General features: G+C 41.1%; 2 protein-coding genes, 1 long non-coding RNA gene and 1 other non-coding gene across 6 annotated transcripts; 2 read left to right on the forward strand and 2 right to left on the reverse strand.

The window, feature by feature from the left end:
- Positions 1 to 5445: 5445 nt before the first annotated feature.
- On the reverse strand, positions 5446 to 16185 carry RBMX (RNA binding motif protein X-linked). Of its 2 annotated transcripts, none has more exons than XM_065643257.1 (9): positions 16105 to 16185; positions 14554 to 14680; positions 14247 to 14353; positions 8688 to 8859; positions 7465 to 7581; positions 6982 to 7096; positions 6737 to 6862; positions 6557 to 6645; positions 5446 to 6054 (listed from the first exon to the last, which is right to left on the reverse strand). In XM_065643257.1, the coding sequence occupies exons 2-9, from the start codon at positions 14660 to 14662 to the stop codon at positions 5747 to 5749; spliced, it is 1143 nt and encodes a 380-aa protein (XP_065499329.1). In that variant the 5' UTR covers positions 14663 to 14680; positions 16105 to 16185; the 3' UTR covers positions 5446 to 5746. The 2 variants fall into 2 exon arrangements, with proteins under 2 accessions (XP_065499329.1, XP_065499328.1); XM_065643256.1 differs by having other exon boundaries at positions 6557 to 6660.
- Positions 14424 to 14496, reverse strand: LOC135993704 (small nucleolar RNA SNORD61). The gene has a single exon (XR_010606903.1). It is a non-coding gene; the product is annotated as a small nucleolar RNA SNORD61 (small nucleolar RNA).
- A 56-nt stretch (positions 16186 to 16241) lies between the features above and the next one.
- Positions 16242 to 18500, forward strand: LOC135993409 (uncharacterized). Of its 2 annotated transcripts, XR_010606866.1 has the most exons (4): positions 16242 to 16483; positions 16787 to 16908; positions 16988 to 17111; positions 18036 to 18500. It is a non-coding gene; the product is annotated as an uncharacterized LOC135993409 (long non-coding RNA). The 2 variants fall into 2 exon arrangements; XR_010606867.1 differs by lacking the exon at positions 16787 to 16908.
- A 2059-nt stretch (positions 18501 to 20559) lies between these two features.
- LOC135993454 (transmembrane 9 superfamily member 2-like) lies at positions 20560 to 54557 on the forward strand. Its single transcript, XM_065643343.1, has 17 exons — positions 20560 to 20803; positions 21292 to 21359; positions 22681 to 22774; positions 24448 to 24575; positions 24799 to 24928; positions 27187 to 27314; positions 29756 to 29867; positions 32945 to 33024; positions 33649 to 33757; positions 37926 to 38058; positions 39445 to 39564; positions 39742 to 39799; positions 42989 to 43148; positions 43784 to 43935; positions 45439 to 45550; positions 45969 to 46140; positions 53927 to 54557. The coding sequence occupies exons 1-17, from the start codon at positions 20687 to 20689 to the stop codon at positions 53992 to 53994; spliced, it is 1941 nt and encodes a 646-aa protein (XP_065499415.1). The 5' UTR covers positions 20560 to 20686; the 3' UTR covers positions 53995 to 54557.
- The last annotated feature ends 16451 nt before the right edge of the window (positions 54558 to 71008 follow it).

Raw genomic sequence — 71008 nt, forward strand, 5'->3', positions numbered from 1 at the left:
TCTATTAATATTACAGCACATTATTCTTTCTTGCAAAAGACACACTGAGACCACTGTAACAATAAACTTCCATCAATATGTAACACTAGTAATCTTTTCTACCCTGTAAGTGTTGCTGAGCAACTGGTATTTTATTTCAGTTAAAGAAAACCCAACATCCGTAATGCTTTTGTTCAACAGTAAGTTTATTAGCCCTGGGCAATACTGTAATTCTACCCATCTGCTACATACAGGCAGATTTACTCCTAGAATCTGCAGTCCGTAACCGAAGTTTAAAGTGGTATTGTTATCCCAAACCCCAAAGGCGGTTTTAAATCCCTAGATGAGGTATGCACGCTTCTTCTTCTTTAGCTACTCATCATAAAGGAGTGCTAGTTGTTTAAATGAGATTAGTTTGTGTACCACAGAAGAAGTCAATATAAACTTTATTAGCCACAACTGTTCAGGTATTTAATTCAATCTGAAGTTTTATTTTCTATATTAAATACTGGTGGGTGCCTGAGGATTCCTCTCTCGTATATTGGTGCATCAATATTTATGTAAGATAAAAATGCATCAAAACCAAGGCAGTTTTGAAGAAAGTATCATGTTGCAAGAGATGCAACACTGTCTGGAGTTTTCCAAGAAGCCAGTACATACAAGAACACTAATTATTCTGGGGATTTATCACTAGTATCATCTCAGTACCTCAACACTTCCTCTCATCCAGAAGGCCTGGACAATTATAAAGCTGTTAATGCAAGAATACAGTATAACTTTTAATGGTTTCTTGGTGAAGAAGAATTTGTAACTATTTAGTCCTCTGTACTTTAGAGGATGAAAACTCACTTTTTTATAACTTGCTCTTTTTTTCAGCATGAACAGAAAGTACCCCATGTAAAGGGAAACCTGGACTATTTTTCTGCTGCAGAATCTACTGATGCATGTATACCGACTTATAAAAGGGCCACTCTTGACTCTCGGAAGATGTTAGCTGCAGCACACAGTGACTGACTTCCACCTGAGAATTCTTTTTATATCCAAGAGATTAGTAGCGCTACTTTCAAAGGCAATTCCTAAATGATAACACAAGCCTCTAAAACGAATACTGGGTAAACACCCCACTCAAAAGCCAAGCTTTATCAGTTGCATTTTGTTATCCTTTGATTTTCAAATGCATATCCACTGCTTCACTGCCGCCTTCTAGTCACCAGAACTGAAAAAAAGAAATTCAAGTTAGTACACTCTCAGAAACCAAGAGACGGACAAAAAAGCTAAATCGTCTTGGACCTGATTTTTGTACACACTATGTATACATTTGACTATATTCAATTTGTCCCAACGGTATGAAAATAGATAGCTAACTAAAATAATCAAAATTATTTGAGGACTGCTTGTATTAGTGCCCACTTCTTGTACAACGCTGTCTGCAGAGCAAGCACTAAGTAAAGCCTCTAATTCCTGTGCGCATCCCGCTTTCAACTCTTGCCTACCAAAAAATCCCAATAGCTCTTGACCATCTCAGCATGGTACCCAGGAGTCCTGTAATAAACCAGTATACGCACTGGTGCTAATCTCTAAGTAATGGTGTGCTATAGATTGCATAAAAGTTGTGATCAAGAGAAGGTGAACAGCTTGCTGAATTAGTACAATTACATCCTTATTTTTTACAAAGTTAGTATTAACTCTCCTGCCATGGAGTCAGTTAAGTTCTATTTACTGCTCCCTAACTAACGTTGTCACCATGCCCGTTAAGTAATTTGGAAATGTTTATGAGCTGCAGAGCAGGATGAGAAAGTGTGCTTTCATCTTTATTAACTGCAACATGGCCCACTACCACCAAGTGATAAAACACACCGGGTAAACTGAGAAAAAAAGCACTCAATTTTTCCAAAACACAGAAACTTTTTCACTTGCTTCGAGTAATTAGTTAATCTTCGGCTTCCCAGCTAATACAGAGAACTGAAGCTAACATGGCACATGAATATAAAAAAGTTGAGAACACTTTGATACAACCTACGTGGCAAAACCTTTTAAGATCGCTTAGGATGCTGCACATTAAAGACAGTATTCCATCACTTTACTAGAAGATTCATCATTTGGATCAGCTTCAAACTGTGAACCTAAAAACTGTCCCCTGCTAGTTTTTGCAGGTTGGTGGGGGAGCAAGGGAGAAGAGCTTACATTTAGACTTATTTCCCTAATTCACTTTGGTGCCATACTACTGAGATTAGTGATTTTTGACTGAAAAGTGGTTTTTGAATGAAAAAAATGTTAGGCTTTTTAACCTTTAAAAAGATACCTAGAGTTCAAATGGTGTCCTTTCCAGTAGGATTTGTGATTTAAATATTTTAACAGTTACACTTCAGAAAAATGTGAAGATAAGGAAAGTACCGCTTTTTTTGTTGGCTGAAATTTTATGAAGTCACAGAAAAATAAAAAGTTGGTCACGTAGCAGGTTTTATTTAACCATATGCTTCGCCTCAGAAAGAAAATACCCATGATGTTTTTATATCTGATGTGACATATAATCCAGTACTCTGAAAAAAAAGCGTATTTTTTCTTATAAAAATAATAGTATCAATTGATCAGGAGTGTTTACAAAATACTACTGGTATATTCTGACAAAAGCATTGCACAGATATTTAGTTGATGTTGCTGTGACTCTAAAAAGAGCAAACTGTAAGCCAGCTAAGATTACAAATGTTACGCAGTATGCAACAGAACCCACCCTTCACACAAAATGGAACCCCCCGAAATCAGCGACTGTCAGATGAGCAACACTGTACCAACTACAGCTTTTTACCATTTCAAAGTTGGTTTCCAAAAGCAGTATTTGAAGTTAAGAGCAAAACATGGTTCTTCCATTTACGGAGTACTTTGAAAACTAATTAAAAAAATACATTAAAAGTACACACACTTCTTACATAAATACTCCCCTTGGAAAAGGGTTTGTCCTTATCTTTCACTCTATACTAGATTTTACAGATTTTGCACTTTAATAACAATTATTTAGTAGAAAAGTTTTCTGGAAAGCTGTATTGGCATGACAGCTACTACCACTTTTCCTGCTGAGTTATAAAAAACCAGCACTCTTGCACATAAAGTCTGAAGACAGTTGCTCCTACATCTACTTGAAAAATAATTTCAATAGGGTAGGCTTCAAAATAATGAAATGCAGCTGACCTACAAAGTTTTAAACCATTCTGGAGATGCCTATGCAACTTAAGGACTTTTGCAAAGATTAATTCCTTATTTAAGATTATATTCAGTATAATAATTAAATTGCGCATTCCACACGTTTAACGAGACCAATAAAATGTCTGTACTAACGTTTATTATTCCAATTCACTTTTTCATGGTCTGGTCTCACAAAGGTTCTTCTTCCCCAGGAGGGTGGTGAGGAACTGGAACAGGCTGCCCAGAGAAGCTGTGGATACCCCATCTCTGGAAGTCTCCAAGGCCAGGCTGGATGGGGCTTTGAGCAACCTGGTCTGGTGGAAGGTGTCCCTGCCCATGGCAGGTGGCTTGGAACTAAATGATCTTTTAAGGTGCCTTTCAACCCAAACCATTCTATGATTCTAGGATCCCTAGACAAAGCACTCTCACTTTAAAGTACATTTGTAATCCTATTTTATGTTCAGCAATACCCAAATTGGACCAATTTCTGCAGATAAGTGATATCCCACTGTCATTCCTAACTTGGTAGGCTTAAAAAGCCTACCAAAACTTATGCCTCCAAAATTTAAACAGGAAACTGAAAATATAATTCAGCCACTAAGAATGTCCCCCCAAACCCATTAAGACAGAACCACCAGAAATCTTCCTTCCAGCTATTACAGTAATATAATATTTACCTTATGTATTGGTAGAGGCACTGCTCATGTCTGCCATCAGCACAGATGAACCAGCATTACTTCAGCAGCATCTTCTAGAAGTTATCACCCTGCAATCAAGACAAGACATAACAAATTGAGGAAAGTATATTTTACAGCACAAGTCAACCTATAGTGCTTCTCCTCATTTCAACAGCCACAAGCTTGGGTTTGCAGATTATTCTCTTGCAAGTTTACTACGTCTCAAGTGGAAGATTCACTGGCTCGGAATGGACTGGAATGGCTTAGTGACAGGTTGCATGGCTTATGGATTCTCACTTCTGTTCAATGGTGCACTGCCATGTTAAATCCATAAGTTGAACGACAAAATTTACTGAGGACTAAACAGTAGTACAAAGCTTTTGGGTTCGTGCTTTTTTTTTTTTTAGTTGGAGGTCTTCGCGTCTACTATATTCAAGAGCATCTTTTGAACTTCATGGCTTTACCTGAGTCATAACAACTTGCCACAGGTTCTGCCACAGGTACTAGATATCCCTGTAACGCAGTGTCAAAACTAAACAGTCAGGCATCCAACTAAACAACAAGTTTGCAATGGCTTGCTTCAAAATCCCAATAGCTGAGCAGATACTTGTCAATCTAAACCAATTCCTGATTTCACGAGGCTTTAGTTTTCTTTAACACAGCATATCCAGCCTCTTTAAGCACCTTCACTGGAAGATACTGGGCACAAAATACCCCCTCCCAACCCTACTTGGCAATATTCTGTCTACGGTGAGCTGCATTATGCCTTTAGTTTCAGAATTTGTGCCATAAATACTTTTTTCAAGAAGAAATGTTGGAGAACTTCTAATGTATTGAAGTATTTCTTTTCCTTTTTTTTAAATCTAAAGAGCACTTCCATTGCCATAACGTGCAGCTTGTCTTACTGTACTAGAGGAAGCTAACTTGATTCAATTTTTGACTTAGACTGAAAAACTAGTTTGCTTTGCTTACCATCTTTGCTGTTTCAGAGGCATTTGATGCTTTAAATCAGCTGTGGAATGCTGAAAGATTCACTTGTTTTTATGAAGCCATAAGCCTTTGAGAAGTTGGAGAGAAAGACTTCTTTGCTTATCTTATTTTCTCCTTTGGAATCAAAGATGTTCCTTTAAAAGTGAAACACTACAGAGTTGCAAAAATTTGAAACAGTATGAGTAAGCATCGTTTTGCAGCTTCTTTGATGGAATCGGTCAATTTTTAAAATTTTTTTTTTTTTAACAGTATTTTGTAGCTGACTTACATGTACATGATTTAGAGGGGAGATCTTTTCAAACTCCCCATGAAACAGTAGGAAGGCAGAAAATAGTATTATCCACTTGTTTTTCAGGTTAAGTGAATGACATCCTCTATTTTTCTCTACACAAGGATCTGAAGGCATTCTGTACCAGGAACACTGTGACTTCAAATTCTAGGCAAAACTGAACTTTGTGCGGAATATCCCCACCACCCTCCAAATCACAAGCAATACTTTCTTTAAGAATGAGATGCTGAACATGTAGAACAATCCATCTCCATGTCAGATGGTTGGATGTTGTGTGGAAGATCTTAAGAACTGCTTGTTCCATTCATGAGGAAAATCAGATGGGAAGTGTGGCATTTCAGGGAAACTTTACTTTGAAAATTACAACACTAGTACACAGCTCAGGTTTCATACATTTAACATCTGCTTTTTGAAAGAAATGTTAACAATTTTGAAATGAAATTAAACATTGGTTTAACTTTTCCTCACAAAAGCATGAAAGTCATGGAGGGGAAAACTTAACAGGCAACAATAGAAAAAGGTAAAAACAACTTTTCCTTTTAGTAGTCCTCTGGTAGTAAAGATAAAACAACTTCCACTTTTCGTTGTTTTGAGAAGTAATATATCTTGGTCCAAAAGCTTAAGAGTGTTTTTAGTATCTGCTTCTGCCTCCACCTCTATCGGATCTGCTTCCACCACGGCCACCACCTCTGGGTGCTCCGCGGCTCGAACTACTGTAAGAATCACGAGGAGGTGGATAGCCCCTTTCCATGGACGGGGGAAGACCCCTGTCTTGTCTTCCAACACGGTCACGGCCACTTGAGTAGACATCACTTCTGCTGCTTGAGTAACTTTCTCGGCTTCCATATCCATCTCGTGTGCTGCCGTAATCATCATATCGACTGCTTCCACCATAAGATGGCGGGGGCCCTCGTGCAGGTGGAGCACTACGTGAGTTACCTGCAGGGTCAATGGTCAGGTAATATGGCAACACCACAAGTTATATATAACAATTTCAATCTGAATTTACAGAATTGCTGTATTAAATGTTTACTGCTACTCTTTTGTATGTATTGAGATGTTCTTAATATTATCTGCCATGTTAATGGTATTTAAAGTGGGGATTGCATATCAGGCAGTGAGTGGATTTAAAGACTCTGAAGGAATGATGACGGTGTTTATTCAGGCAGGCTCTTTAATGGGTATTCCAGAACAGGTTGTTATTTTAGAGAAGAAACTCAGCCATATTTTCCAGAGATAGTTGCAATTTTGAACTGTAGACTTTGCTTCTTTAGCTTATAGTTTACTTTAAAAGATGCTCAAATGATAACCAACACCTGTACTTTCACTGTAAGAGGGGAAAAAGTGTGCCACTTCCCCCTAAAACACGAGCAACCCAGTAAAAGCCAGGTTTTATGACACCTGTACAAATTACTACATGATCCTCAAAATGAATTCTTACCGTAACTCTCATATGAATCTCTGTAAGAGCCTCCACTTGGATGATCCGAGTAGTCTCTGTCACGTCCACCACCGTATCCATCACGATCACTATAGGAGGAAAGACTACTAAGACTTAGTACAAATCAGCAGGATCACAGCAAGAATAAAATGACAGGGAGAAAAATCAAACAGTAGGTACCTATATCCCCTAGAGGGGTATTCGTCACGTGAACTGGAATGACCATAATCACGATACGCGTAGTCTCGGGGAGGTGGTGCATAGTCCCGAGTATCCCTGGAACTAGGATAATCTCTGCTTGAATAACTACAAAGAACAAGAATGGGGATGTTAGCTGTATGTCACACCCTGAAAGGGAAGGGATCAAAATCCTTCTCTGAACAACAACAATAAAAAGGCCAAGCTAAACTAGTAAAACAATTTACCCATCTTTAGTGCTGTAGCCATCATCTCTTGGAGACATGTAGACATCTCTTCGTGATGGCATTGGTTCTCTGCGTGGAGGACCGCCATAACTGTCTCTTCCACGTGACACAGGAGCTTAAGAGGAACAGTCCAGATTTTAAAACTTAATTAGCATTTAGCCACACCGAAGACTCCTCTAGGCAGGTTAAACATTAGCAGACTCTTTATAATAATTAAAACATCTTCCTGTAGCCTAAATTTGTGTACTTTACATTTCTGCTTGTACAGTTTTAAAGCAGCATTGGAAGGAACATACTCATCACATCACACCAAATTGTTCCAACTGGCTACGGAATCATATTGGTATGAACTGATAGATTACAAAAACAATATACTATCCCACAGCAGGTTTGAAGTTAGAATCAATGACTGGCAACAGTTCCTCAAGGAAGACTAAGGCACTACAGCTGAATAAACAACAAAATAATTCAGGAAGTTCTTACCTCTTCCTCCCATGCTACTGCTACGCACTGGTCCTGAAGGTGCAGACCTTTTAGGTGGAGGACCTCCACTTCGTGGAGGTGGACCTCTCTTCATGGGAAGCGGCCCTCGAGAAGACCCTACAAGCATATGCCATAAACAAATTTGTTATTTCTGTGATATTCACCTGCATGCCCCTCAATTCTGAACTACGATAACCTAGGTACTGTTATTACCACTGCCATCAACAGTAGATCTCTAAAATTAGACCTCAAAGCCTTCTCCTCTTGTGTTTTGGCCATTACTATAGATGCCACTGGCAGAAATGAGAGCACACCAAGTTAACCCTTCCATAGCCTAAATTCCTGCCAATAACTGTCTTTTAGAACTTATCCAAAAGCCACGGGGTGTGCCAAGGGAGAAGGACAGCTGACATGTGCAATTGATCACAGTTCAAATGCTCAAAAAGTTACTGTCCGCAGAAGACAAGAGCCACCTGGGGAGATGTACAAGAGAAGATCCTACATAGACAGGTAACAGAGGCACTAAAGAGTCTGTAGAACCTACTACATAGACTCTTCAAGACAGCAGTTTTCACTACCTCCAAGGTTGTTTTTCCTCATCACAGCTTTTACTGTTATACCTCAGGTGCTGCTTGCTTTTTAACTGACAGTTTGTTTCGATACTGAGAAGTCTCTGAATAAATAGCTGTATCTAAAGTTAAAGGATATCCAGTATCAAGTAATGTACTACCCTTCCACTTCAGAAAGCTTCAACTCATCACACTGCTATTTATTAACAACAAAAATTGCCTAGCTTCCTTAATTCCCACTATGATCTGGAAGGATCAGGCCTAGGATTTACTAAGTTTAGACTTCTTGCCAGTAAGAATGAAAGGCAGTTCCCTTTCCCTGGTGGAAGAGAATCGCTTTTTCAACTTGAATACCAGAAAGCTTCCTTTCTCACGTGCAGGGCAGGAGTTTTGTTTTTCTTTCATAACCAAAAGTCAAGTGGAGTGTTAGTTGTAGAAGGGAATCTTCATATTTGAAAGCCTTTTCTTAAGGTGTACTTGCCTAATCAAAAATTTGACTAAACTGCTGAGATCATATTTCATCGTTTTAGTAACGAACAAGGAGTGCACTATTTGGCTGTTTTGACTTTTTTTTTTCCAGTAGGATTTATTGTCATCTTCCAATGGGATTTTCTTGTATGTTGTCCAAGTATATAATGAGAGGTAAATACATACCCAAGTGACTCCCTCTTGAAGGTGGTCCTCTCGCGCCACTTCCGCCTCTTCCACCTCTAAGGCCCCTGGGAGGACCTCTGCTTCGTGGAGGGGGTGGCGGCCCACGCCTACCACCACTTTCAAAGGATGGCTTGGTTGCTTGTTCCACTTTAATTGCCTTCCCATCTAATGACTAAAGAAGAAGCTGCTTTACTTACTGCTCAGTCATGTTTGTATTTCTTAAATTAAGCCCCTCTTGCTTCACTATTATGGGGCTTCCATTTTATAAAGTTAGAGCAACTCTAGAACTGATTTCAGTCTTCAGTATTAGTCCCCATGTACTCAGCAGCACGTTGGGCCTAATTTCTACAGTACTTCATTCTTGTGGTATTGATGAAAAAAAAAATACAGAGCAGCATCAGAAATGACTTTCAGTGAAAACACAAGTGTCCAATGATTACGGCAGCCCCATGTCATTTATTCTGTAAATGAAACATGATTTATGATCTCCAATTTACTTTCAATTGCCACGGACTTTTGTACCAAACTAGGACTGCACCAGTAGTTACAGGATTAAGCTGAAGGTATCTTAGCTTCAGTTGGGGTTTCTGGCAATGGGGAGGCCGTTTAGTACATTTTCTTCATGTTCTGATAAACCGACGATCACTGAAGTATTTAAGTAATTTCAGCATCTACAAAGCAGACTGAGTATGATAATTCACCCCTCTTTTCTACTGTTTCAAGCTGGGTTTTCAAAAAGGTGACTGTCACAATTAACACTATCACTTGTTTTTCCAGAGTGGAGGTGCTTTGTGGTTTTGAGGTGTGGAAGCTTTTTCTGGAATACAGACCTGTGATAACTCTGCAGCCAACTACTATACCTCCAACATCAGCAGGTGGTTAAGACATATTGAGTAACTCAACCTAATCGATCAAATTTCTGTATAATCTTTTAGACACCACACATTTGGTAATTGTAGCAGAGCCAAGATCGCAAGCTCTACTGAAATTAGGTTACAGCACATCTACCCTGGCAAACATGGCTTATTTGCCTTTTTTAGCAGTTAAATATTGACTCTGCTGTGACAGTTAATAAATTATACATGTAGGAAGTGTTTATTGCACTTTGCTGCAATAAATGAACAAGAACATGACTGCTAGTAATGTCTTACTCTGAACTGCTGATAGTTGTTTACTGAGGTACTGAATATTTTTTGTTCTCCAATGAAATGTAGCTCTCTCTGAAATAAGCCATTTTAGTATCTCATGTATTCTGCCACCATATGTAGGCGTAGCTACTGTTTGAAAAGCCTATATGTATATCTATAGGTCCAACTTGAACCATTATGAGATAAAAAAATTCTAGTGAAATCATACTGGTCTTGGCTTTGACTTAAAATATTTTACTTAGGGAAGGCTCCTTAAAAAGCCTTTTGGCACAGCAAGCTGAAATATTCCAGGAACGAGCATTAGTACCTCTAATCACTGGAACTTCTGTGTTCCTATCATGTAATTTTGCCATCATCATTCACCTGTTTCAGTCAATCTTCTCAAAATGGGAACGGTGGGGCTTGAAGCCTTAAGCTTTGCCACCACAACCACTGCTGTCCTCAACTCCACAGCAGATTCCTGACAGCTTATTCCAAGCTTGGAAAGCAAACACCATTCCCTTTTGCTAGCATCAGTTATGAAAACCTGGATGCTAGGTTCAAGTTCTTTTCTTTTTTATGTAGGAGGTATAGTTTTCCTTATCATTTCTCCCCGTTTCCTTCTGCCTTGTGCTTATGCATCTTACTCAGGCAAAAGATAAGTTTCTTTTGAAACTGCTTTATGCAAGAAGCCTTAAAAAGCTATGCCTAAGTTCCAAAAAGACCTTTAACTGGGTCCAAGAACATCTTGTTCGTTTGTTTTTGCTAACCAGCAGAAGATATTTGTCAAAGTTTGTCCTGTTTTAAACCAGAAGGGACAACTTCATTTTGTTGGTTCTTACGTCAAGGAAGAAAGGCCTCACCTCACTGAACAGATAAAACTCAGACAAGCCATCTCAGAATACAGAATTTTTTTTCAATGAGCCCAAAGCACCTGCTGTCGACACAAACATAAGTTGGTGTTTATAACCTTGATTCAGAGTGTTACAGTAGCATTTTCAGTATGATATAGGCACCATAAAGTACAGTCACCTTGGTGCTAAAACACAGGAAAGTCATTTAAGATAGAGTCATTGAAGGATAATAATAGATTGGCAATCAAACTCCTAGAAGTGGAACGAGCAATCTATGTAGCTTTGTAAGGTGAGCCACGGAACCTTAAGCAGAATTAGAGAACTGTCCAGTGAACTGTTCCATGTTCCAACAGAAAAGATTAATGAAATTTGAAGTTGTAGGAGTGGGGCAGAAATCAAGTATTCCGAAGAAACTGTTACAGAAACTGCAACCTAAGATCACGCAGAGCTTTACTCTTCAATGGATCATTTTCTGTTGATGCTGCAGTGACTCCATTTCTGCATGTTCCTTGAAGGCAACATCAAGCAGGCTTCCTTTCACCAAATATATTCAAGAACTGAAGATGACTTCTTATTCAGCTGCACTTCTACATGTTGTATTGCTTCTTCACCAAAAGAACTGGGATCGTTTTCTGTTCATTAGAGGAAGAACCTTCTGCAGTGCTGAGTACAGTTTAGACTGTTTGGATTTAAAGTATTTGCTTCCAACCTCTTAACACAGTCCAGCTGGCTTGGCAGGTCTACACTGGAATTAAGGTCTCTGGCTTGTCACAGATGTTTCCTCTAAGGCTGTATTCTCTCTTTAGTTATCCATTTTGTCCTCAGGAGTTAAGAGATCATGAGAACAGCACAGAATACTGCACAGAATGTCCACTACAGACCTGGAGTACTCACACTTGTGTCCAGATAAGCACATATATTTAATGATATCAGTATGTAGACTTGACTACCATGGAATTATGGTTCTTCTTGAAGAAGGTTAATCATCTGCAATGATAAAGTGTTTCTAACATCTTTTCTGTGCTGCTCAGACATGGTAACATTGATCCGATTCTGCAGAGAAAGTAATTTTAATGAAAAATCTCCATCCCCACTCCAAAACCATTATCTCTTGACCTCTTTCTGCAGGACTGAAATTAATCTTCAACAAACATACTTAGACTAGTCTATGCTTGTCTCGTTTTACAATGAAATATAATTAACTCCCTTCATTCCCCCCACCCAGAAAGGAGCAGAACATTGGACATATGTTTTTCATTAATATTTGCAAAGCAAAAAATCAAATCCAAATTTATTCTTCCAGAATCTATCCAAGTCAGCCTCTTCTGCTGGCTACAACTTTGGATTCCTTTGGAATGACAGAATGTGCAACACGCTGGAGATGCAGAACTCTTCCTCCTGGACAGACAGGTCAACTAACTCCTTCCAGACTGCCTGGGCTATTGCTTGCACAGTGCTTCTGCTGCTTCTCAAGTGCCTGAAATTCTCATGAGCACTCCAATCCATCACTTCCAAATGGACAGAAAAACTCCAAGTTCTCATTTATTACAATGATCTCTTCCCACGGCATGCCTCCAACATCACTCCTCAGATCTAGAATGCAGGGTCTTTTTGAGGTACAAGCAGTACTTATCGTTCAGAAGGCTTTCTGAAGATGAGGACGAGAGACTACCTCATGAACATCTTGTACATCTTTCATATCCACAGTTGAACCATGCTAGACTGTACGGAACCGGAACCATACACAGCAGCACCTAAAGGTTTGTTAAAAAAAGTCATTCCAGACCAAATCCCAAGCGAGGATGTTCTTTTCGTCTATTTGCAGATGAAGGCATTCTTAGATTTGTAAAGTTGAAGATGGAAACCATGAGAATGATGATCCACAAGGCAGCACTTTCCAGGATTTCTTGACAGTGGTGGAGATGGTGCATTCCAGAATATGCAGACATTACCTCAGCCACAAACATTCAATCTCATTTAGCTACTTTAGTAAGCATTACTTTCCTGAATGTTTCCAAAGTGACCAAACACATGCCACAACCTTCAAGATTTAGAACGGTTGGTGATTATTTTCAGAGGTATTTTCATTTTAAAGCTGCACTCCACAAACACTTAGGATTACTGACTGAACTCCTTCAGTCTGACACGTAGTTGCTGGTGCTTGACGTTACCTTATGTGAGGGTTCAGTATAATGACTACTTCAGAGGAAATCACTGTTTAAGAACTGCAGTAAACAAGTCTTCAGAACTGTAGCAAACTATGCCATGAAGAAATAGATTCAATAAAAGGAGCATCTTTAAGGATGTTTAGGGTGGTACAGAAAGGACATTATCTGACCTGTCACTCTCTGCCTTGACAAAACAACTAACTTGTTTAAAAAGCAAGCAACGCTCCAAAGAAATCAAAGCTAATTGTCATGTGGTTGTCCTAAAGCATCCAGACACTAAGTATACACAGCAGAAAGCCTGCTGTAACACAAAGCAAGGAAATTCTACTATTTGTGTTCACTGTGAACACTACAGCAAGCTCATTTTCTTATTCCTGAAGTGCGAATATTCATTATGCTGTACTTACTGACTGCAACGACTGACATTTCTCTTTCGCTTCAATGTCTTATGCTAACAAGACAAAAAGCTATCAAAAGCCCAAGTATTAATTAATCCAAGTCAGTAGGAGCTCCTTCACCTTATGTGAAATGTATCTCAGAGACACTGCATAGAAAAAGGCCAGTGCAGCATGACCTTAATACAACTGTCCAGATTATGTGTGAAAAAACACGAGCCAGAAATTGAGTTAAATGAGAAGCCAGCTTTCACTGCCTAATGAGACAGCAACTCTGTTGAAGATAAGCAGCTGTTGACCATTAAGCTGCAAACTTGCATCTAGCTTTTCGAACATATGCAGGAACAGACACAGATCACAAGATCCTAGAGTTTCTTCACAACCTACCCTGATCTAAGAATTTTTGCTCCAAATTCTCAGGTTTTTCTTTTTAAAGACATAACATATGCATGAAATATGTACTTCTTTAAGCCTTATAGTTACATTGTAGGGTGCAAACAAGCAAATTCATACATGCCAAATAGACTGATGATATAACTCACAAATGTATGAGTATCTACTGATTACCAGATACATGTATCAATGCCATCAACACTCCAGCACAGCAGGGAAGTCACATTAAACCCATGTTAAGGGAAGCACTGTTTTCAGTTAAGTCACTTCCCTAAAGTGTAATTGACACAGTAGAGCATTCAAATATAATAAAACAGAAACATCATACCAGGCATGCAAGAATGAAGAGCTGACTACTAGCCCTCCATCACCAATTTAAAAAAAAAGGTGCAACTGACAGACAGCCAGACTTCACTTTCTGCTGTCAAATCCAGAATCAGGAGAAAGTAATTCCAGCTTCGTGGAAACAAAGACATTTTGCCAAATGTAAAGTTATGACTTGTCTCCAGGATCTTCTAACTCTTTGTCCTTCCAACTTTTATTACTGGGTAATTTACCCCAAAGATAAATATTGCTGGTCAGTAACAATCAATGGTGACATATAACTGGTCTTAATTCCTACCTTTCCATTCATATCTCTGGCAGCATCTTGTGCATCTGCTGGACTCTCGAATGTGACAAACGCAAATCCTCTGGACTTGTTGGTTTCACGATCTTTCATCAAAAGAACTGCAGAGATAAAACTGTGTTAGCCTTTCCTGTAATTAAGCAGCAACACTTAACCTTTATATAACCTTTTAAGCTCAGAACTTCTTAGAGGACATGAAAGCACCATCATTTCAGATGATCAACGCTAAAAAAGTCATCATAGCTATGTTGTTGGTTTTGATTTTTTTACTGTCTTTAAATAGCAAGGTTTTTCTTTTTACCTTCCACAATGCGTCCATATTTGCCGAATACAGCCTCAAGGGCTTTTTCATTAGTCTCTGTGTTCAGGCCCCCAATGAAGAGTTTCCCAGGACGATCTGCTTCAACCATTTTGATTCTGCAAATGACCTATTAAAAGCATAAGGTTGTTACTAACAAAACGTTAGACTGCCACAGTGACTTCCATACCGCCTCATGGAATATAAATAACTTCCTCACTTAAAAGCACAAGCAAATTTGCTTGAGCAAGATGTCAATTAAGAGATGTGAGGTATAAAGCACATAAGAAAATAAGATTTTTATACTGAAGCAACTAGTATTGCCTTCAGTTACTTCTTCATATTATATAGTCTACTTCAAATAGATTAACTAAGAAGTAGAACAAAACACTGATGAAAACTCTTAAGATCAAGTATTATTGCCGAATATGAAAAGACTTTCATGGTTACTATCTTTTTGCCCTCGACAGTAATCCTAGCACTTCCTCCCTCTAAATCCTGCCGTAGAAGTTTCTGTAAATTTACTTAATATGTTAAAGCAATACCAAAATATTAATTTAACGACAGCTTGGGTCAATATTCTAAATTATGACGATTTTTACAATTATTTAAAATACACTGACACTATGCGAATGTTCTGGCCTACATGTGAGCCTGAACGGATACCAGAGCATCACTGCAGGTCTGAACATTAAGGCCACGGTTAAGACAGATATTAAGGCCACGGTTAAGACAGAGGGGAGAGGGGAACTGAAAAAAAAGAGGCCAAACACAAAGAAAAACCTTAAGGTGCCTGGCGAAACGCCTGGCGCCTGTGGCCAAGCGCACTGCCCGCATGTCTCCAGCACAATGGCGGGAAAGCCGCAGCGGGGTGCACGGAGGGCCCGGCGCAGCCTGCTCGGCACGCACGGAGCGCAGGGACAAGGCCGCCCCCCGGGGAGCGGGAGGCCGCCGGGGCCGGGCCGCCCAGGAGCCCGCGGCGCGACCGCCTCCCTACCCCCACCCCGCCGCCAAGGAGCGTTCCGGAACGGAGGGGGGGGCGTCAGACCCTCCACGGTCTCCAGGCACCTCCACAAAATGGCGGACACCTTTGGCAGGGGCTCTTCTCCTTCCCGGCGCCAAACGACCGCCTCGGCGCTAACCCGACCGCTCACCTCAATCCCGTTTTAAACTCTCCCCTCCCCGGCGCGGCCGCCGCCCTCCCTTCGTCGTCCTCGGGGATGCGGAGACCCGCACGGCGGGACCTCAAACAGAACCCCCCGCACCTAAAATGGCGGCCGCGGCGCCTCACGCGGTTGGGACCCCCGCTCACCCCGCCACAGCCGCACTGCTCCCGCCACCCGACGCAGGGCCAGGCGGCCAGGGAGGCAGGCCTGGCTCCGCCGCGCCTCACCCGGGGCCCGCAGCGGCGAGCGTGCAGCACACAGCTCCCTCACCCACGGACCGGGCCTTTCGCCGCGCCCCCAGCTTCCGCGGCCCGCGCTCGCCCCGCAGAACCCCGCTCGCCCCTTCCCCAGAGCCCTCGGGCCTGCTCAGCTCCCCAGCAGCGCTCACCTCCGCTCCGACCGACCTGCAACTGCGCAATGAGGACGAACAAAGGCGCTGGAGGCCTTTATACCGCTAACGTCATCAGCCGGCCGGGACCCCGGATGCAGGCGGCGGCGGGGCCGGTAGGGGGGGAACGCGGCCCCGGAGCGGCGCGGGGCTGGGGCGGCGCGTCCTGCCGGCAGAGCGGGGCGAGGGCCGTGAGTGGCGATAAATGAGCGCGGCTGGAGCCCCCGCCCCGGCCGGGGAAGTTGGGCAGCCGCGGGTCCCTCTTTGTTCGTCGGCACCTCTGCTGGCGGGGCCGGCAGCGCCTTGTCCCGCTTCTGAGCGGGGTGCCCAAAGGAGCGATCGCTTTCCCTACTTCAGAAGCAAAATCACTCACAAAAGGGTCAGTTTGACTGTGGGGGAGTGTCTGTGCGGGAGGTTAGCCCTGTTCAGCTAAACCAGTCTCAGAGCGTTTTGACTTAATATATGGGCAAATCAATACTTCCTCAGATACTTAAACTGAAATAAGTGTAGTTTGAAACGAAATAATATTGGTAACAAGAAGTTTTGCATTGGTTCAACTAACTCATTTTTTTAATTATATCTGAGGTTCAGTTGAGGTATTTTGCTGACTAAACCTCATAGCTGAAAAGTTAGGAGGGAGTCTATGCATACAAACCTAAGTTTTCATAATTTGAATTTGTAGATTATATGAACTGCTATTAATCAGTCATCAAGGCCTGTTTTCTTAGAGTCACTTAATCTAATTACCACACAGTCTTTTAACTCAAAAATGGATTTTCGTTACCTTCTTGAAACTGGTAAAAGGTAAGTTGCCTTATTATGTATTCTGTGTGTTTTTTAAAAAGGGTTTTTGCAAGTCTGTCTGTTTGTTACCTTTTCTAAGAATTCCAGAGGCACGGTGAATACGGTCACTGGAAAACTGGTAGCCAGGACCTGTAACTGTCACCCATTCCTGCTCGTTGAAGAAGGACCCTTAGGCTTGATTTCTACACGATGCAAAAGCTAAGGTATTGTGGGTTCCTTGATCGTTTTAGGATTTCCTATAACTCCTGGCTCATCCTTGTGCACACTGCCAAGATGTATCGCAGGTAAATTATTTATTACACGTGGTTCCTGTGCTGAAATCCCACTGGGATTAAGCGGAGAATTTAAAACCTCAAGTGAAGCCTCTGATCCCAGGATAGAGTTAACAGGATGCCAGCGGCCGGTTCTGTGTTCCTGGGGACCTGTGGCACTGAGAGGTGTCTCAGGTCAGAGGAGCCGCTCTCCAGAGCCATCCCATGTTCCTGCATCCGCGGTGGCAGCTCACTGGGTGGTTTTTCCCAAGGCTTTTCCAAGAGTATCCATGCTGTATGGTCAGCAGTGGTGCCTCGCACATATTTGGGCTCTGGCTTGTACATACCAAGATCCCTTTCCTTTCAGATAGCATAACACGTCCTCATCAAGAAGTTCCTGGGGCTGGCAGGGCTCCACAATGAACCTGCTGGGAGCTAAAAGGAAAAAAAAAGCCACTTTTCCCACCTGGGAAACCCTCCCCTTGCCTGTGCTGGTGGTGTGGAAGAGGAGAAAGGGACGGGTGGGGTTGAAGCAATCAGAAATGGTGCTGTAGTTTCCTCAGCTGTGTTGTCTTTAGGAGGCACAGGAGACAACGTTCTCTACCAGCATGTCACCCTATCCGCTTTCTTAATGCGTGGGGTGGACATTGCTCAACTCCTCTGCGACTTCTGTTCTCCCTTGTGGTATTTTACAGAGTTTTATTTCTGAGAGGTACCACAGAGTCTATAGACTTTATCTTGGTACTGCTCAGTGCCGTTACAGGTATAACGCTGCATAATTGTCACATCCTGATAAGAGAACATCAGACTGTACTTTCATGTTCAGTTTTTCAGTCTCTGCTCAGATACTGATATTCAACTGCTCTTTGTGTTAAGGAAAGCAGAAGGCAACATTGCTTCGTAGATCTGTGGAGAATATAAAAGAAGGCAGCCCTCAAACACTTCTCCAGACTGGAGTACGTACTTAGAGATGATCACCTTTCCAGGATAGATGCTGAGAGCTTCTGGATGCTGTTACTGTGCATGGGAAAAGGGAAAAATGACCTTGGGTAATGAAGTGGGAGGGCACTGCACATGGTAACAATGCAGTTGCTGAAGAATGGCATAGCTAGATACTTATCCAATTATCATATGAAAAAAAGATTCGGATTCTAGTTTCAATACAGAACAATTTAAACCTCAGAGCCTCCCTGGAATGGATAGTGAAAACTAAAGCGAATTGTTAGTCTTGTAAGAAACGTGCTAAAAATAGTCGCTGTCTACATGTGAAATCTCTGTGTGCTTCTGTGACCTACAGCAGTGTATTTGCTGACCACCTCCCAGGTAATTGGAAAGATAAGCAAATGCAAACTATAAACTCTTTTTTCTTCCTCTGATTAAAAGAGTAAAATACTTCATTGGTAACTCCGGGCTTCATTTTATTAACATTGTTAACTTGTACTGTACATGTAGGTAGATGCGATTAGCACGGAAATAATTTACATTTGCAACAGCATTTGAATACAACTTGTATTATTTGAATTATTTGAACTAAATTGTATTAGGGCCAAATTCTTCTATCCTTTGTCCTAAAAGATATCTTCACCAGGCTTCTCATCAAAACCTTAGTTCCACCTACATTGCAAACTAGAACAGTATTTTACTATATTCTACTACATAGTTTATGTATGGTCTTGTTCCAAGTTCAGTAAGACAGATTTTTTTCCTAGAGGACTATATATAATTTTTCTAATTCTTTCCCCTCCTCCCTTTTTAAAAAAAATTTTTTGTAAGTTTGAATTTTTGTAGAAAAATGACAGAAACCTTCAGGGAACAGACTGTAGTCTGAATGCAAACTAATCCCTCTTATTCTGTGTTCAGTAAGAAGTTCAAGGCTGAAGAGCCATGACAGTTTCTTTTGCAAATGATCTCTCAACTTTGAATTTTCTGGTAGGAAATTAAGATAGTAATAAGAGGTCCTAATATTGGCCCCTGCAGAATAGGGAACAGACTTACATGGGATGGCAGGACTTTGGATCTCCCTTGTACTACGCTGCATGTTTTCATCAAACATATTGGCCTTTTACCAAGTTCATTATACTTGGGGTTTTAACTGGATAAAGGGTTCAGGAGAGCTGGGGAATGAGGACTAATATGTAAATAATCTGATCACATAAAACTCATTCAGAATGAATAAAAAAGGAATGTAATTCCCTCTAGATAGACAGTAAAAAAACCTAATAATGGGTAACATCAGTTTAATACTTTAATGACAAAAAGCAATTTTCAAGGCAGCTGTCAGCTGATAGGTATTTATACAAATTCAGCAATTTTTGTCTGTAAAACAAAGACTAGAATGGATGACAACAGCATAAAATAGTTGTTTCTGGCACTGACTTTGCAACCATTTCTAAGCTGGAACTCGATAATGTGCTTCTCCCAAATCACCTGTTGGGGATCTAATTGTGCCCCCTTTCAGTTTAGCAGTACAAGGTAGATCACAAGTCCCCAACATGTAGCTGGAGCTGCCTGAAATGACCATTCAAATTTTCCAGGCTGAAAAGACACAAGCAATTATTACAAACTCTTTATTCTTTCTCTTTTTGCCTCGTGCTGTCCTATGGTAAGGGCAACTCACTACTGATTGATGATTTGAATTAATTGTTGGACGTGGAGGTTTTGCAGGGGCAATGCAAAAACCAATGTCACAGGTTGGAAACCAGAGTGACAACAGCTTGCTTAAACGAAGACAGAGGAAGATGGAGGTGTTGTCTACCTGGTATTGACAGCAATGCCTTCAGCCTAATGTCTTAGTGAACAGCAAGTATCTGTCTTGTCATGGTAGCACAGAGCCGGGCTTGCAGCCACCGTTTGTACTTACTGTGCTTCTCAGAAAGGTTTTCGCAGTCCCTGAGCGCTGCTCCTGCCTCTGCTACCTGAACAGGTGAGCCTGGCGCTCCGCATCGTGTTCACGGCAGCGCTGGGGACACGGTGGTGGTGCAAGGAACCACGGGACACCGCGAGCTGGTGCATGTCCTACTGCTATCGGCCGCAAATATCACAAGCTGTTGTGCTAGACATCAAAGAATCATCAAATATAACTCTTAAAAGTCACAAGAAATCTTGACTTTTCCACCCGTAATTTCTCAGCTGGTAAAATCCAGTTTAAGTCTCCCTGCTATGCTGGAGGCTAAAACCTGAAAAAGAGGTTCTGGTACAAGTCACCACGAAGGGCTTTGGGGAAGAAGGACTGAGGTGAGAGTGGAAGGCAAGAAGAAAGGAGACCACCTCCCCACCGAGAGGGAGGCGACGGCCCGCCCAGAGCTCGGGCAGCCTCCGTGAGGAGAAAAGCCGCCGCGCCCCCGGGTGCCCTCCCTCAAGATGGCGCCCAGCGCCTCGCCCCCTCACCGCGCAGGCGCTGTGCCCTTAACGCCGTCGTGACGCCGGCGCTACCGGCCTCGGCTGAGGCGGCCTCCGCCAGGCTCTGGCCGTGGCAGTCGGGGGGTGCTGCTTCGGCTCATGGTGCCTTCGCGCCTTCAGGCTGGAAGATGAGGCTGCTGGCAGCCGGTCTCTTGCTGGTGGCACCTCTCTGTGCCGCTTTCTACCTGCCCGGCTTGGCGCCTGTCAGCTTCTGCGAGAAGGGGGAGGAGACCGAAGGCTGCAAGGTGAGAGCCTTCACGGGAGGGCCCGACACGGGGGTCCCCCCCGAGCGGCGCAGGCGAGGCGGGAACCGCCGCGGGTCCCCGGCCCCGCTGGGTGCGGGCCCCGGGCGGTCTCCCTCAGGCGGCAGCCTTTGCTCTGGGAAGCCAACCACCCCCCGCTCCCGTCCTCTTGGTGCACCCGCTGTGTTTTTAGGGTGAAAACCTCCCCTTTTCCCGCTGAACTTTTCAATTAGCGCCGGGAGGGTCCTTCCCCGATGCTTTCTTCCTTGTTTTAGCCCCAGCGGTGCCGCGGAGGGAGCGCGGCAGGGGCGCGGCCCAGCTCGGGGCCTGTCAGGAGCTGTAACTCCGCTGTGGGACAGCGAGCTCCGCAGCGTGTAACGGTTCCTGCCAGCTGCCCATGCGTTTCGTGTCGGCCGCACATCAGTTCCTCCAAGTCTGTATTTTCACGTGTGTTTTTTTTTTTTTTCTCCCCCTGTCCATCCCTGTTTCAGTCACTGATCGAGCTCTTCGTGAACAGACTGGACTCGGTTGAATCGGTTCTGCCATACGAGTACGATGCGTAAGTACATCACAGCAGCCTCGCAGAAGGGTTTGGAAAGCCTGTTTCCTGGTCTCAGCGCAGCGAGGCAGCTCCTGGTACAGCATGTGTGTTTTGGGTGTAGGGGTGGAAGAGTAAATCCCGCGTTCGGGGGTGGGAAGGATGAAGGTCACACCTGTGCCTCCTGACCACCCTCAGTTATTGAAAAACACAAGGCTGCTGGGTTTCTAGTGGGTGCTTTTTTGAGCTGAGTACTGGGTTTAGTGTTGACTGTTTGCTATGTTTGAAAGTTCTTCCTGTTGGTCAAATATAAGAAGACAGGAGCTTTGTGCTGATTGTTTCTGGAAAATAAAAGGAATTGGAAGAAGGGTCGTTATTTTTCCTTTTACCACCAAAGCTCTGTATCTAGTCCTTGTTTGGTTGTGTTTTGTTGTTTGGGGTTTTTTTTTTGATTGTTGCCTGTGAAAACTATTACCTGCTTTTGCAGATATTTATAGATATTTTGCAGATATTTATAGGTATAGATACGCAGTATGACTTACTGTCTTGCTCTTGGGCTTACAGAATAGAGCAACTTGCTGGTGTTGTAGATCTTATCCTGTGTAGCAAAACAGTAGCAGCAAGAGCAGCGACAAGCTTAAGAAGTCCTTAGTGTCTCTATTTGCATTAAACTTTATGGAAGCCAGTTAATTTAGGACCACTTATTAATGAAAAGTACTTATTTGTCAAGGATAAGTGATTTCCCACCCCCCCCCTATAACCTACTGCAACCCTGTTTAACGGAGATCCAGAATGGTTACCTTCTCTTTCCCATATTCAACTGTTTCAGACTCTGTGTAGTTGAAAAGAACTGGTGAATGGCATTTGGCAGTGTGACACATTTAATATTAAAAGCACTTCCCTTCTTTGGAGCATGTTACACATGAAATGCTATTTGTAAAGACTCTTTAAAGGAAGGGGTGTAGTTACTTTTCTGAAACCTTTTTGCAAGAGAGATGGACAGTCTGTAGTAGTCTTTTTTTTTCCTTAGTATGAAACGTTCTATTGTTTTAAATTGCCATTTGAAAAGGGTTCTTGGACTAAACATCGTTCATTTTGTTAAACATGCTTCAGCTGTAATATATCTTGGTTGAAATGGATATCAAATACCACTATTTCTATATAGTATATATAAAATTTATTTGCAAAAGCACTCACAATTCTTACTAACACTGGCCGATCCACCAAAAAGAAGCATGGAAGCTGCCATCTTAAGGACATAACTTAAGAAATTGTTTTAGCCTGATATTTACATTTATATGTCAATTAAAAATGAAAGCTAATATTTTCCACTTTTTTCCAGTTTTGACTTCTGCCAAGATACGGAAGAGAAAAGACCATCAGAAAATCTTGGACAAGTGCTGTTTGGGGAAAGAATAGCATCATCTCCATATAAGGTTATTTTGTCCCTTGAACTTGATCCTGTTTAAATGTGATAGCTGTCTTTCCAATGGCTGTAATCCATAGACATAGCTGAAGATTTCATGATTGTGTGGTTATCTTCTTTTTTAATATAAACTTTATACTGTTTATGTAATAAAAACAACCCCCCACCACCCTGAAGGCATCTTAGGGTGGCTAATTAAAGTTGGGAAGCTGAGCCGGTAATTATTCGTCTTTCTTGTTTGTCTGTATTAGAGAAAAATCCAGAAACTATATCTTAAAGGTGTGTAGTATGTTAGGTGATCTGAAATCATTAGTTAAATGTAATATTGGAGTCTGTAAACTGGTGGTTCAGGAACCGTCTCATATACTTGGTTGTACTGTTGGGCAATTTCCAGAGTGGGAAAGAGAGGCCAAGTTGGGGCTCACTTCCAGCTTTTCCCTGCTTGTACACACTTAACATCTGTTGTCTAAAACAAAATTTTTCATTGTTGAGGCATGTCACTTGGAATCTTCTGTAAAACAAACGTATGGAAGTATTTTGTAGATTAAGTATGTAATATTTTTCTGTCTCGTGCCCTGCATTAGCAATGATCAAATGTAAAGTCTCTCAAATGCTGTCCAATCAACTTGGGGGAATTATTGGCAGTAACGGAGATACAGTCAAACACTGGCTCTTAATGCTTGAAAGGTGTGTACTGTTCAAGTGCAGCTTCCAGACTGGGATTTGCTGGTGAAACTGAAAACTGGGCTCTGTTTGCATGTGAGGGTTGCTAGATAATCCAAATTCCTGTGAGAAAAAGAGGGAGCAGAGTTTCTGAGTCTGCTGCTGCTCAGTCTATAGGGACTTACTCGCGTCTTCTCACAGGACTGTGAAGGAGGTGATGCCTCCTCCCTTGGGTAAACTTCTAGAAGTATCTCTGACTCTCTGAGCTAATGTATATGACTGCTGACCACAATAAGATTTGAAATATGTAGCATGATGGCTCATTTGGACTGGATACCCATTGAGTAGATTAAGTATTATAACAATTACTTGTTTGAAATGGCTGCACATTACAGTAATTAGAAAATACTGTTATTGTTTAGTACTTTGGCATTCATAAGGTTACAATTTTTGGTCATGTTTTAGGTATGTTGGTTCACTAACAGGTAAATCCCAACTGGGTTAGAATAGAAGTTTGATATACAAATGTGAGCATGTTTGTGTTAGGTGGTGTCTGCACTTGAAGCATAGATGCTGTGTGACTTGTTGCATTTTTGGCAGCCTTTTCTCATAACTTAGCCATCTTGGGGAAATGCAGCTAATGCTACATGAAACATTCAAAAAGGGTGTAGTTAAAAGTCTGGTTTAGCAGATGATGAGATCGCTTTGTTCTTTTACCAGTTTGTTTTATTTTGGCAATACCTTTTTTGCTAATTTTCAGTCTGAAGGTTTATTTGGAGGTAGTTTATCTGGGCTACAGCAGAGATTTTTAGCAATGTGAAAGGGGATTGCTGATGCTGGCTATACATAAATCTGACATTTAAGTTAAGGCTGTTGTATGGGAAATTCTGGCTGTAGAAAATTTTATAGCAAGGAGGTGAAAAATCTCAAAAAAGCCAGCTTTACATGAAAAAAGGACTCTAAAAGATTTTTGAAGCAAAACTGAGATGACTCTTTGTGTGGGTTTTTTTTTTTTAACAGTTCACTTTTAAAGAGCAACAAACATGCCAGAAGGTTTGTACAAGATCATATGACCCAGAAAACAGTGCTGATAAAAGCAAACTGGCTTTTTTGAAGAAAGGAATGCAGCTGAATTATCAGCATCACTGGTAAGATGAGATGTGTCCTTGAGGCTGGGATTTTTTTTTTTTGCTGGCTTTTTTTTACACTGTTATCTGTGATTTTTAAGTGGTTATCTTCTTCCTTCTATGTAGATAGTTGTCCTCTAGTGTGCATTTTGTGACCACTGCTGAAAACTGTGTGCATTACGTGAATGTTAAATGTCAATGTGAAATAACCTTTCTGAGGTTGTGTTCTTTGATTTCTGTCTAGGATTATCGATAACATGCCTGTAACGTGGTGCTACGATGTGGAAGATGGACAAAAATACTGTAATCCAGGATTTCCAATAGGATGTTTTGTTACTCCAGATGGTAGAGTTAAAGATGCTTGTGTTATAAATGTAAGTGGTGGAACTTTTAAAATTAGTATAGCAGATGTAATTTCATTTACAGTTTTATTTTTAAGCTTTCCTGAGAAAGAACAGATACCTTTGTAAACATGGTTAATGTTCAGAATGTGGACATTAACAAATCTGAATGCTGCTTCTGTATGCAGTTCTTACTGATACAATTGTCTAACAAAAATGTTCATATAGATCTTTTGGCCAATATAGATAAAACAACTGTGTTGGTGTCTAAAAGCCTTAGAAAATTGAGTTTTTTGTTTTGAAATGTCGTGTGTATTCATCCTCGTACCTATTAATTCTTTGTCCATGTTGTATTTGTGTGCAAGACCTTCTTTTATCAATGTCAGATAGGAGCTTTCTAGTGAAGACCTAGAAATGGGCGCTACCTTCTAGTTGCAAAAAGTTATGTCTAGCAGAGTTTACAAGTTGAATGTGTCAGGATTTTCCCAGATGGCTAGAAGATAACTAACAGAGCTGTGACAGGGAAAGAACTAAATTGACAACAGTTAGAAATCTGTCAGTCATCCTAGAGAGTTCTATGGTGAATTAGTACAGTTACAGATAATAGTGATACAGTTTTATCTCTCCTGGGGTGAGGGACCGTGCTCCTCTCAGTGAGGAGAGGGCTTTCTGCTCGGCTGCATGACTTGCTGCTTGTGTGTCGTGCAGTAAATTTATGTGTATTCAGCTGGTGTGATGCTTCTTGGAGGTGATGCCTTTGTCATGCATGTTCAGTTTACTTGGTCTACAGTCACCTTCCAACTCCTCAGGCTCCCTAAACCATTGAAAATGGTCTGTGAATTGAATAACCTGTTCTAGTTAGATGTTCAACTGGATTTGTAGATGAGATTTTTTTTTTTTAAATTGATACTGGTGTATGTTGAGTTGGGAGCTGTCTGGTACACAGAAAATCGTTGTAGCAAATCAGCAACTTGGATGAAAAGTTGTTTGTTTTTTGGGAGGGTGGAGCTTCATACATAGGCAGCAGTGGTTGAATTTCCTAATGAGTGCTTAGAGAGCTTGTACTGTGTATCCATGAAGTGCTCTGCAGATCACGTGTGCTTGTTGTGTTGTGGATACTCTGCCAGTGTATCTGCTATACCCAGTGGCAATTTTAGTCTGTAGATTCTAAATGGGATGAGAATGTTGCATGGTATAGTGCTAGAGGGGTGATTGTTACATGGGCAAATTAGAAAGTAGCCCCATGGATATGAGTGTAATCTCTGGGCTGAGTTGGGGAATGTCATCTGCTTTTAGGAGTATACCCGAATACCTATTCCAGCAGACATAATTATCTCTTCAAAAATGGGGGCTGGAAAGGGGTTGTTATAATGCAGTGGCACAGCTACAGTTCATCCTCGTATTTATGCAGCTGATGAGCTATATTATCGCATCAACTGCTACTTTAGAAATGGAGGAAACGAGTATCTAAAGATGAGGTTATAGTATGACACGGGTATGATTCTAGTCTTCTTCTGATGGGAATCATGGATCATAGTGAAAGAAGAGGAATCCAGATAAATGTAATGCAAGATACCTTCATATTTTCCTGTGAGGGGGCAGGGGACAGAAGGAAGTTGTATGGCTTTTGAAATATATATGGTGAATAAAGGTGTTTTTGTTTTGTTTTTCTTGGAAACTCAACTAGCAGTCTGTCATCCTGCTCCCCTAAATCAAATTAAAGTTTTTTGAACAATGACAGTGTTGAGGAGAACAGAAAATCCAAGTCAACTTTTAATTCACTGTGGCATCATCTGAGCTTTATATAGTTCTTCACAATTCTGAATTCTGAAAGGACAGGGATGACAAATCAAAATAGCTACTGAAGGTGAAGGTAGTTTTTTGAAACAGAACTTGGTTTGGAATATCTGGTAGCTGGCATGTCTACAAGGAACAGTGTGGGGTGAAGATAAATGATGAATCTGAATTACTTGTACATTGAATAAATAAATCTTTGAATTTGTTTTGGCAGCTTTTTGTCACAAATACAAAATTGATGTCAAATACATTTAAATTCTACTAGTAACACAGATGTGATACTTTATTATGTGGGTTTGTATTTCTGTAATGCAACAGAATATATAGAAAATATATAAATATTTTATACAGGTGTATTAAAAAGAGTGAATGTTCACGTATTTCCCCTTTTTTCTTGCTCCTTCATTGGACAGTAGTCTCCTTTTTGAAGTTCTTGACTGCTTGCGCCCCCTCCTGTTGGAGAGGTTTCTCAATCTCTTGATGATATTTTGTAGTCAGAGTTTAACAAGAAGAACACTTTCTACCTCTTCAACCACGTTGACATAACAATCATGTACCATAGTGGGAAGGATGAAAACTGGCCCGGTGCGAGACTGGTGATGGCAAGGCTGAGACCACAAAGGTAACTGTCCATAAAGCCACCAAATTCTAGTACTAGGAAGTCCTAACATTAGTTGCAAACTTAGAAATGATACTTGGTGTCAGTAAGTTCTGAGGGATGGGTTATTCTGAATTCCGATAAAGCTTTAAGTATAGTGGTTCACAGCTGGAACTAGCATTACAACAAGTAGTTCCACAACTGTAAATGTCATTTAACTTTGTTTTAAAAAGGTGCCCCAAAGTTTCTCCTGATGGAAAAACTGCTTATGCAGACTCAGAACCTGACACAAACAATAAAAGCCTTCTCATGTGTTTATTGATGTGCATCTGGGTGTGCATTACCTTATTTTAAAAGACATGTTTTCAGATACACTGAGAAACATCCTTTAATTGAGTGACGGTTTCCCATGTCATCTCTATTATCGCTGTTGCGTTGCCTCCCAAATCTACTTTGTATGAATGTACAGTATTTTTACTGGTGTACTTTCCCTGTGTTAGTTTGGATACTGAGGTATAGGCAAAATATCAAGTTAATACTGGTATTCAGAACAGCAGAAGACAACGACTAATTTTCTAAAACTAACTTATTTTCTTAAACAGTGGCTTCTTAGTTTCTGTATTTCTGTCAGCCAGAGAGGAGATGCAACAATTCAGAGGTCAGAAACAGACCGAAGGGATGACTATGGCGTCTTGTCAGTCTGGTCATGCACAGTTCATACTTACCTATATTGAAAAATGCAGTCCGTTTATAGAATTTCAAAGTAAGATGCTTTTTTTTTTTCCTAGCTAAAATCTTCCCTGTTTTCTACAGAGATTAAGTACATTCTTAAATTACATTACCAGTTTCTCAAGTCATACAGACGTGTATGATACAACATGACTTTGGTATACTTGCTTTTTCTGTTGCAGTGGTATAGTGTGTTTTTAGTGAATTATACTTGCTGTGCAAGTTTATTCCTTCCATTTACCTCTGCTCTGATATGTTGGCAAGAAGATTCTACCAGCTTTCTCCAATTTTTCTATTAACGCTTTCTCAGTTGCATCCTGAATGTTTGAAAAGTGAGAATTTATCTTTTTGCCAGTAATGCAGTCCACAAGGGGGCACGGTTAGGTTACACATAACCTTAATTTTGTTGTTCTCTGACCTGATGTTTTCCTTGGTGCTTTGCTTTGACCTTGAAGCTCTCTTGAGGAGGAGTATTTGTGATTTGAGCACCCTAGGCTGTTGTGAAAGTTTTTATTATCTTGTGACTTGACTTAGTTGTTGACATACAGTAATGCAAATAAGGTAAAATTGTTTATCTAAATTGGGTTAATACAACTTGCCCAAGACGGTGTGAGAGAGAAGCTGTTTTTCAGTGTTTGAGGAGATTCATGGGAGTTAGTTGAAGCAAACCTTAAGATTTCTTTTACTTTGTACTAAGGTACTGCAGAGAAGAGTTTGCATATTTGAACTTCAGAATGTTGAATGTTGTTCTAAGTTGTTAGTCTTGCATACTCTGAAAAATATACAAGAGGTAGAACTAGACCACTTTTATAGGAATGGAAAATGGAAAGGTTGCCACAGTAGTTTCTTTTGTCCCAGTTAAAACAACAACAACAAAACCCAACACTCCCAATCTACCAAAATAAAATAAAATAAACATCTTTCTCTGTATGAAGTTTGATGGAAGGTGAGAACCTGTGGGAGATTACTACAAAATTCTCTGTCTTCCTTACTGACAAGCACACACTGAGGTTAAGTCCCTCACCAATGATGCAGTCTTGTTCAAATGTGGAAGGGAGGTATGATGGCAGAGAAGGGCTCTTCTGAATTAAAACTTATCATCTTACCAGGTAAAGATCTCCAGGCTTCTCAGGCTGGTTAACCAAGCAGCATTTTAGCTTAGGACTAAGACTTCATTCTCATCATGACAGAAAAGCAGGTAGGGTGAAAACACATCTCATGACCTTTCAGAGAGCTGTGGTTCTCCTTTCCTGCTTGCTTAGTGAACAACTTTACCTGTAATGTTCTCAAATGTCTGGAAGTGTGAGCAGCTCTTAACTGAATGCAGGATAGTGATGCACGATCCAAAACCCCAGGATGCTTTCTCTTGAGTTTTTAGCTTTCACAAGTGCTGAGAACTACTGTTCAGTTCTATTGTGATTTTAAGGCTGTTACAGTAATTCTGAATACTTATGCCTAATTATATACATGATTTTATTTTTCTCATATTATCTCTAGACACAAACATAAGTATTCGTAAAAATATACGTTGAGATCTTCACTCTTTGTTAGAACAGAAAAGCAGGTTCTCAAAGAAGTTGAATAACTGGTACAAAGTAATATACACAGCTCTATTTGTGGTGTGCTTTGTTTGTTTTTTATTAAATAACAAATTCCTTTTACTTAGAAAAGAATTTGTGAAAATTCATCCTTTAGAGCATATGCAATTTGATTTAACTTTCTTTGTTTCCCCTTAGCTACAAACATACAGATGAGAACAACTTAAGTTGTGAAGGTCCACCTATGGAGATTCCTGGAGAATTCACCAATAAACTGAAATTGATCTACACTTACTCTGTGACATTTGAAGTAAGTATTGAATCTGTTCCATGAATATGTAATTCCCCAAAAGAATGACATCGAAACAACTGGATAATTTGCTAATAGCCATAAGTGGATTAAAGCAGCGTAAATTCCATACGGTTGTGTGAAGCAGTTTCCCCAAAACCTATTACTTTTCCATTACTGTAGTTAAAGTGGCAATTGGAATGTATAAAGACCTTTTTTTTTTTTTTTTCCTTATTTTAATACTAATAGAAAGGTAGTAGACTGAATAAATGCAGGAGTTGTCTTCCTTGAGATATGCTCTATATTTTCAGAGTTCAGCCGTGGTACTGAGAGTCTCATGTTGAAGACATGTTTATATTATATTTAGAGATGCTTTTGTGTTAAATATTGATTTTTAGCATCTCGTAAAGCTGTGTTTTTTCTAGTGAAGTTGCAGGTTTTGTCTCATTTGTATTGCTTTAATTTATTCACTAGCTTTTTTTTTTTTTGAGTAGGTGGTCATTTATCTTTTTAGAGTTAATACTCTGATGCTTTATTCAGCCTGTTTGACATAAACAGGAGGAAATGAGACTTTCTTGTGAGTCTTTACCCCGATGTGGAGAGGGAGTCTCTTGGGGAGGTGAGAGTAATTTGGTTCAAGCTTTTTCAAACCTTGGTACCAGTCTGTCTCAAAGCATGGTTGTTATTCTGGCATAAGACACCAGTCTTGCAGGGTTTGGCCTGAGACCACCAGTTTATTTTGTATAGGCAGTCAAGCAGCCATCATACGGTAACGGTTTTTGTTCTACCAAATGGAATTTGAGTTGAGCCAAGGACCTCATGGTGCCTGGTACCGCATCCTGTTCCTCCTCCCTTGAGACACTTGCTCTTCCTTAGACCCCCGCATTTCACTACGTGAATGAGCCTCCTGTCTATTACCATCTGTGCTGAAATCTTGATGATAAATTGCAATTTAGAATTGCAATGGGAGCTTTGGCGGGTTATTCGCACCGTGTGTCCGGCTGTTGGGCTGCCGGCGGGTGGGCGTGGCGGGTGGGCGTGGCGGGTGGGCGTGGCAGCGGCAGATTCCGGCGTGTCCAGCAGGTGGCGCTCGGCGCGTCTCAGTCTGCACCTCAAAACTGTCGGTTTTCTGTTCTCTCTTAGCTTGAAGTACTGCCTGATACCTTTCATTTTTTTTATCAGTGGTTTCAAAATAACTTTAAAAGGGGTGTATTTATCAGCGAGAAGTATTTTTAAATACTAGGGAAGTATTTTTAATATATTTATATATGGGGAAATATTTTTATATCTATTTTAAGGACTAGGGAAGTGATCGTCCCTTTATACTGGGCACTGCTGGCGCTGCACCTTGACTCCTGTGTTCAGTTTTGGGCTCCTCGCTACAAGAAAGACATTGAGGTGCTGGAGAGAGTTCAGAGGAGGGTGTTGAAGCTGGTGAGGGGCCTGGAGTGCAAGTGTGATGTGGGGCGGCTGAGGGAACTGGGGCTGTTCAGCCTGGAGAACAGGAACTGAGGGAAGACCTTATCACTCTCTATAACTACCTGAAAGGAGGTTGTAACATGGAGGGTGTTGGTGTCTTCTCCCAAGTAGCAAGTAACAGGACAAGAGGAAATGGCCTCCAGTTGCGCCAGGGGAGGTTTAGGTTGGATATTAGGAATAATTTCTTCCCAGAAAGGGTTGTCAGGCATTGGAACAGGCTGCCCAGGGAAGTGGTGGAGTCACGGTCCTGGAAGTGTTTCAAAGGCGTTTAGATGAGGTTCTTAGGGACATGGTTTAGTGCTAGAGTTAGTTTATGGTTGGACTTGATGATCTTGAGGGTCTCTTCCAACCAAAATGATTCTACTGATTCCATAAATAGGAGAATGTCAGTTTCACTAAGCCTGAATACATAAACCAGTAAAATGTGTGACTGTTTTATGGTCCTAATATGACAGCTGACTTCTGATGAGAAAGCAATTGTGTCTGCTTTAATTCATTGAAATGAGCAAGGTATTTAGCTCTGTGTATGTGAAAAATATGCACCATCATGCCCCTAATGTTTAATACATAAGTGTACAAAAATCTAAGTATGTGGGCAGTTTGATACTCAAGTAACAAACTTTAGAACCACACTTCTGAAACTCTCTCCCAAACTAGCTGTAAACTCCTGATCAGCTGCTGATTGGGCCAATAAAGTACAACTTATAGCGATTTCAGCCACCTTGTTGTGTTTGTGAAGTTCTTCATTGTTATATGTTCTTGATCTAGAACATTGAGTTGGAACTTAAAAATTCTGGGTTGCAGACATAGTCTAAATTTTGAGAATTAACTGTACAAATTTATCACCTGGTGAATAAATGAAGAAGTTTTGCTGAACTTCATGCCAGCCAGGAGGCAGAATTTGGTAGCAGGACAGCAAACGTACATCCCATGAGACAAGCTGTAGAGGACAAGGCTTGAGGGTCAGAATCGTGGCTTGTACAGCTGTCGTATGAAGTGTTTAGAGGAGGAGACAGGAAAGAATGGAAGTGTCTTTCAAAGGTGAAAGTGCTGAATGATTTCTTAAATCCTTCACAGGGAAATCTGGAAATGAAACTTGTCTGCCAGGAATCAGAGTCGAAAACAGTCTGTATCAGACATCGTTATAGCAGGGAGCAAAGAAGCCTGTGCTAAATACATTAAAGATGACGAGAGAGAGAAATTCTAGGGGAAACTACAAACATACTCGTAAAGTATGTTTAACAAAATTAAAGTTTCAAGATAAATGTGCTGTGCTGGATGTAACTTGTGGTGATGTGGCATGATTGGTTTTGAGTGTACATCTGGGAGCTGCAGCCAGCTACATACCAAATCATGGAAAAATGAGGCTTAGTGAAGGCTCATTTGAAGGCAGAAGGTGTGGATAGGAGATTTCAATAAACAAGATATTCTTTGAGAGGCTCAAGAGATAAGAAGAATTAATGCAAGAGGAAGGTCTAACATCCAGGGTTGATACCAAGTTTAGATATTAATGCTGAATGGGGAAGGTTTGTGGAAGATACTTGATGTGCTTATTCCTTCTCAGAGACTGCAATAAATTTGTACTTGTTTGTATTGATTGCTATTTAATTTTTTTATAGGAAAAGAATAGTATTAAGTGGGCTTCCAGATGGGACTATATTTTGGAGTCTATGCCACATACAAACATCCAGTGGTTTAGGTAAGATTTGCATTGATTCAGTGAATAACCTTGCAGGGGGAGCACAAAGATTTCAAATTTTTGCTTCTAGGGATATATAACTTCTGCTGCGGTAGAAAGAAAGTCTGTTAGTTTTCAGGCAAGAAAACTTTATTGTTTTCATATGTGAAATAACTTTTACCACTCTTTCACCTCTTGGGAGTAACTGTAGTATTGCATTTCTCCAAAGGAATGCACCATTGGTGTCCAAAAGGCAGCTTCCATCATTTTACTTTTGTCATCTCCATTCCGTAGAACTTCTGAGACATTGTTGCTCTGCAGTGTTCTTATTGTTACTGTCTGGCTTTCTCTAAGTGCCAAGCGAGAGGTACATAAGTGTACTGCGTGGTTTGGGCTCAGCAGCTGCTTACAGTAAAAAGAAGGGCTTTTTTATGAGTAAAAGATGTCTATGAAAAGTCTTACTTATTTCCTTCTGTACCATGCAAATGATACCAAGTAAGTATATAATTTATGTTGAAATATTAATGTTTTGCAATGTAAAGTGTTTGAAAAGACTAATCTGATTAAATATATGGTACAAATTGGAGTGCATGTCCTGAAACCTGAATAAATGGATTGAAAGCTTGACTTTTTCTTTATCTACAGTATAATGAATTCCCTTGTAATCGTTCTGTTCTTATCTGGCATGGTGGCTATGATCATTCTGAGGACTCTTCATAAAGACATTGCAAGATACAACCAGATTGACTCTTCTGTGAGTAAGATTTACAGCTCTTATGTGAGCACATTTTCTGTCTGTCAACTATGATAGTTTTCAATTACAATCTAAAGAAATGTATAACTACCAAGAATTTAATACATGGTAATAGGTAAGTGTTCTGGCATTGGTTCAATATCAAGATGTGGCAATTGCTCCTGAATCCTGTGGTTGCAATATGAAGTTGATCTGGACATGTAGCTTGTGGTGACACTGACCTAAGCAGCCAGTGTGTTATTTATGGAATCTCCATCCTTGGAGATATTCGGAAGCCATCTGGACGTGGTTCTGGGTCACCTGCTTTAGGTGGCCCTGCTTGACCAGGGGGATTGGACAAGATGACCTCCAGAGGTCCCTTCCAGCATCAACCATTCAGTAATTCCGTGACTATGGCAACCTGGGATTATACTTAAGATACCTTGTCAGCACAGCCCTGTTTAAAGTCACATTATGTGGCCTTAGCACAGGACTTGCACTGTATCTGTTGCACAGACATCTGTAGCACAGAAGCAAAGACTTTGCTACCCACTTTGGTCTATTTTTCTCTCTAAAAATGCATTTTGTCGTCCGAACAGCTAAGCTTGTGAAGACAACTGTTATTTTTGTTGATAACTGTCTTCTCCCCTCTTCAAGAGATCAGGCTTAAAATGACTGCAGCCAGGTATTGTCCCCATTGTAATGATGCTGCATTAGGAAGCCCAGTTGCTGCAATTTTTCCAGTTCTGAGGTGGTGTTTCTTTATAGCAGTTTGTAGTGTAGTTTGTCCAGAAAGGAAGTGTGCTAGCATGTGACTTGTGAAGTTTGGAATATTTGTGGTCTAAATTCCATGAGAAGTATGATGCTACAGAACTTCATAAAGCGAAGTGTATTTTTTTAAACCCTACATCAGATGATTATTGCAAAAAGGATCAAAAATTAAACCAACAGCTAGTAATGGAGTGAAAGTAGTGTGAGAATCAGTAGTTGTCACGCTAAATATTATTAAACATATTCTAATTAACATAGACTAATACAAATTGATGTTGCCTTTTGTCTACAGTTAGGAGATTGTAATATTGCAGTTCTTGTGCAACACACTTTTTCTGATCTCTAGTTGCATTAGAACAACTTGGTGTGTGTATTTTTTTAAAATTTTATTTTAATACAATTCTCCTGGTGATCACTGTGTCAAACTGAGCCTGGCTTGTCTGAATTATCGTAGAGACTGGAGCTTGTTGCCATCCAACTGAACCTGTTGTGAGTTCTTTTGAAATATATACTCCTTAAAATAGCAAAGGGGCAGGTCCCTGTAGTGGCTTGCTGCCTTGGTGGAAAAAAATAAAACTGATTATGAGTTTAAAAGACTTGACCAGTTTGCTGTGAGTGGAAGGCTGAGTAAAAATTACTCTTTCTCACTAGTAAAAGTGGTATCTGCAAGCCAAAGATGAGAAATAATGTCAGATACTACAAAGGTTTGAATTTTCACTGTTGTTGCTGGCTATCTGGATAAAGAAATACTTTAAAATGCACACAAATGTTTCATATTGGAACTAAAATATTTGAAAGTACTTTTATTCTTCTTTGTGGTTTTGATATTTAATATCTTTTGTTAATGCAAATCCAGACATTAATTAAAGTGGAAGAATTTTTCCACATTCTTTAACTGATTGTTTTTGTGAAGCTTCTGTTTGATCTCTCAATTAAATTATGTTCAATATGTTATACTGTGTTATCTTTATTAGTTGGTCATTCTTAATGCAATAAAGAGCAAGATTGGTAGAAACTTGATTAGTTTTCATGGCTAACAGTAGGGATAGGTGTGAACTTAAAAAAATCACACTTTATTTTCTTGCCAGTTCTAAGAGACTTAAAGATCTGTTGCAGTTCGAGCTGATTTTAAAAAGTTGTGAAATAATTGTTCAAAAGAGGACCTGGGCTGAGGAAGCTGCAAACAAATTAGTATCTCACAGTTAGGGAATGCTGGTGATTCTACCTGCAAAGAGATAGATACACAAACCAGTGATCGTGGTCTGAGTATGTTCATTTAACATTCAGCTAATACCAACTGGCCTTCACTGTGATGTAGATTGAGTGAGACATACATTAATGAAATGTTTAGAAATCATTAGATTACTTTTAGGGTCTTATGGCTAAGAGAAGATTCCTGAACTGAAGACAATTCATGTCAATATCTTTTCAACAGCGAGGGGTAAAATTCCTGTCCTCTTTTTTTAAATCACTTTAACCATGACTACTTGAGTGTAAGTGACTTAAATCTTTATTAGAATATTTTGAGAACTGGGCTAAATTAATGGATAAGGTGAGGATTACTGCAGGTTTGGTGGTTTTGTGGGTTTTTTTGTTCTGTTTTTAATGTATGGTATTTTTAGCATATTGGCCAAGATTATCAAAAGTATGTTTTCAGATTTTTGTCAAATATTTTTTTGTAACTATGAGGTGTAGCTTCCTACTTGGATTTGTAGTACAATTATCCTCTTTGAACATTAAAGGTTAGCAATATAAAATACTGCTGTATTCTTCAAACAAAAGTGTGGAAAGTACTGATTCATAACTAATTGGTCTGTAATGGAAGAGTTTTATTAAAAATTGAGCTTTGAGACAAACACTGTGGCACATAGGCCCATACGAGATAAATCAAGGGTCTTGATCTGGCATGCTTGGTTTCTCTTTATTTTCCTTAAACCAAGATATTTACCATGTAGCTATACGTTTTAAAGTTTGTATTAAAACCAGAGGGTGTCTTTTGAGTGCGTTTGCCAGATTAGGTGTTGGTAAGAAATCTACCACCAGCCATTCCAAATTTGTGCATATTCCTCCTTCTGTCAGGAGCTAAAGTACTAAGCATTTATTTCTACGTGGTGTTCACCATTTTGAAAATGGATAAAGATTTGCTTTAGATGGTAAACTTTTAAATTCTTTCATTCCTTACGTACAACTACCTGGGAAAAGTCTTACCTCAAAAACATTCTCATCATCAACACAATTACTTCAAGTTCAGACTTGCAGGAAAGTGTGGTCTTTATGCTGCCATAGCCAAACAAACTTTTCTTTACTGAAACAGCACTGATGTGTTGGAATTATACCTAGATACCTGTTTGTTTGTTGTTTGTTTTTTTTTCAGGCGTAGTGGTTGGGTTTATTTTGCATGTGTGTGTTTTGTGTTCTTTTAATTGAAGTGTTATCTTGTCTTTAATAGTTTTCAATATTTTTATTAGTATATCAGACTTCTGAGAGTAATTTCTAGCCAACAAATGCAAACAGAGCTATCAATATGAGAAAGACAAATATAATCTTCCAGCAAAAAGATTATAATTACATAATCTGTTTTAAGATGCTGTGTATCACTCGCTGATTTGGTCTGTAATATTTGTTACCATATTTCTTGCGTGCTGTAATTCTAGTGGTAAGCAGTCCATTGAACTAAACTCAGTACTCTTAGGTGGAATGAAACCTGTAGCTTTTAACTTGGTGAGGAAGAGAGTGGTCTTCTTGAGCCATTGGTTATTTGTGGTCGTGTGTGTGTGTGTGTGTTTGTTTTATGAGGTGTTTGTTTTGAGTGACTTTACTGAAAAGTTTTATTCTTCAGCCGTGGTTCCTTAGAGCCGCTGGACTGAGGATCCCCCCACCCAGTGCCAGCCATCCATCTATCTATCCATCTATCCATCCATCCATCTCTGACAGTGGGACAAAGAGTGTTGGTACTTGCCCCCAGTGATTCTAGGGAGCAGACGTTCTTCCAGGGTACAGGGGCTATTTCGTTCTCTTCCAATGTTGTCATTGAGACTGATGTGCTTTGTAATGGAAGCAAAAAGAAAGATGAATGCTTGAACTAGATTGAAATGCCCTAATCCAAGTTAAATTAAATGGAATGCTTTGTTTTAGTTTTAAATTTAGAATGATGTTATATGGTGTGGCTAATTACATTTTATTTTTATTTTTCCTTGCTTTAAGAGATGAGGGTTTTCTTGATAAATTCTGCCTTTTTCTTTTCACTGAACCATTAGGGGGTTATAAAATCAATGAATGATGAATCAAATGCAATTAGTGTGCCTTTGGATCTAAACTGGAAGTTAATCAAACTTTAAATATGTATTTTTCATCTTGTTTGTGTTAATTCACTACTGCATTATGCATCTTTGCTAAAGACATTGTTGATTTTATACAGGAAGATGCCCAAGAGGAATTTGGCTGGAAGCTGGTTCATGGAGATGTGTTTAGACCTCCAAGGAAAGGAATGTTACTGTCTGTCTTTTTGGGCCAAGGAACGCAAATTTTCATTATGACATTTATTACTTTATGTAAGTAACTTTACTAAGATGATGTGTTTGTAGTGTAATAGTGTAAAAAAGATACAATATTATTAAACAAATGAAAGAGGCTTTCTTTTGGAAATGAAGTCCTTCCTTAAGTAAAATAAAATACTAATACTGTTTCATAACGATAATCTGGATCACTTCAGTAATGGTGTTGTAAGTGGTGTCATTGAAAATGTCATGGTATCTGGGCTAATTCAAACTCTTCATGATTGCAGAAACGGACCTTCCTTGTTACAAGTTTATTTTTAAAAAACAAAACCAGTTTGTCATGGTGTAAATTATCCAAAGATCCAGTAATGCAAGTTCAAAGATGTATAATCAAAGCTTTAATGTTCTCAGAACACTTTCTAATACGTTTGACACAACAGCCTGCAGCCATGCAGAAATAAGAGCAAGAATGTGTGCCAGTGAAATAATACTGACACAATATTGAGATAATGAAAGTCTACTGTAAATAGCTATATATGCATATGATGATGTAGACTTCCACAAGTTGGTGTTTTATTATACGTTACCTATAAATTATATCACCATTTACTTTCTTACTCTATAGTAGAACTGGAAAGTATACTGATACTTGTTACAAAAGAATTTTTCAAATCCTGCTTTCCATGTTTTATTCAGATTTTTTTTTTTGTCTTTCATAGAGGAGCTGCCTTTTTATCTTATAGCATCGCGTAATCAATAAGAAAAATAGAATTTTCTTGATGGGCTCGTCTTTCAATGTTGGTCACAATTCTTTGTGTCTTGCTTAACTGCAGTAGTTTCCTGTGCAACCAGTGTAGTATAGAAATAAATCGAGGGGAGGAAAAAATATCCCTTTTCTGTTTAAAAACAAAACTTCCCACTGGAGATCGCTGACAACTCCTGAGAGTATCGCTGGGTTGGCCTCTACAATTGGTTCAGACACAGCAGCCTTGAGTAAATGTGACTCATGCCTTTAAGATCATCTGTCTTCACACTTATTTCTACCTTAAAAAACCAAAACCACCCCTCACCTCCTCAGTAAAATAAAATAAAAACCAACCAAACAAAAATCCCCAAACCCCCAAAACAAACCCTAAAAAATCCCCAATAACTCCCCCACTTCCCCCCAGTAAAGTACCACTTAGCTCTGTCCAAGGTTATTGTGTTTTATTTTTCAGTCTTCTGGCTACAAGAAACTATTTAAAAGATGTGGTAGAAATAATGCTTTTATTATGAATTAAACAGTGTCATTTGGGGTATGGTCATGTGATGGGAATATATGAGAATTTATGCACATGGTCTTCATTTAAATATCTGGTAGTGAAAGGAAACAGTGTGTTATGTGTTACAGGGAAATTTTGACACGTATCCACAGGTGACTAAATCTTTTTGTCTCTTTAGTCCTAGCTTGCCTTGGTTTTCTTTCTCCTGCCAACCGTGGTGCTTTGATGACCTGCGCAGTTGTATTGTGGGTCTTACTGGGAACTCCAGCTGGTTATGTGTCTGCTAGGATGTACAAGAGTAAGTACATGTGTGTGTTTGATGTGACACAGCAGGTTAAATTCAGAATTGCTGGGCTTAATATAAATGTTGGACTGGAGCTGGTATCTCAGACAACAAATCTGCTTCTTGCTGTCATGCTGCAAAACAGTTGGAAAAAGTTCTGAACTTGAAATTGTTTTTACTCTTTCCCCTCAGCGTTTAGAGGCGAGAAGTGGAAGACAAATGTTTTGCTTACAGCTCTGCTTTGCCCTGGGTTAGTATCGTTTCCCCTTATTCTTTCCTTTATTCTTAAATATAAATGAATCTATGGCGGGAAGGAGTGGGGGAAAAAACTGAATTGTTATGATGCTTGTTTGTGTGGTTATTTTCTTTATTGTTCTCCAAGTTGCTGTTCCTTTTGTATGTGGCCTATCTGCGAATATAACAAAAAGTGAATTCTGAGGAGCTGGAGCCCAGTACTCTAGAACAATCTTATTAGCATCTTCGTTTGTAATCAGCTGTGGGGCAGGAGGAATGATGTGACTCTCTTGCAAGGTAGTGTCACAGCCTTTGAGAATCACCACACCAGAACATTAGGAATAGTGATGGGGTAATTCCAGTTTGGTACCACAGCACTTGGTGTGTTCCAGGTAATCCTGTTTTAACGGGTAATGGCTGTGGTCACTTTGTTACAAGTGCATGGTTTGGGGGCAACTTTGGAGTGTCTGTAGTGCACTTCTGTAAATAGGGAGAAACGGCTCTTTGGGGAGAATCTCTATTACCTTTTAGTATCAGCGTTTTATTGGAACTATGTTACTGAAAAAGATACAAGAAATTATGACTTCTTTAAAGTAAATAGTTACATACAGCTATACCATACAGTAGAAGTTAAGTGTGCTTCTGAGTGAGAATAATGCAGAGATCCTCTTAAACTGGTTATAATCATCTTATATAAATGTAGGTAGTGTCCATTTTTGGATATGGCTGCAGTGTTTATCATACTGTGCCCAATACTGTCGTGCTTGGGAAGGGTGATAGCTCTCCTCCCTTTCGTTTTCTCATAGCTCTCAAGACATCTCATGAGAATTAGATCAGTGAAGAAAGGGAGCAGAGACTAATTTCTTCTGCAAGTTTTCCGTATTTCTTAGTTGCAACTTTGGGTACGTGGAGCTATCCCTTGACAAATGTCCTTGGCAAAAGTTGAGGAAAAGGTTATAAATAATTTCTTAAGGTATTTCTTCCCTCCAAAAAAGCCCAGAATGAATAAAACATGGCTTGGTTTTGAGTATAGTAGAATTTCATCAAATGAAATGTAATGCATTCGATAACTACTGAGTGCGGTATTTCTATGAGGGAATCTTATTTCTAAACAAAATGTGCATCAGTCTCCCTGCTGTCATTTAGATATTATCTTGAGAGTGAAGAAAATATTTATTGGTGGAAGAAATATCATGCTGATCATTTAAACTCCCAAATAAATTAAGTTTCACAGAGGAAGTAAAATGATTGGGGATAGTAAAACAGGAACAGATGTCTTGATTATGCTATGCTAGTTCACTGAATTTGCATAATATCATAAACAGCCTAAGGCCATATAGTCTCAGTAGACTGATGGGAGTTCATATTTGCAGGGGTTTTTTTCTAACTTTGGAGGGGGCAAGTGGGGTGTGTATTATGAGTTTGAGCAGATGATAAAGATTAGCAAGACTTCTAAAATGGATTTGATTTTTATTTTTTGTTCAACAAGATGGTTACACCAGAGGTTGCTTGGTTGTGCTTATTTAACAAGTCTATTCCCCCAAACAGCTTTGGCAAGTGTAAGGCCTCTCCTAGGGAAAAAGGAGCCTGCCTAGTGCTCTAATCCTTCCTTCTTCCTTTTTCAATTAAATACAGTGGAGGATGCATGTTTGCTTTAGGGCAGTGCAAATTCTGCCGCAGGACCACTTTTTTAACGAAACCCAGATAATGGTGCACTTTGCATGGGCCCTTCCTGAGGCTGAGTTTTCTGTGATACCTCTGAATCCGTGAATAATGGCAATTCAAGCAGGCTCTTTTATGAGGTTCCTTTGCAGTACTTTTTGCTTTGTTTTCAGAATGAGATGTTTGAAATCTTCGTGTGTCTTGGAGTTCTGAACAGCTCTGGAGACATGTCATGACTGACGCAGTCTTTATTTAAATTCTCCAAAGGTGCGGGCTACTTAACTGTGTAACTCCATGAGGCGTTAATACAAAGATTTTTGTTGTAGGGAAGAGCCCTGTTTAATCCACCCTTCTGCTACCCTGTTGCTGTGACACACACTGCGGCAGGGTATACACTTGTTGTGAGTGATGTGTGGTTTCCTAAATATGAGATGTTGCTGTCACTGTGTTTTTTCAGAGGGAATTTACTGATTGTAAAGGACCTATAAAGGTAATAATAGGAAAGGTGTTTCACGTAAGAGAGTGCAAACCCTGTCCTGGGCTGCATCAAACACAGCACGACCAGCCCATCAAAAGAGGAGATTGTCCCGCTGTATTCAGTGTTGTGCGGCCTCACCTTGAGTGCTGTGTGCAGGTCTGGGCTCCACAATTTAAGAAGGATGTGAAGGTCCTTGACTGTGTCCAGAAGAGGGCAACAAAGCTGGTGACATGGCTGGAAGGAATGTCCTAGGAGAAGCAGCTGGGGATTTGGGGCTTGTCTGGTTTGGAGAAGGGGAGGCTGAGGGGCGATCTCATTACTCCCTCCAGCTTCCGGAGGAGGGGACGTGCTGAGCTCTTCTCCCTGGGATCCAGTGATGGGACACGTGGGAATGGCTCAAATCTGTGCCCAGGGAAGGTTTAGACTGGACATTAGGAAGCATTTCTTTACTGAGAGGGTGGTCGAACAGTGGAACAGGGTTCCTATAGAGGTGGTCAATGCCCCACGCCTGTTAGTGCTTAACAGGCATTTGGCCAATGCCCCTAATAATGTGCTTTAACTTTTGGTCAGCCCTGAACTGGTCAGGCAGTTGGACTAGATGAGGATTGTAGGTACTTTCCAACTGAAATTGTCTGTTCTATTCTTTATTTTATCTTTTAGCACTCTGTATAGATTTTTGCAATGGTATCTTTCTGTTACTTTTTGGTTTTATGTGCAGAGTCTTTGCTTAAATAGTGGCTTTACCACTGGAGGCGTTGGATGTTGTAAGCATTTTTATGTTAACTGCACTATTGCTGAAAGTGAGTGGAACTGTTAGGGAATGAAAGATTGCAAGAAAAGATTGAAAGATTGCTACATTTTTTCTGATGCAGACTTTTGACTGGTTTGTGTGTTGTTGGTTGTGTGGTGTTGTTTCAGTTGTTTTTGTTGGTTTGGTTGGTTTGGTTTTTGGGGGGGGGGGGGAGGGGTTTGTTTGGTTGGTTTTGTTTTTGTTGGGTTTTTTTAATACTAACTGGCATTTATTCTTTCCTGAATATTTTAATACTTTTTCTGATCTTTTTTCAGGATTGTCTTTGCTGATTTCTTCATTATGAATCTCATTCTGTGGGTGAAAGGATCCTCGGCTGCCATCCCTTTTGGCACTTTGGTTGCTATCCTAGCTATGTGGTTTGGAATTTCAGTCCCACTAACCTTTGTTGGTGCATATTTTGGCTTCAAAGAGAAGGTAGGGCTCTGTGAATACAGATCAGAAATACACCTGTCCTCCATAGTTGAGCCACTGAATCCCTAAGCATGCAAGAACTGGTTGGATTGAACCATCTATGGCCCTGTGATTGTAAAGTGATGTTTCACTTGGATTTTGAAACTGAGTATATGCACATAATGTCACATTAAACTTTTGTTTGTGTACATTCACTAGAATCAGAATTTAATAGTGCTCTTGGAGGTCTTCCTTGCCTTTTCTACTTCAGTAATACCTCAGCACTTTCATTTTTGAAGTAGCATTTCAGAAATACTTCAGTTTGAGATAGTGCCAGACAACTAAGAAAAAGGCTGTGGTGTTTTGGTGTGTGTGTGGTTTTTGTTGGTGTGTTTTTTTTTTTTTAATGACTGAACAGATTTCTTTCCTTTGTGCTCTGACTTGCTTACTGACCAATAGTTGGAATGTCTAAAGCGTATGTGTTTTTTCCTAATGATAGATATCAAGTTTGTAGTTTTTTGGTTTAGTAACTTGTGATGGTTTCTGAATGAAAATAACGTTATGTTTATCGAATCTTTAGATGCTAATGTTAGGGAAAACTAGTAATCTTATTTATGATGTAACAACTTATATTTTAATTATATTAATTTCTTTTGTAGCCTATTGAACATCCAGTTCGTACAAACCAGATTCCTCGCCAAATTCCGGAACAGTCCTTTTTCACAAAACCATTGCCTGGTATCATAATGGGTGGTATCTTGCCATTTGGCTGTATTTTTATTCAGCTTTTTTTCATTCTGAATAGCATTTGGTGAGTATCACTCTTGTTGTTCTAGTTATGCTGTTTCAATGATAAACATACAGCAAGTTTGAACATCCCAAACCAATTAATTTAAGAAATAAGCCAATTTAAATTTTTTTTAATCTTCTTACAGGCTTTTGTCTGCATATATATTCCTGTGCTTAGGACTTATAAAACTAGTTCTTCTTATTGACAACTGCAAAGTGTGAAATTAGAGTCCTGTTGCCTTGTTTTATCTTTCTAGCTCTGAACAGCACAAACATGGTTTCACGCTGCTGTGGTTAGGTGGACCCTAATCTGGTGTGTAACTATATTGTGATTTAGGAAAGTAATATGGTCAGCTATTAAATCAGAATCAGGTCATGATCTTGGGATTTGATGTTCTGCAAAACAGAGATTCCAGTCCCTGTGAAACATCGACACCACTCCTAAATTTTGTCAAAATCTGATCAAGCAGGTGCATGGAAAATTAAACCAGTGCAGTCTTTCCTAAGTTTCACAATGTAAATACGAAATGTTTAATATAGTGTTGTTCAGTTGAAAATATTAACCTGAAGGTGCCAAGTTTTTAAGGTGTCCTCTGTTTATGTTAAGATTTCTTACAGAACGGTTTTAAAATCAGTTCTTAAACACAAATGTATGTTAGCCTTTTATATTAGTCCTCAGCAAAAGTAGAAACTGTGTAATACAGCTGTGCTGGAAAATGCATTCAGCTGACAAACAGGGTACACTCTGGCTTTTTGGAGTTGGAATTACTGAATTCCCAAATTGTTGGTCATTATTTCTCCTACAGAAGGGAAGAATGGAGGGAACGTGCACCTTTCACTCCCTCTGTCAAATTTTACACTGCAGTAATTGTCATCATCACTCAATAGAGTTGATCCGGTTACTTCCCTTAGCTGAAAGACACCAGATTAAAAGTAAACAAGCATGTTTGCCTTGAATTTATTTTTGTGAGTGTTTTTGTGTTTAGTTTGCCCTTGGATTGGAGTCAGACTTGGTCTAGGGACAGTCTGGGAGTGGAGGAGTGTCTGGTTGGGTTTAGTGATGAGGTGCAGAGACACCTGGAAAGCTGAGCTGCTTGAGGAGGAACGAGTGGGACTTGTAACTAGGGAAGAGTACAGGTGATGCAAGAGTCAGGGAAGTGAAAAGTCCTCTCGGAGAGACCCGAAGTGATAAACATCTCTGGTGGAAACTGTCCGTAACTGTCTCTATGAAATTTTATAGGTGGTAATTGCAGGGGAAATGTAACTGAAGCCTTTGAGTGTTGCTCTATAAAGCAGTGGTTGTATTACTGCTAGCTTAAATGAATGTGTATTTACAAAGTACATTCAGGTAAAGAAAACTTTTTATGAATGAGCCAATAGCAGTATAGACAAAGTTACCCCAGTGGTGTGTGTGTGTTTGGTTTTTGGTGGTTTTTTTGTTTTAGCTTAGCATCTGGCAATGTAACACTGTAGATTTACTCAGACCTTTAACCAAAAATGAGACTTGTGCTTTTTTTTATTTTAGGTCTCATCAGATGTACTACATGTTTGGATTCCTGTTCCTAGTTTTTATAATTCTTCTAATTACATGTTCTGAGGCTACAGTTTTGCTGTGCTACTTCCATCTGTGTGCAGAGGTAAAAAGTACAGTTTTGATGTAGGTGCTACTTTTAGCTGGAAGATGTTAGAAATAGAGTTGAGGTATTCATAGATACTGCGATGTGCTGGACTCTGTGAATGGATTGTATTGTCAGCCTCTGACATGTCTGTCTATTCAGAAATGTGTGTCTTGCTTCAAAATCCACTGTTTGCAGCAGATAAGCAAAAATAAACAGCCTTGATCTTTAATATTTTCATGTTTGCCATGGAAGCAATACAGCTGACTTTGAGAAAGGAAAAAAAAAGTAGCTATGTGCAATGTTGGACTTCTTTTTTTTTTAGATAAATTTTGAAGAATTCAATGTATTTCATAAGACAATGTTATTTTTAACCAGTTTATTTATATTCTGTTTTCTATGTGATGTCTCTTAGTGAATGGTTAATTGTTTCTTTCAGGATTATCATTGGTGGTGGCGATCGTTCTTGACGAGCAGCTTTACAGCAGTTTATCTCTTTATCTATGCAGTTCATTACTTCTTCTCTAAACTCCAGATAACAGGAACCGCTAGCACCATTTTATACTTTGGTTACACAATGATCATGGTCTTGATTTTTTTCCTTTTCACAGGTAAGTACAGTGCTCAAACTAAAATGAATGTGCGGAGTTCTGTTTTTCAAATGAGAAACATTAGGTGAAGTTTAGATTATCTGAAACATTTAATACAATTCATGACTCTTCAGACAGTGTTACTTTTCTGGTTTGTGACACCACACATAAGAAGATATTCTTCAAGTTGTTTTTTCTAACTTGAAACTACATTTATTTATAGTGTAATTAATTTTCCTTTATTGAATATTATATTAGCAGTGAGTTCAAACCACTATATTTTCAAAGTGCTGTTCTTGTTCACTTTGATATCAAGATTAACTTAATTCTAGAATTCAAAATTGGTTCTAGAAGCTCTTTAGAGAGATAGCACTCTGCATATGGAGAATAAAAGATGTTTTCAGTGAGTGAACCAGGTTTGTGCTGGGGAAAGAAGTGAATGCTGCCATTAGAGAACTCTGAACTGTTAGAGATGGTCTTACCTGCTCATTAGGCACCACTTCTTAGTGGCAGTAATGTACCTTAACGGGAGGAACCTATTTGAATATGTCTCTTCATTTTTAGTAGTCCAACTTTTCTTGTGCAGACTAAGTGTCTTCTGTAGAATTACTCTAATGTTCATAATCACTTGGCTCAAACTCTAATTTTGAGGTTCATTTGATGTGAAATCTGTGCCAGATTTACCATGTGTTAGATGAAATTAGAAGCTCTTTGAAGGGTACTGGCCCTTAAAAATAGCCGGGAGCATTTTGTATTCCTGTTCATCATACTGCTGTTGTTGTATATGTGGGTTTAAACACATGAAGTCGGATCTTTTCTGTATCACTGTGCTTAGTGTCATGATGTGTGGCAGTGACAGAACTAGAGAAAATGCTTGTTCGTATATAACGGGTTGTTCCATAAACCAACCTTTCTATTCATTCCTAAGATTTGTAATAGAGGATCTCTTTGTGGATGGCATGATGGTTTGAATTGTTACTTCTTAACATCTTCTACCTCATTATTAAAACCTGCTGTAATTACTTTGTGTTTGCTTTATGCAGTGTAACACTTGACTCCTGTGATGTGGTTAAAAAAGAGTGGCTAAAATAATTAATGAAAGTAAGTCTTAGCATCAGACTTAAAGTTTGTCAGTTCAGCAGTGAGAAGGACCTCTTTCATCTTTATTGCTTCTGATACTGGTCAAGCATGAGGCAAAATAGCACTGTTCATAGTAAAACACAAAAGAAAACTACTGTATGGGTTTGAAAAGAGCAGGTACTCTGTAGAAATTATATTTAATAACATTAACTGGCACTTATTGCTAGATTTTTATTGTTGTTTGTTATTTAGACCTGTCTTCAAAAGAAAGTTAAAAAAAGGTTTTAAAAAGAAGTGGGCAAAAAAGGGAGGATTTAATTTTTTTAATTATTAGAAGGCAATCCTAGAAGTTGGCATGCTGACAGTTAAAACCCTGCTTAAATCCTGGCAAAACAGACAAGCTCCAGATATAGTCTGTTTCATATATATATATAAAATAAAAAATATATATAATAATATATATAAAATATATATTATATATTAAAATATATATAATAATATATATAAAATATATAATATATATTTTATATAAAATATATGTATAATAATATATATAAAATATATAATATATTATATAAAAATATATATAATAATATATATAAAATATATAATATATTATATATAAAAATATTATATCTTATATATAAAAAATATATAGATATAATATATATATAAAATATATATATGAAAAAACCAAACAAACTATAGTGTAAAATGTTTTAATTACTTTTAAACTAAAGCAATATGTTAATGTGTGCCTGGGTTTTAGCATAGGTTAGTTGCTGTTCTGCCAATTTCAATTTCACTTACAAGATGCAAATTGGTAGAATTAAAAATATCCCTTTCATATATAAAACGATAATTGAAATTGTCATGGCAGCTGCTGAAACGGTATTAAAAGCTTCAGATGTGCTGATCCTGGCGTTCTTGATGTGGAGGCCAGTAAGGCCCCAAAAGTACAATAATAAACTCTGCTGCTGTTACTTTTGCAGTGTCTTTTTTTTTTTTAATAGAATCACAGAATCACAGAAACACGCTAGCAGTGGCTGTGCTGTATTTGTAGTTTATGAAGAAAGCTGCTAGCTATGTGGTCCTTTTTTTTTTTTAAGTTGAATAGAATAGCTAGTCACTAGAAAGGTGGAAAGTATATGGAGTGTGTAATAAATCCTCGCTAATGCAAAATGCTGTCATAAATTTCTTTCCTATTATTAGTTTGATAATTACCTTTTTTGGGCTGAAATGTAAGCTGTTATAGATAGATGACTCAAGCAAAGCTATGTGTAAAAATATTCCTTAATAGCACTTGCTTTGGAAAATGAAGGTTCAGTCCTTCAGAAGTTTATGGAGGTGAGGGAATTTGCTAACGTAGCTTTTACATGTTATACACAGTACTAGTGTTCTTCCCATATGTGTGTTCCCAAAATGGGACCTTGGTGTGTTCCACTTAAGTTAGCACTAGGTATTTTGGTTTTCTCTATTTTTGCATATTAGGTCTCAGCAACTGTGACAGAAATATAAAGGGCAGTGTTAATACTTCCTGTGTGGCGTTGTGTCATGTCACTTTGGACGTAACAAAAGAGATCATAATGAATAAGTAAATAAGAGCTGAATGCTTGTATGGCAACAATGACAATAACATAATCTGACTGGTAAAGTCTAATAGTTAATGTATACACCCAAAGAAGGCAATTTTATTTTAACGTACCAACTGTGGCTAATCTTTCAAGAAATAATAAGTGTGGTTGAATGGGGGATAGCTATGTGATTACATGTGGTTTATGCTAGGAGGCGAAAAAATGCTGAACGTAGTCAAAGCATGTTGCTTTACAGTGACCTCTATTTTTGAACATCATTTTCACTTGTGAGTTAATGCCATTTTCAAAATTGAGTTTTGATCTTCTGGGTAGATTGTGTTTAGAATCTGAGATTCTGAAGCACCCACCACTGTGCGGTGATTGAAACCAGTATGATACAGAGAGCTTTTAAGGTACATAAGAAGTATCAGCCAAGTGCAGAGTCATTTTCTATTTACTTTCTTACAATCTGTTCGTGCTTTGAATTCTTTTTTCTTCATTAAACAATAAAGCTAGGAGAAATGAATAGAGTAGAACAGTCTGCTTAATGTATTTTGGCATTATTATGTGCGATAATCCTTGTTTTAATTTTGAATTTAAACTAGTTTACTAATAACTTTCCCTTATCCAGTTAGATGCTAGCTTGTGATCTTCTTTCTGTATATAAGAAAACTGTTGCTGAGTGGTAGTATATATTGCAGACCAGAGTATTCTACAGTATAGAAACCGTAGGACAAAAAGATAAAAAAAACAACTGAAGCATCTGTGTCTCCCTAGTAAATATAAATGGATGTATTTGACATTTTGCATCTTGGTTAGAGAAATTATTTGAGACATCTTCACCACTGGGTTTTTGAATTTTAAATAGTCCCCACAAAAATGATATTTTAGCTGTAGCTCCCTGGGGTGATCTGTGATGTACAGTGGGCTGCAGGATGGCATCAGTTCTCTAGACTAGTAGGGGTTATTTAGAAAGGCAGGATCTTAAAATATGAAGGGCATCCACTTGGGAAAAAATAGAGGTCTACCCTGCAAAAGTGAGATTTTAAATGTATGTTGTTAAGATGCTATTTCATTTAATTTAAGCTGGTGAGTGTTTAGTATTGGTTGAAGTAAACATTACCCACCAAAGTAATTTGTAATATTAGATTAAAACAGACTTTACAGGCTCATTGAAGGAATTGGTGTCAGGTTTGGTATCATTCTGCTGTGGTGTTTGATAGACGTGTGCATATGAACGCTGTAAAAACTTTACAATGGAAAGCAGTTTAGACAAATCAGAAAATAGTTTTAGAGATCTCAGCTCTTTCAACTAGTTTGTCAGTGAAGCAGTAAGCTGAAGAGGCATGCTCAGTGTTGATAGTGCTTCAAAACTTTGGCTTCAGTTCGAATGTGTTTTAAAAGAAACAAATACAACCAAAATCCTAGGGTGGTTTTATCTAAAGCTTACCGAAGTAGTCCTACTATTCTAACGAGAGGCATGTTTTAAGTGAGGGATGATTCTAATTTTGTTACAAGATGTACTTTGAAAAATGCTCAAGGTTGAAGAGCTGAGTTTGCTTTTCAAGAAAACACATTTCAAGCCATGCTACTTGGGATGGCAAGGTTGTATTGTAACTAGTGCAACTAATAATGGCAATTCTGCTGGGTAGAGCTACAGTTGTAGGAAACCTATCATGCATTTCTGTCTATCTTGAGATCAGCTTTACTCAAAGTAGTTATAAAGGAAATCTGGGAACCTGTTACACTCAGCACTGGCCTAAAGATCCAGTATGTTGATGCTTTTCTGTGTAAAGTGCTAAAATTTGTAACAAATGGCAAACTTGTGAAATGGGATAAAATGTAGAAAACATATTCTAACTAGATTTTTCAAACAAGCCAAACTAGTTTAGAGTTGTTCTTCCCCAGTCATTATTCATTTGCAGATCCCTTTCTGATTGGGATATTTACTCATATATATAGAAAATTGGAAGCTTTTTGACTGAATTACCTTTTGTTAGACCTCTTGGTGGTTCAGGGAGTCACAAGCACCCCCAGGTCTGAAGTGGAAAAACCACTGAATTTCAGGGGAACCAGGCACTGTACTGCTTACCTTCTAAAAAAAAGTTAAGCTCTTTGCTACAGTACCATAAGAAATCCTGTAGGTAAAGCAGCAGTACAACTTAAAGCAGCGTATGAATAATGTTTCCTTAGCTTACATTAATTTCTGTCTGTTAATACTGATTTTTGTTACATCAACACAAGTCTGTGCTGACCTGAGCTTTTGGAAGTTCCTAGTCTGAGTGTTTGGCCTGTGTTATTGCAAAAAAAAAAAAAGGTACTAAAACCACCTAGTTGATTTGCTGTGATTAATTCTCCCTTCTAAATCTGCAGTTGGATTTTTGAGGTAGGTTTTCAACCTAGTTGTGATTTTGCCAGCACCTTTAAACTGTTCTGATCTTTGAGCATCAAGTATACTGTTTAAGAGAGGTTCTTTTGGGGTCCTTAGTTTGATGCTCGTTTTGAAGTTTCTGGTCCATAGAGCTGTCTGCATCTGGAATTTGTAGGAGACCTTTGTTCATGGGAGGGAAGAAGAAATTACAATACTAGTAAGCTTGAAATATTGATGTGAAGGTAACAACAGAAGGAAGCTGGTCCCAGGGAAGGTACTGACTACATAAAGCTGTGTTTTGGTGATCTGTCCAGTCTTTGTCTCCTGAGCTTACACATTCGTGGTTCAAATCTCGTGTCTGACAAACATTACCACTTACAGCTTGTGTTAGGAAACACAGTCATAGTCTAGTTCTGCTACACTGAAACAGTTTCTGATAAAAAAACAAGTACCCCCTGCTCCTTTTTTAAACTTTATTTGCTAACAGACTTTTTTTTTAGGAGGGAAGTTGAAAATCAATGTTACTGAAACCTGTGAAAATCTGTTTATAGATGAAATGATTGTTCACAGTATGAAGTCTTCAGATTCTGCTACAAATGAGGCCATGTTTTCTAGAAAGCTGGTATATCGGCAAGATTCAGAGTGACAAGGATTGGAGGAAAATACTGTGGATTTGGAGTGTGTTCCCGTATTATGTCATGCTCAGAAAACTGTAGAAAATCTCATTCTTGTGTTAAAGTTATAAATTTTTATGATATTACAATTTTCTTCTAGAACAGCAGATAGACTTTTAAGATATCTGTTAAACATTTGGAAGAAACATTGCTTTCAAAACCATAAAAGGCTCAAAGTGGGCTATATTATAAAAACAGCTAGAAAGCAGATGCTGAGAACCGTTATTAGGAAAAACAACATGAGAGTAAGGCTTAGAGTAACAATGCTGATATTGGAGTATTGGACACAGTAGGAAGGAGGGAGAATTGACCATAAACTGCGAAGACTTAGTGATGTCAAGCCTACAAAGGAATTAAATTCTTTCTGGGGTTGGTGTGTGATCTCCTATCAACAGCAGTAAATCTGCCGTCTCCTACTGTTTGAGAGGATGATAACTGCAAACTTGGAGGGAAAGGGTAATCTGTGGCATATAATAGTAGGCTGTCAAAAAGCCCTTAACTGCAAATATACATGGTAGCATGAAGAACACAAGAATTGGCGTATAGATAATAAGCATCCACAGACAGGTTCCTCACTTATCAAACGCGTAGATGTGGTTTGAAAGACAGAAATGTAATGAATGTGGAAAAGACAAGTGCTTAATAAAGAACCTCCTAGTTGATAAACCAGTCACAATGAAGTAGCGAAGAAGTTGGTGCTGACGTGAAACGTGGGCCGTACAAACAGAAAGGGATGAATGTAAAACTGGAGGAGCCGAGTGCCTGGTCTTGCAAGTGCCTGAAGTGTAGCTGCTGAGGACTGTCACAGGGCTGGCGTGTCGCTGTGTCTTTGAGTGAATTCAGTTGAAACTGAGGCCTTCCCTTTTTTTTACTTTTTAAACTGGTAAGGCTTAACATCTGTGTGGCAGTTTACCCCTAAAAAGCATGAGGAACAATGCATCGCTTCTTAGAGGCTTAAGACTTAAATAATTGTGTGGTGCTCAATGTCTTCTTGCATATGAAGTTCTTAAAGTAATTTGAAAATAAACATGATGGACAGTGTCTTTGTGGTTGCCTCATCGTAGTGACTATGGGATGAAAACCACAGACTTGTTCTTCAGCCTAAAAATTGGTATAGACTAATCTCATTCAGCGTCATCTCCTCTCTCCATCTTACTCCGTACTGTACTAACTTGAGCCACAGGACTTGACATGTGGCCCAGAGTCACTCCAGAAGGTAATTTGGGTTTGTTTTTTCCTCCTACTGTTGGGTTGGATGACTGAAGAACTGGATTGGTAAGCAATGAAGGAAGGCTCTACCAAACCAGACGACGGGGTGCTACCCAGGCACCCCACAGCAGGACTCCCAGGAAAGGGTGTGGGAACAGGGCAAGCCTGAACTGGTACTTTCTCCCAGCCTCCCATCAGGCTCAAGGGCTTTTTTAGCTTTTTAAAAGGTGTCTCTGTAATTAATAGCCTTTGGATTTCTGTGTTCGTGAATTTGTTCAGTTGCCCAAACCAGTGTATGTTTTTATTACCTATAGTGACCTGTGGCAAGAAAATCCGCAGCTCGAATACACGTTACACAAAACGATGTGTTTTGGTTTGTGTCACTGCTAGTTTCATTTGATGCTTGCTCCCAACTGCTGTAGCACTCAGAGCATTACTTTAGCAAAAGAAAGTAGCAGGATATACAGATTAAGAAGTTCCCTGTTCTTGAGCATAAATAGAGCACGATGAACAGAAAACTGGTCCAGCTGACTTTCCCCAAGGCCTTGTTTTGTGCATAATTCATTGGTGGCTGTGAACTATTGTAGAGCTAAAAAACCCAGGTAGGTGTTGACTTTGTTGGTAAAAAAGTCAGTTTCTTAAATGGTGCTTGTGTGCTGGCTATTGTTCATAGTGGCGTCAGCGGTTTAAATGCAGGCATCAAGCCGCCTGGTCCTGAAAGTCATCTTTGATCTAAATCAATAACTTAGCCTGTGGATGAATGTATGTTGTTACATTTAACAAGTGCTGTTATTCTGGATAGTTAGGTGGATTGCAATGTTATATTCTGTCCTGCTGGGAGGTATTTGTTAGATTTTTCTCTGGAAGATAAACTAACCATTTTCACTTTCTCATTTTAGGGACTATTGGATTTTTTGCCTGCTTCTGGTTTGTAAGTAAGATTTACAGTGTCGTGAAAGTGGACTGAAAAGCTTCAAAGTGTCTTCTGGACATATCTCCCTTGTTGTTTGATAATTTTTACCATGTATTGAAAAACATCCTGTGTAATAATTCTAATTTGTAAAAGCTGAAGAGCGGACTACAGCATAAAGTACAATTTTTTTATGGAAGGAAATGGCACCATTTGAAAAATGTTTACATAAGCATACTCATTGAACATGTTAATTCTAATAATTCTAAAAATTATACCCCAAATTTGACTTAGGACAAATAAAAATTATGTGAACTAGTTTATTTGAAAAAATGAGTGCATTATACAGTTCTCCAGCTGAAGTTCCTTGTGTGGTGGGGTTTTTTGGTTGTTGTTGTTACCTCTTTTGGTTACCATTTATATACCATGAAAGCATAGAACTGTCAAGCAAATCTATGTAAAATGTGAATTTTTTTAACTTGACTATGATTGTACATATTATCCTGCACCTTCTTTACAACTAGATATCTTCTTACAAATGTACATGCATTTAGTGTAATGTAGACTTTATTAAAAATACCGACACTGGTTTTTGTTCAAATAAAACTGCACAACTCTAACCGACCTGTTTCCTTTCTTGTTAATTAACCCTTCACTACTTGGATACTGATCACATTAGTTTGAGTGGTTGACAGCTCTGGAGTTTTGTATTGTTTCTAAGCAGTTTGGCTGCAGATTGTCCAAGCAGAAGGACCGGTAGGTCACTTCAATCCATGGCTGTAGGATGGGCCGAAGCTCCTGAAGCTGCTGCGTTTACCTGCGCCTCAGCTGTGCGCTCGCTCTGACTTTCCCCAAAATATTTTTGGCTGGGCAAACTATTACTTTGTCAAAGAGTGAAAACCTTTTTCCTCCTTTTAGCCCTCTGAAATGCACATCTCAGTTCTTCATCCTGTGAAGGTCATGTGAAGCTTGTTGGGATGTTTAGCCATAAATCTAGTGGGTTTGGGAATGGATGATTCTTAAAGGTGAAGCCTTTCTTCCTGCTCTGCAGAGCTTGTGCTTAAACGCTGGGTTACATGAGATGGAGTATCTTAATAGCCTCTTCAGTTCTAGGACTGCAGGCATTCTTCTCTTGGGAATGACAAGGCTTTATAGAGGCTCCCCAAAATCCTGAATTGCACTTGAAGCTGAGCAGAGAGTCACTGCAGCCATGTAATTGAAATGGCCACATTACTGACCCGGCTGGAGATGAATAAGGGGATGTTCACTCAGATTAATGGGTGAAATACTCAAAGCTTATTAACTGGCATATGGAAACGGTCATCGCTGGAAGCTGCTTTTCCATGTCTAAGCCTGCAATTTAACAAGACCCAAAATGACTCCATATCTTTTTGTAGTCATACAAATACCAGGTAAGTGTAGTTAATGTTTAATATCCTTTCCAAAATGTAATCTTTGGCATGAGGATTTCCAGTCTCACCTCTGTGTGTAGTTGTTCCTTCCAGGTTACTGAAGCGTGGGACGGATCACCTGGCTAAGCTGGGACAAGTACCAGGCTGCATCTTTCAAACAGCGCCTGTGACATAAAAATGAGGCTTTAAACAACTTAATAAAGAGAGACAAACGTTAGCATAGCAGGAGGAACTGGCTACAATAAAGATTGTTCTGAGTGAGGTTCAGGTGTGCTCTTGATGGCAACTCGGCCTCACAGATATTTTTCCCCTCCTACCACCAAAATCTCCATTTCCATTCTGTTCCCTCCCAGAGGTGGAAAACTACAGAGTTGCAGTTAGAGAAATCGGCTTGTGGTTGTCTGCTGGTTCAAGAGCACCATTTGCTCTATTAAAAATGTCATGCTCATATTGAAATCAGTGCTGCTCTGTTTAAAAAGGTCCTTCCTATTAAATCTTACATTTAAAGAATTCTTTTTATGGGATACTTAAAAATTGTTGGCTGAAGCTGCTTTTGAATGTTACATGTTCAAAGGGAAATGAATTCATGAGAGAATTTGGAGCTACAATTGGCATGAAACCTCAGCAGGAAATTTTGCCAAATTAATAAATACGCATTTCACAAAAGGCAAAGTAAAATGAGTTGTAGAATTGTATCTATGGCACTTTCTCTGCTTTTGCTGTGACTACTAGTGAGCTAAAACATAGCAACTGGGTTAAGCCGGTTTCTGAAGCTTGCCAGCAGTCTAGAGTCAAAGCCGTAAAAGAAACTTCAGTTATTCTCATGTAGTTATCATGAGAGAACTTGGTTTGCTTTTTGTAATAGGCCTCATTCCTGCAAATCTGGCGTAATTCTTAATTCTACAGTCTTTGTGGTGGAGGCGATGTTGCAGAGCAATGGAGTGTATCTAAAACAGAAAGAGTCTGGAGTTCTGGTGTCATCTCTTCAAAATAGATGGATATTATTGTGGCAAAGGCAATTATCATGCTGTAATGGTCTGTCATGGGCTGTACATTTGAGTATAATCAAAGTCAATTTTGGGGATGCTCTTTATGTACATGCTCCAGGGCTGAGCCAGGGCAGGCAGTATCCTGACCGACTGATAGCTGAGTGGTGGCATGTTTGAAAATAGCGTCTGTTGTTTTCTCATCCAGGGGCGCTTGTGAGATTTGCTGCTGCTGTGCTCTCCCTGCCTAAGAGACAACCACCCCACTCATCTCTTGATGTCTCTCTACACCTAAACATTTTTGCTGGCCCCAGATCTAAGATTTATGCCGTTTGCAGGGAATTTGAATGTAAGCCCTTCGAGTTTTCTGGCATCTTTTTTTGACTGAGGTAAAGCTGCAAGCTGTCTTTTGGCTTTGAACTTACAGAGCAAGTCTCCAGGCTGTAAGTTCTGTAGGAATTGTCGTGAGCATGTATCAACGTAAAGGTGGTGCAAGCCCTGACCAGAACGTAGCAGATGAACTTCATAATTTTAATTTTATTGTGTACAGAATGAGCTGTAATCATGTGGTTTTCCAGTGATTTGGGATTTTTTTAAGCTATGGGTGAAGATCTTGTCCACTCTGTGTTGGATCAGCCATGAGGTTTGAAGAGGAAATGGCTGGTATGGGGATGCAGATATTTTGAGTACTTTGATTACCAGTAACTGGTGTTTCTAACCCATTTTATGACTAATAGCTGTTAAGTCGAAATAACTGTTGTTAATCTACTCTCATTAGAACAACGGGCTCAGAAAAGCATTCCTGTTGCAGATACTTGAGCCTTCCTGCCCGCTTTAAAAAAGATTAGGCTAAGTTCTAGGTGTCTACATCACACTTTGTGATGCTCCCAGTAATGACTCGCAGCAGACGAAGTAAAGCATCTCCCGTGTAAGAATCTTTTTGCGACAACCACCCCAATCCAGCAGACTTTGTAGAATGTCGTTTTTGTCATATTTTAAGTAAAACTTGACAACTTACAACAGAACCTCAAAGGAAGGAGGGATTTCAGTGCTGATGTTTTACATTTCACTCCACTTGCTTGAACGGTGTTGAACAGATACAGCCTCATCTTCATTCTTGAATGTAAATGCCAGAACAAGGCCACGCTGACGTACGGCTGGGTGCAGTATGTATAGGGGATTCCTGCCCAGACCTGTGGAAACCTCTTTGAGGACTGTAACTGGTGCTGCTGTGGGGGAGCTGGGAACACATGGTGTATTCGTGATTAGCTATGGTGCGAGGATGGTCGATGAAGAGCAATAAACTTCCTTAATGTTCCTTATACCAGTTGTGCTTTTGTGTTGGCTAACACATTCCAAGTTCAAGTTTAAAATTTGTCTTGGAATTAAGTCTGCCCTGCCGAATAGCTCAAATGTTTACAGGGAGCTGTTGCAAAGGACTGGGGGAGAGGAAATTTAGAAGAAATTTTGCCTGCAGTTAAATGCTCGTGTTGAGATGGGATCTAGTCTGGAACCTGTGGGTGAGATCTTTAACAACAATCACCAGATGAAGATCCAGCTGTAAAAATCATGTGTATAAGAAGGAATATTAGACACTTTGCATCATAAGAATTGGAGACAGGGTAAACGGCTGCTGCAGTGGATGGAGAAAAGTTAGGTCGTGCTGGTCAGAAATTGTAAGGAAAGGTTGTTTTCCTGATGGAGATCCATCCTCCATAGTCTTACACCAGATGTTCTTACGTCCAGTTCCATTCCCATGAGCTGTATCACCGAAGATAATGGAAATAAAGTAGTAAAGTTAGGACGGGTGTCACTGTTTCTCTGACCAGTCTGGTATTACTTTGCATTTTCACTTGCAAGCAGGAATGAAATCGCATTTCTACAGAACAGCTGCTGGTGCTTCTGGGCTTAAGAATAAAAATGTGAAGCTGCTGTGGTCTCCACTTGCAACTATGACTTGTTTGATTTAAATAAACTTAGATCTGAGTATTAAAAACAGTGTCCGTTAACCCCATGTAATAGAGTTATTTTAATATTCCTGTTTTTATTAAATATGAACTGTATGCACTAGCCATTCCTTATTTTTAGAAAAGGCACTCAGGGCCGTGCAGGTGGCTTTGGGTTACGTGGCCTCCATTTTCCCTTTCACATCTGGGGACACCGTTTTGCCCTGAGCAGAGCCTCTCGTGCCAGAAAGTGTGAAAAAGAGTGTCTGACCTCATTTCCCAGAGCTTTCCAGCACACCTCTGCAGCGACCGAGCCCAGGAGGGGGTCCGGGAGGGCCCACGTACATGTGCAGAGATCAGACTAGTTGAACCTCTTCATTAAGACCAAGGTCATGACTTGGTTGCAGTGTGATTCGCTTGCAGGGAAGGGACTTTTATGGCAAAGGGTGGGAGGGAAAAGGCTTTCCCCTAGGATAATATCCAGCGATGCAACTCTCCTGGAGACACGGTGCATCCTTCTTACTATGGTTTCTTTACGCGCGGGTGGGATGTCTTTGACTGTGCTGGGATAAAAGCAGGATGGATGCCTTTCATGTTCTGTTGAGATGCTGCGAGACTGTGCCCAAAACTTCAGGTCAGGGTCACTGTCTGTTTAGATATCCAAAACAACTGCAGTTAGCAAGTTCACAGTACGGTACTTTATCTTCCTAATCTAGATGCCTTTTAGTTGCAGGCTGCACACACTAATTAGCTTTGCTCACACAAACCAGGAAGCCCTTAGACTTTCTGTGAAGCTATTTAGCACCAGGATTTTTATAGATAACATTAGTGTCTGCAGAGTTTACCCAAGGTAATTTATGTTCTATTTGCAACTCACGGAAAACTCTTAGATATTTGGCATCATAAAACAGTAAAACCAGGAGAGTTATTACAGGGGCAGAGAGAATGGGGCCCTTGAACTGCTTTGTTTATCTCAGAAAGCCGGGTTAATCAGATGTGCACGTGTGCCTGCCGTATTTTTTTCTTTTGTTTCTCTCCTGTGCTGCTCCTTGACAGGCTCTGCAGTAGATGAAAAGGCATGGGAGCCCTGGAAGAAGTCCTTTGGACTCCACAGGTGAGGATTATATTTGTACTTCCAGAGGATGTTTATCTCCCTCGAGCTACCATTAATAGAGAAGAGACATACACAACCAAACTCTGAGTGAGGCTGTAACTTCTGGAGAAGGGCAGTATAGAAAATCCCAGTAGGATGGTTGGTGGGTGGATCGAGAGCCGTCACTCCCAGACTGCGCTGGAGCTACCGGTTGAATGTGGGCACCTCAAAACCACCCACCCCAGGGATGATGGCTGCAGGCAAAAGGAGAGGCAGTAAAGAAGCCTCACAAGCAGGAGTGGCCACGCAAAGGAAGCTGGAGCCTCCTGGCTCGTGCCAGACCCCAGCAGCTGGGAGCGTTTTGGGCACCGTGGCCAGACCTTGCGGTGGCTTGTGCTGGCAGGCAGGGCCGTGGCCACTGCAGCAGCCTTGGCAGCCCGGCCAGCAGAGCGGGGCTGGGGAGGGCAGCCTGTGGCCAGGTGTCCTGGCTGTCTTAGTTGGCTTCATAAGAGACTCCCTCTGCCTGAAGAGCTTCTTCCATCACTGTCCTGACACCACCGCGGCTGCGACAGCCCTCCCTCTTCCTCATGGGGGTTTCTGCAACACCGATGTGAGTAACATCTGAGTGTTTTGGGGGGAGGTTTGCAGGGAACTGCTGTCACCTTGGAGGTGCTGTGGCCAGCAGAGAGAAAGTGGTTTCCCCAATCTGCGCAGAAGCTGCGGCTGCGTTTGGCTCAGCTCATCCGGCAGATGCTGCTCGTGCCTTTGCATTCACAGGTGTCCACGTTGTATGGCCTGGTCATGCGCTCGGGCCTAAACTTAATCCAGATTAAGAGACAATCCATCAGATTGGCAGGGGCTGACCTGTAGTTTCCCTGCAGGTTGTCATGGGGTACTTTTTCCAACAAATTTCCTACTGATGCTGGCACTGAGCATCTTGGGATGATCCCCATCCTGCCTGCTACAGCTGCTCTGCTCTTGGTCTTTCTTGTCTGGTCTTCTGTTTGCCATGGACATGTGGGATGCATAGAGTATATGTCTCTGAAGATCACAGGCAGCAACAGGGGACACTTCAGGTTTCTCACCGGTGTTGGTCTGGAGCAGAAAGAGAAGCGATGTTAGTGTTGGGTGGGTGTTCAAACAGGGTGAAATGGCTGCATGGGGCTGGGCATCCCTTTGGGAGGAGTGCAGATGGGCCAGTGGGGAGGGATCCCAGCAGGGCTCTGGGAAGTGGGGTCATGCAGGTGGCTTTAAGTCCTCAGGCTCCACATAGTCTCAGCTGGCTTCCAGCTTTCTCTCCTCTCCAAACACCTCCTTTGGAGTTTGCACCAGCAGGGAAGCTTTGGTTAAGAGGGAGAAAGGAAAAAGGAAAAAAAAAAAAAAAGAAAAAAGACAGATACTTATCTGAATCAGCTGCCTTCATGCATTGCAGGTTGAGCTCGTGCTGCAGGAAGAAGTCCCATGGGAATTAGGGAAGCAGAGGAAAAGCAGGTAAAACGGTCTAGGACATATCTTGGGGGGCTGCATGAACAGCTTCGTGTAGGGCAGGCTGGAGGGACTGAGCTGTATCAGAAAGGGAAAGCAGTTGAACTGGTATTAATTGTACAGCTGAGGGTTGTTAAGCAGCAAAGCCCGTAAGATCCTGTGACTTTGTGAAGGCGTTAGGGCTCTCAGGTGTGGTGGGGAGAGGAGCTGGAGCAGGATGTGAGTACTGGGCTGTTGGCTGGAGCTTCTCTTGATCCTTCCTCAAGCAGCAGGACAAGATGTGAGTTAGACAAGCTGCCGTTCTTGAACTTTCTCTCTCTGGAGGGGGTGGGGGGAAAGGGGATGTTTGTGGCAGTAACTGCAGTGGTATTGCCTTGGGATGGGGCTTTCCCGGGCAGAAGTGAGCTGGGTGGTCTGCTGAGAGGTGGGACCTGGTTTCTGAGGCTCCCTTGGAGCGGGGAGTATCACTGGGCAGGAGGGTGTTTTTGCTATGGTGTGTCCTGGCAGGGTGTCCCCAGGCTGCAATGCCACTGTCACAGCAAGCTTGGAAACCCCCTGGTGAGGTACCTCCCCAGGAGCTGGAAAACAGCAGGACCTTGGTGCTGCAGGACCTTGAGGTGGGGAAAAGATTGTCCTGGGCTTAGCTGAGACTAAACGGCTTCATGGAGAAGTATTCAAATGGGGAAATTTAAAGCAGGGAATGAGACCCTGCAAGCTTAGTCTGTCAGCTGGGGTGTTTCTGTGCTTTGGGTGTAAAACCAGAAGAATGCTATTTGACTCGCAGTGGCAATGGGAGAAGGTGCTTGGCCATCAGAGTTGGCAGCATAGGCATGTCACTGCCATGGGTGGCGAGATGTTACATGTGGAATCAGCCTTCTGTTGCACAGGAGAGGCCCTCAGCGTATGTGTCGTGCTTATCTCCTGTCCTGCTGGGTTGTGGTTTATGTTATGGCTAGTGGAGATCCGTCCGTAACATGTTTAGAGCTTACAGTTTGTGAAAGGGTTGACTGCAGTGATTGTGGGCATGGAGAACACCTGCAGACCTTTAGGATAATGTCGTGTTGGATGATGTAGGGAGGAGGATGCCTTTTACCTCCCAGAGTTCTGATTCAACCCCAAACCAGCCTGAAAGAAGATCCCTTTGAGACCCCTGAGCAGGTCCATGGCTTGCAGATCAAACCCAGCGACTGGCTGCTGTCTCCGGCTCCCTCTTTGCACAGCAGATGTTGCAGCGAGTGCTTTGCAGGAGCAACCAGGCTTTCCTGGCCCCACGCAGGTATCCCTTGGCAGCACAGGATGCCTTCCGACACAGTGCATCACTAATACCTTTAAACCACCATTCCTGCATCCTATATGTAATTTTCTTACTGACCAGAGGTGTCCAGGCTTCAGAAATGTGCTCACTGCGTGTACGAGATCACACGCTGGCAGGGATCTAATTAGCTGGCTCCTCGGGATCTTGCCACAGGGCACGTGGGACCGGGCCTCTTTATTTCCCCCTTCTTCCAGCTCTGAATGACTCCCGGGTTTCCTCCTGCTCTTTCCTTTAATGAGTTGTGCCGCGCTGGGACAGACGTCTTGGCTGAAAGAGTCTAATTGCTGGAGTAAGGATGAAATAGCCATTAGCGTGTTTGCTGCTAATTAATTATTGCTTGTCACTGCTCAGAAGTGGAAGGGTTCAATTGCAATGTAACAGGCTTACCAGTGCTAAATAACTCCTGTTTACAGCTACAGGAAACTGAAGGCTGGTGGTTACTTGCTACTTGTAGTGCTAGTCTTTCGGTGATCCGGGAAGAGCCGAGACCTTGTCTGTGTCACACCTTTTCTTTGGCAAAATCTTGTGGCTTCTTGCTCATCCTGCACATTTTGGGTTGGTTTAAAATGGATAGTGTCTGCCTTACTAATCAAACATTGTGCTCTAGGAAGTGTCGAAGAACTAATTAACCTTTCAGGCTGGTTAACAACGTTGCAAAAAGGTTTCTTGTAACTAAATCCAGGACATATCTGCTGTCTACTGTGCTCATTTTTAATTTAGAAAAGGTGGAAAGCTGGTGGGGAGAAGATGAGGAATCTATGCATCCAACTGGAGGACTGATGGTTGACAACCAAGCAGTGGTGATTTATGGCTGGGTAATTTTCCAGCTGCCATAGTTTGTGTTAGCACAAATGAGAATTGATGGCAGTTCGAGTTAATAGCTGATGCAGTGAGGAGATGGCACATATTGGCTTTGATCTCCTCTGCTGTGGGAGCAGCCGCTTCTCAAACCATCCAGGCTCATCTGCTGAAACCCCAGGGAAAGGTGGGAACAAATCCAGGCAAGACCTGGAAAGGGCTGTGAGTGGGGCAGTACTGGGGAGCAGAGCCCAGTGTGTGCCCAGCATCATTAAGAGGAAATTTGGATTTTTCTATCTGCTCCCACTTTCCAATGCCTTGCTGCCTTGCTGTCCAGGGCACCTCAAACCCTGTCTGGGCTGTGCCCTTCCTTAAGCACCTCATACTGCTCCACCAAGCACTGATAAAGTGATAGAACCTGAGGGAATGTCAGGAAGATGTGTCAGGGGAGGTTTAGGTTGGACATTAGGAAAAGGTTCTTCACCCAGAGGGTGCTGGACACTGGGACAGGCTCCCCAGGGAGGTGTCACGGCCCCAAGCCTGACAGTGTTCAAGAAGAGACTGGACAACACCCTCAGAAACATGGTGTGAACTGTGGGGTTGTCCTGTGCAGGGACAGGAGTTGGACTCAATGATCCTTGTGGGTCCCTTCCAACTCAGGACATTCGGTGATTCTGTGAAAACAGCCAAGGACAGTATTCATCTGTCACGGCACGATGCCACCAGGCCTCACAATGATGCTGAGGCTACTGGAAAATGAGCCAGGGTGTTTGAGCATGATTAAAAATAATGGAAAGTTTTCCCATCTCTCCCTTGCTGATGCCTGGGGGATATTTGGGAACCCTCTACCCAGCCCAGTTGCCATCGTGCCCCACTCCAGAGAGATGCAGAAGCTGGGGCAGGAGCATCGTGTCTGTGGAGCAGGAGCAGGACCGGAGCACCGTGCCAGTGTCAGGGTGGGGGCAGGACCAGTGCTGGCACCGTGGTGGTGCCCATCTTGTGTGCACAGGGCTCACGTGGCCTCAGGGAAATGCCAGTGGCCATCGGAGCGATGGAGAGGGGTTTAGTGGAGCAGTAATGAAGCGCGAGGAGTGTTCATCAAACACGAAGCCCCTTGGAGTGTCCCTGTGCTGGAGCACCCCGTAGTGGTAGCCCGTCCCCCGGCTTGTGCAAACACGTCGGTTTGTGGTCCCCAAAGCAGGAGTTACACTCTCTAAAGGCATTTTTAATTTTTCACTGAATGCTTTTTCTTAGCTCTAGTGGTGATAGAAAGAGATTTTTATTCCAATGTGGTTTATTTTCCATAATTAAGGGGGGATAATAAGACAATTTCTGGCAGAGTACACTGCTTATAGCATAAATAGTCTTTGTTTTAAGGTTTTTCCCCAGTGTCCAAGTTCTTCAGTGGCTCTCATTAGGAAATATAACACACACCAGGCTTTGACAAGTCGCAGCAAAGGAGTGTAGACTAGCGGGAAGAGTCTAAAATATTTAAATATAAATGATTTACCTCCAAAGTTGACTCTCTGAATGTTTCTTGCCACTGTACCTGACTAATTATCATGTTATCAAAGGAGTGTGTAAACCTGTAAGCCTCAGCGTTTGGAGTGGTTTGACAGATCAGTCTTCCTGATGGAAATAGATGTAACTTCGCTATTGTCAGTCTGGTTTGCTTTTGAATTACCTTTTTTTTTTTTTTTTTTTAAACTAATAGTCTGTTTTATGTAAACCGCTCAGAGATTAGGAGTTGATTTCAAAGATCATCCTCCATAAAGTCTCTTGATCATATTTTACGGTTCCTGTGACTCATGGGTGTAATCTTGTATCCCTGGGATATTCATGACATGTTCGCCTAATTCCCCACGGTAGCTAATCTCACTTCTGTACCTTAAAAAAATATTAAAATATCTTTAAAGCAGGTCTGGTAGAAAGGCAACTTTTACAGCCAATCTTCAGCTCCAATTGCTCCTGCTGGGGAAGTCATAATGATGAATTTGTGACATAATTTCTGCGGCAACATGCTGGGATTTCATAAATGGGGATGGTGATTATAGAGCAGGATCAGGTGAAGCTGGATTGTGATGGAAAAAGCCCCGATTCAAATGCAAATTGTTCAATAATGGCATAGGGGATACCAGAAATTACTGGCAATTTATTTTATTTGGGTTAAGCTCCTCATTCAGCCGTCTCCAGTTGGAAAGTCACTCTTTTAAGGAAGCGAGCAAAAGAAATGGCTGGAAAACATATCTTTCTCCTCTCAAGAGACCAAAATTGTCCTAATTTAATAGTAATTAATCAGTGTAATTAATAACGATGTTCCATATTTCCATGATTCCTCCGATTCAAGACTCTCCACATGCTTCACAAACCCTAATTGATTCCACCTTACCACTCCGTGTAGCAGGACCACATCATTTACCCCATTTTCTAGAGATGGGGAGCTGTGTGAGCCAGGCAAATAATTTTAACCAGGTTAAATGATCTGCCCAGGGTCAGACAGGGAGCCGAAGTCAGGATAGATCTACATTTCAAAGATCAGCCTCTACCCAGTTGGGTTTTGGCTGTGGGACAGTGTGTGCTGTTACTGCATGGCGACCCAGTTGCCACCTCAGAATAAATCTGGCAGTTTTCTGGTGTCCAGCACGTGGAGCTGAGAATAAGAACAAACTCTATGGAAGTGTATCAGTGCTGAAAACAGCAAAATTAGCTGTTTATTAGTTATTCTCCCTGAAATTGGAAACAAGTTGGTTTGGATTTGGGGTTTTTCTTTTTCTTTTTTTTTTTTTTTCCCCACTCAAATCGCTGGGAATTTAAACTGTTTAGCTGAGGATTAAACTAATTGCTTCTGTAAAATGCTGTTTCCCACACCATCTAGTGTACATCTGTTAACTGGGAAGGGATAACTGAACCAGTTGCCAGATGGTCTCTTGGATTTGGGTGGCTGGGAGCCAAGGAGCTGCCAGTTGGTGGTTTGTGGGGTTCTAGCAAAGAAGTCACGCTACGTGCACATTCCCCTCGGTTACTCTTCTCTGCCTTAATGAAGATACTGCCTAATGCAATAAAGCAGCCATTAGCCCCCTCCCTGTACTCCCCCTTCCCCAAAAGCGGTGAGTTTATAAGTCTGATTTGTCTGACTGAAGCAGGCTTTTCCAGGAGCTCGGGTTCTCCGCACGCTATGTGTGCAAAGGCACTTTCTTGAGTATGCGAGTTATTCAGTCCTATGCCCACTGGTTTCCTCTTACTGCACTGTAGTGGAAAAATGCAACAAAACTGCTATTTGGAAGTGGTTTTTTACCTATACAGCTAGCAACTCAAAAACTTCACTGCTTAGCCTTGATTGTCGAATGACAAGTCGGTAATGTGTATTGGCCCACACGGTGCTGTACCACTTTAAAAAATCTAACCTGAGGGTTACATGTTCTGCTTTGTATAAAAAGCATGCAATATTTACCTGTGGTTGGAGGAGGATGCAGCCCTACTCTGCTGGAGAGGAGTGTTAGGTCAGACTCCAAAGAGACTATGCCTAGTGTGGTAATGCAGGTGTCCTTGACCAAAACTCAGAGCATCTTCTGGGCCAGTGCTTGAGATCCTCAGAGGTGACAACTCAGTGGTTTGTTTTGCATGAAACTGCAGATGAGGGACAGCCATGGCATCCAGAACCCAGCCTAGACGTGAACCTGGCTCTGTTTCTGACCATGCAGTGCTCGGCAGGAATTGCATCTGGTGGGTGATGGAGTCTCTCCCAGGTGTGGGACAGCCACAGCCTGGGGTGGGAAGGGGCTCCCCATGGCACAGGTATGGTGCAGAGGAGGCAGAGAGTGGTACCTGAGCTGGTGGCCAACTTAGACTGCATTGCCCCTTAGAGGTTTCCTCTTCAGGGTGCACATCTTTTATAGCCATGAAAATCCAAAGCTGCCTGCTAGGGTAGGAGACGACAGAGCTAGGAGAAAATTTAGTTTTACAGCAATGTTTTATTTTTGGTAGAGAGTGTATTTATTGAGAAATATTAGTCTTATGTGACTTACACTGAATGTTCAGCTGCATCCCCCACAATGTAAGTACTTCCTAAGCTATGATGCCATTACTCTCCTACCTGGGCTGGAGCTTGCATGCACTAATGTACATGTGTCTGTCCAGGTGAAGCACTGCTCAGTAAAAATAACTAATAAAAGCAATGGAGGTGACGATAAAACCAAATCTTCACAGCCAGAGCCTCATCCAGAGCATGCTGTAGTCTGTGGGAAGGTTCCCGCTGAAGCAGGTGGATTTTGCAGGTGGAAACTCCCTACATCTGTGGGGTTTATCTGCACACCTCAGCACAGGCTGTGGTGCCTACGTCTGTTTGTTTCTGGAAATTTTTTTCTTAGTTGTTAGAGTTAAAAACTATTTATCATGGTCAATGACTGCCAACTTACTGAATTTGTCTGGTGTGCAACACAAAGCAAAAATCACAAAGGCTAGTGAGTCTTGCCCTCTGCCATATCGTGTGCACTTCTCTGCTCAGGACAGACTGAACCATTTGGCTCTGTTAACAATGGTGTTAAATGGACTGCTTAGCAATTGCTGCTTTGAAAGATGAATATATTTTTTCTTAAATAAGGGTTTATCAAAGGGCAGAAGTGGTGTGTGCCATTAGTGCTGGGCTCACACAGCTTGCTGACCTTCCTCGGGTGGGTTGGGCTGGTGAGCGAACCACCCGATATTGCAAAACAGCAGCTGTTTCCAGATGCGGTATGTGCCGATAGAGAGATCTGAGACCCTGTCTGCGGGGAGCTGGGAGCTACCCTGGGTATGGGGAGGTCAAAAAGCCCTTTGCTCTGTGCCTGGAGAGCCGCTTGGTCAAGTCAGGCCCACCCTTTGGGGCAATGCCTGTGCAGAGACTCTCTCGGAACGTGGCATCACTTGGTGAATGTTTGCACGGCTCCTGGTGCAATCAGGGTGATGATTTGCAAGGCATCCTGTGTGGGGATGGGAAACAGCCCCGTCCCCATGGAGCTTTCTCCCAGTTTGCTGTGGTGCCCTGCAGCACATTCACAGTGAGCCCCCTGACCGTGCCTCTTGGGCAGCACATGAGCTTCGGTCGGGCAGGGGCTGCATGGGGATGAGAATAGCACACAGCTATATACGGAGATGTCTGTGCCGCCCTTCATCCCGTGTCCTTTTGTTCCTCCTCTGGAGGAATGAGATGTTTCCTGCCAAAGCGCCATTCTCTGGAGGAATGATGCACTGCCCTGGGGGCCCCGTGTCAGGAGCAGGCAGCTGCCTGTGCTGTTGCCCTGCCAGGCAGAGCCCCAGGAGACATGGGGCACCTATGCCTATTCCATTTGCTGCAGCTTTAGCGTGAAAAGTCTTCTAGAAAAATATGCCTGAACATTTGGGGTTCAGGCAGGAGCAGGGGAGAGAGGAAAGGGGTCTCTGAGTATTTGTTCTCATCTGGGGATGCTCCTGCTCCCTTCAAGCTCCTTCATTTGCTCCAACCTGGCAGTGCCACAGAGCTGGCTTACGGATGCAACCACAACTCTGTCCGTATGTTAGGGACTTCCCTCCCCAGCAGCCCCGCACAGTGCTGGATCTGTCCCTTGACCTCTTGACAGCTCATGGCTTATGCGAGCAGTGATGCATCTTGATGGTGAGGAAATAGAGTAAAAAAAAAAAAAAAAAAAAAAAAAAAGAGGCATTTTTGTTCCTGACAGTGCTGTTGAAAGGCTGGGGATACCTTGACACCCGCTTTGCAAAGCCTGTGTTTCCAGGGGTGCTGGGCAGGGAGCAGAAAGGTCCCACAGAAAGAGTAAATAGTGGTGGGGACTGGATGCAGTGGAGCTGTTGAAACTGGGGCCATTTCAGCTGGACCTTTTGGACTTCCCAGCAAGGAAGAGAGTGTTGAGCGGGTGTGTGATGGTATAGGGAGCAAATGATTTGAGTTACTTTTCTTCCTTGCTGGCTGCAAGGCTCTGGTGGTGAGTTGGGGCTGGCACAGGGCAGGAGCTGCTGGATCACATCCATCGCTGCATGGCAGCTCTGCTGGGACTACACTGTGCCAGCCCAGCTCCAGCCCTCCTGCTGAGCCCTACGTTGCTTCTTTGTCTTGTGCCTGCTCAGCTTCTCCTGTTCCTGCTTGCTGCTCATGCACATGCAGCACCAAGGGAAGACAAAATGTGCATGCAGTGCTGGAGGAAGGTAGGTGTGAATGGAGATTTGGGCTCAGAAAGGAGTTTGTCTGCTGTCTACAGGCATGGATGTGGATGAGGCCTTGGCTGAAATTCCCAAGGAACATGAAGTAGAAAATAGCACGCTCTTTTGGGAGTGGGGAAAACAAAGCAAAACATCCTGAACAGGACTCATCAAGAGCACAGTGCTGCTGCTTGGATATCCAAAGTGCAGGCCCAAAAGGCTGCCCTTGGAGCAATATTAGATATATCACCAAGTTGAGATACATGGATGTACAAACTTTGCACTTTACCCTGCCCATCCCCAAGATGGGAGCTGGTGCATCCCTGTCCTTGGAAGGCACTTCCGAGAAATATGGGATGAAATATGAAGGATGCCTTTATGGCTGTTTTTAAGGACAAATCAAAGAGATAAAGGCAAACTGAGATGCTGAGAAGGTGCACATATGGAAGAAGCTCCTTTCTTGAAATTACAGGCACACAAATCCAGAAAAGCCTCGTGGGTTGGGTCTAAGAAGCTTACCAAAATCAGCACCTAATCAGCATGATCCCTCCTTGCCCGGGCTACAGGGAAACTGACCTTCAGAACCTTGGGTCTGGGACGAGCATGGCAATCCCTGAGGCTGCGCGGTGGCACGCGAGGGGCGCCAGCTCTGCGGGGCTGTGACACAAGGCAGAAGAGTGAAGGAAATGGTCAAGGGCAGAGAACAAACCCCAGCTCCTCAGAGTCCCAGTTTCCTGAGACAATGCTGAGATGCTCAGAGAAGCATCCTTTGGAAATGACTGGTGGTGCAACATTAGCTTTGGTTTCTGTACCCATCTGTTGCATTTTTGGGAGGGTTGCTTTTCACCTGGTCCAGAAACTCGGGTTTATCGTAGCCCTCGTGCGGAGAGGATTCGTGGAGGCTGCAAAAGCCGTGGGCAGCTTGGAAACACCAGCCTGGCTTTGGGACGGTGCGTGGCTTTACATGGAACCATCCCGCTGTGCAGAGCTGCATCACTCCTTTGCACGTCCAAGTCATTAACGTGCAAGGAAATTTGGGAGATCATCATTCAAAGCTCCGCGTCTTCCACATAATGTCCTCGATTTCTCCAGGCTCATTTGGAACGTGTTTGGAGAAATGAAGGGGGATCAGAGTCAGCCTGAGGGAAGCTCCAATTTACGTGCATTTCTCTCTTTCTGAAAAGAGGTCTCCAGTGTACGTGTGTGTAGCAGAAAGTGATCTGCGCAAAGAATGCGCCCTCAAAGCTATTCCAGTTCTGTCTTGGGGATATGCCTTGTGTTTCACATAAACTGAACTCGGTCCAATATGCTCTGCATGTTCGATTATGTCTTTGTGAGCACGTTCAAATGTGACACTAGTATTAGTAGGCACTCACACTTCAATTTATGCTAAAAGCCAACAGATGGGGAAAGTAAATGCCAGGAAACCAGGCCCTGATCAGGTGGCTTGAGCTGTGCTCATACTGTATTTAGACAAAAGGCTGTATTGCGTATTTGGAGGCTGATCTTGTGAAAATGAAGCCCTGCTGGTGCTAACCCACAGAGGCTTTGCACACTGGGAAAATGGCCAGATTCCTCTGGAAAATGGTGAACCTCCAGCTGGGGGAATTAATGAAAATTCACTTTTGCCAAAAAGCAGAATTTAATCTTTTTGCATGACAAAGATTGGCCCTCATTGATGGAGATTCCCTCTCTCCTGCCACCCCATCTTGCACACATGCAGGAGGAAACATGTGGCAGTCAAATACCCAAAACTGCTGGGAGGGGGGAAGAGTAACTTGTTCCCTGTATCTGCTAGAGCTCAGGCAAGACATCGGGGCTTTGGGCTGCAGTAGGAATGAGCAGACTTTGTGCCCAGAAACCCT

Source organism: Caloenas nicobarica, chromosome 12 (genome assembly GCF_036013445.1).
Source record: "Caloenas nicobarica isolate bCalNic1 chromosome 12, bCalNic1.hap1, whole genome shotgun sequence".
Lineage (NCBI taxonomy): Eukaryota > Metazoa > Chordata > Aves > Columbiformes > Columbidae > Caloenas > Caloenas nicobarica.

Bases quoted from the DNA above. Each gene is read 5' to 3' on its own strand.
- LOC135993454 (XM_065643343.1), top strand. From the start codon at position 20,687: ATGAGGCTGCTGGCAGCCGGTCTCTTGCTGGTGGCACCTCTCTGTGCC. The intron at 20,804-21,291 runs GTGAGAGCCTTC...TCCCTGTTTCAG, and splicing joins AGGAGACCGAAGGCTGCAAG to TCACTGATCGAGCTCTTCGT. The intron at 43,936-45,438 runs GTGAGTATCACT...TTTTTATTTTAG, and splicing joins TTCATTCTGAATAGCATTTG to GTCTCATCAGATGTACTACA.
- RBMX (XM_065643256.1), bottom strand. From the start codon at position 14,662: ATGGTTGAAGCAGATCGTCCTGGGAAACTCTTCATTGGGGGCCTGAAC. The intron at 14,354-14,553 runs GTAAAAAGAAAA...TTATCTCTGCAG, and splicing joins ATATGGACGCATTGTGGAAG to TTCTTTTGATGAAAGATCGT. The intron at 6,661-6,736 runs GTACCTACTGTT...AAGTCTTAGTAG, and splicing joins TACCCCTCTAGGGGATATAG to TCTTTCCTCCTATAGTGATC.